Consider the following 70,316-nt stretch of genomic DNA (forward strand, 5'->3'; position numbering starts at 1 on the left):
TAACTAACTATAATAAAAGTATCAAACATCAAGAAATTGTGCCAAAATATTCATTTATTCATTCATTTTCTACCAGCTGTCTTCGGGCGAGAGGCGGGGCTACACCCTGAATTGGTCGCCAGCCAATCACAGGGCACATATAGACAAACAACCATTCACACTCAAAATTCATACCTATGGACAATTTGGAGTCGCTAATTAACCTAGCATGTTTTTTTTTTTCCACACAGACATGGCCGAGTGTCTCCTAGCTGTGAGGGCTGCGTGTTAACCACTCAACCACTATGCACCCCGACTATAAGAATAAGATATTTTAGTAATTTTCTGGAACATCTGTTGCTGGTCTTGTGTGGGAATGTGGCAGGAAACCGGAGTACCCAGAGAAAAACCCACGCATGCACGGGGAGAACATGCAAACTCCACACAGAGATGGCCGAGGGTGGAATTGAACACTGGTCTCTTAGCTGTGAGGTCTGTGTGCTAACCACTCGACCGCCAAAATATGAGTATTGTCATTTTTTATGCATTTTGCACCGTTAGCAAGTTGGCATCGCTGCAGAGACAGCCTGAGGGTGGGCAATGGCTGAGTCAAATGCCCCAAAAAGTTGCATGGGATTGGGATTGAAGGTTTGGGTGCACCATCCATGGATGTCTGGAGGGCTTGCATGAGGCCACCTGGCCAAAGAAGCAAAGGGAGTTGATTAATGCACCTTGTTTGGGGTGCCGTCGTCAGTAGTGTGACAGACAAGGGGATCAGAATGATGGATGGGTGTTGGAGAAGGGGGGGCGGGGGGCTGATAAGACATGCCCCATGAATCTGTTCTACATCATCGGTCTCTTTGATCACTGACACAAAGTCCAGAGATGAGCTTGTGCATCTGTCCAAACAAACACAAGCATCTTCCCTCCCTTCATCACACAGTGGTCACCTCCTCCACATGGACAGGAGGAAAGGATATGGCCTGGAAACGTTGGCACAGTAGCACATGAGGGGGGGTTTGGTTCTGTGAACCGTGGCAGGAGATCCGCTTAGATAGGAGCTGATCCATGAAAGCTGATCGTTGCGCTGACAGCGGGAGCGGCTCTGCATTACTGCGGGGGCAGCTGCTTTCTTCCGCCATTCCACCACGGTGACGTCACTCTCTTGTCGTCACCCGAGTGTTCCGCTGCTTTCCTCACCAGCCTTTTGCACAACTTCATTTTCCTTTAAGGTGATGAAATCTCAGCCATCCTGGCACGTATTGACAGTAAATGCACCATTGAAGGCGTTCTGACAGGTACGCCACACAAAAGATTAGGCCTGGATTTACTGGCGCTGAGCCACAGTTACGAGGTCTCTTTTCCTCGCCGAACGCTGTTAGATTAAGAAGCTTTAGCGCAAGTCTCCAGATAGACACACAGGAATATGGACAGCATGGAGAATGAGATCCGCTGTGTAAAACAGGAGACTTTCATGTACTCGTCGTATACTCTTCTTATTCCGGAAAGAAATTAGCCCATCTACCATGGGAGGGGGCTGTGGAAAAAAATTCCCTGAAGGAAATGAAAGGCCGTAATAAGCTATTTAATTTATACTTTTATGCTCCTTATTGCCATTTAAATGATTACTCCAGCCAAATTATTTTAATCCATTTTCAGAGGAAGAAATTCTACATCCTCATTTAAACAGCTAAACGGGGGCATCCTGGAAACTTCACGCGGTCGACACAGTAAATTAAAGACTCCCTCCTTTTTCCTCTTTTACTTTGGCGTTCATTTCAAAGTATTATCTCAGTAATGGGGAATCCTCACATCCTTGTGTGGAATTAATTTTACATATAAATGCTGAATTAAGTCTTGAAGCCTCAACGGATTGTTTGTGTGTGTGTGTGTTGTTTTTTTTAATGAGGAACATCGCAAACAACCTTCAAGTCAATTCTGAATGTCTGAATGTATTTGCGTCTATATGCTAAATGTCTAATAAAGGGGAACTATTATGCTCATTTTTCAGCGTTTTGTATTGAGTTGATGACTTCTATAGAGCAGCTACACACAATAACCTGAAAGCTTTCTAGATCTTCAAGAATCTGCAACTATTCAGCTGTATTTTTACAGTATTTGGTTCTTCCCGAGGAGGAGGAGGACTTCTGGATAGCTGCCGAAACCCAACTTTGTAAGAGTTGATGAAGTTGTTGATAAAATTGTTGGTAAAGTGGTAAAATGTAAGTTAAAACATGGTCTGTATGTGTTGATAAAGGTTATATGATGGCTATGAAATAGATAAAAAATAATAATAATAGTGATGAACATTTACAGAAAATAAAATAAACCAAATACAAAAAAAAAAAATGTTTGGACAGATTAACATAATAACCTGAAAGCTTTCTAGATCTTCCAGAATCTGCACCTATTCAGCTGTATTTTTGCAGTATTTGATTATTCCCGCAAAATACGATTTCTTTTAATTAATTACACCCACAGCCAGCCTCCAGGCACTCCCACTCCGCAGTCCTTGGTCAAACTCAAGTGCTCAGGAGGACTTCCGGATAGCTGCCGAACCCAACTTTATAAGAGTTGATGAAGTTGTTGATAATATTGTTGGTAAAGTGGTAAAATGTAACTTAAAACATGGTCTGAATGTGTTGATAAAGGTTATATGATGGCTATGAAATAAATAAAAAATAAAAATAATAGTGATGAACATTTACAGAAAATAAACCAAATACAAAAAAAAAAACAAAAATTTTTTTTTGCACAGATTAAATCACTTGACATAATTTCCTTTAAGAAAATGTGTTTGGCATTTCAAATAATGTATAAAAATATTCATGTAGCCCCCTACATTGTTTTATTTTTTTTTATATACTTGATTGCTGTGCCCTGCCCCGCTTTTAGCCTTGTTTTTAGCTCTGAATGACATATGGATGTTGTATTTTAATGTATATTTATTCAGTTTTTTACTCAACTCTATTTTTTATTATTATTTTTGAAATTAATTTTAATAACATAATTATTTTATTTTTTTATTATTATTATTTTTCAATATGCGGAAAATGCTTAGAAACCCTGATTTAGCACAAACCAGGGATTTTACAACCAATGTTGTAATTGCTGTATATCGCCAAGTACTTAGCCAGAATGGATACCACTGATGAGTAAACAGTGTAACAAGTAAAACACAATAGCTGAGCACTACAGCCAGCATTTTAAAGCGCATGCAGAGATCGGTAAAGATGTAATAGAGTCTGACCACTCTCTCGTGTCGATCTGGTCCGCTTTTATATCCAGAACAAACTCCAAATGCAAGACTAACACTTTAAAATCTTTCATCTTGCGTGAATCAAATCGCTTTATGAAATCCAGACGTGTACTTCTCTAAACTGATCAATTTCATATCGTTTTATTTACTCTTTTTTTTACTCTTTTTGATCCATTCGTACGCGGTCTCGCTTCACCCGCGCTCACCTTTCCACTCACATTACGTGAAAACATGAAAAGATGGCTGACCTTTTAATGAAAATGTCAATAGTCCTGTATAGCGGGAGGGAGAGGGGAGAGCAAGGGGAGAAGCCGTCAGCCGCCAATGACGCCGGAGCTGGCGCACACTGCACTGTAAAAGCGCCATGACAGCTCCTTAAATGTCTTTTTCTTCTTCTGTCTATTGTTTTAGCTGTAAGGCCTCTCCTCTGAAGTCTCATTTAGTTGAGTACTGGAGACACCGCCGTGGTATAATAAGCGTGCCAATCCTGTTAGAGTCCTGCTCTGAAACAAAGGAGGACACATGAAGATGCAACCTAAATCTCATCCAGATGTTTTGCATTAAAAGGCAGACAAAAGGGAAGGAGTTGATAAATGATTCAGTGGTGATTCCGCTAAAGTGGACTTGAAAGGAAAAAAACTGAGGCGCTGATGTCACTTCCTGAGCGGATCACTCCATTGTAGCTTTCGTTTTGTCACGTTTCGTCTCACGCTGGCTATTTTTAGCCCTAATGGCGGCGGTGAGACGTCAAGGCGAAGGTGCGCTTTAAGTAAGTGACAACCTGACGCCGGGCTCTATTTGATGCTTGCCAGATCAAAGCGTCGCTTTGCATGCCACGCTAATTTGAAGTCCGCCGCGGCGATGATCGCTGTGCGTGATTAGCCCACAATGGTGCTCCTATTAATCACATCACTCTGATTATTCTAATTTGATCGGACTCCCTCTCAGTCTGCAGTCGTCTCCCAATAAAACTGTCAAACGGGGCGACAGCTCCGCGCGGGTAAAGTGGGCGACATTTAAAAGGCGACAACATGACTGACAGTGTACTCACAGAGGGAGGGAGTTAAGAGTGCAGGAGAAGGCCCATGTTAACACTTACAAATGGGGAACTGCCCCCCCCCCGCCCCCCGCCCCCCCACAACAGACAAAGTGGATAAATATTAAGAATCAGTCTACATCACAGCAGCATGTGAAGTCAAACTGTTTTCAACAGTGTTCGTTGTTTCGTATCCCATCACACATTATTCTGTAAATTACTTCCTCTACTGTAGTATTGCGTAGTATTAAAACGCTGAAAAAAAGTGATGCTTGAAATGTACATTTTCACAAAAACCTGGTTTTCTTCTTTTTTAGTTGGGAACCTATACTTTCCTGAAACTTACCTATGTCTTACTACTGATTACTGAAGAACATAAAAAGGCAGAAACAAACTTTTGTTTTCTTTTCTTTCATTTTGGAATCACCAATTAACCTAGCATGTTTTAATAATTATGTTTCATAATTGTGCATAAGCTATTTAGCATGTGTAATTATTATAAAACATTGAAAATATCTGTATTATATGCATGCTAGCATGTCTTCCGAAGCATTTTCAGCACAACCCATAGTTGGTGACACGCATTCATTCATTCATTTTCTACTACAGGGTTGTGGGGGGGTGCTGGAGCCTATCCCAGCTGTCAGCCAATCAGAGGGCACATATAGACAAACAACCATTCACACTCACATTCATACCTATGGACAATTTGGAGTCGGCAATTAACCTAGCATGTTTTTGGAATGTGGGAGTACCCGGAAAAAACCCATGCATGCACAGGAAGAACATGCAAACTCCACACAGAGATGGCCGAGGGTGGAATTGAACTCCGGTTTCCTAAGTGTGAGGCCTGTGTGCTAACCACTCGTACCCATCACACATTATTCTGCAAATTACCTCCTCTACTGTAGTATTGCGTAGTATTAAAACGGTGAAAAAGTGGAAGTTATGCTCGAGATTTTTATTCTTTTTTTAGTTGGGAACCTATACTTTCCTGAAACTTACCTATGTATTACTGCTGATTACTGAAAACAAACTTTTTTTTTTTAATTGTCCATAAGCCATTGAGCATGTGTAATTATTATAAAACTTTGACAATATCTATATTGCATGGATGCTAGCATGTCTTCCAAAGTATTTTCAATGCAACCCACAGGGGGTGACACACATGTCATTTACAGTCATGTGAATAAAATAGTATACCTCTACAGTATGTTATTTGAAGGTAGTATATATGGCAAAAAAATAATAATAATAACAGGACACCAACTATAAATAGATCATAATTGCACATTTAGATAGCTAGTCCCACCCCAAAACAGTCCAAAAATAACTCACCTTTTCCTGTTAATGGAGAACTTCACCCTGCGATATGAGATATGAGTCCACAACGCAGCAAGAGTGGAACACTCCACCCTGACCGTTTCAGGTCCAGCCAGCGAGCGTGTTTTTTTGTGCGTCATACACAGTGTGTCCCGGCTCGGAGCCCAGACAACACCGGAGCACATCCTCTTGTCAGACAATGGAGCCGGCCTGCCATGTAATACCCACACAGCGGGCGTCTGCACAGCCTCGCATGGCAGGAAGCTCCTCCAGCTGACCCGATGCCTCCTCATCGAGTATACAGTCACAGGAAGTTCACATTGGAATGGCTGCAAACATACAGTCCTTGCTGGAATGAGGTTTTATCCATTGTAAGTCAGGTTTATTTAGAAATGACCTTCCCTTAATCTCAGAGTGTGATTATTCGGAAAAATCTCACAGACACTTGAATGGATCTCAAAGGGCTAGACGGAGCTGGAAGATGGCTTCCATTTGCATCAGCACCTCGTGATAGATCTTTATACTGTAGATAGACACCACAAAAAAATGCCTTCCAAAATGTCTTCCAACGCTCTTGAAAAAAAACAACAAAAAATAAACACTTTAGAGGTGGTAAAGTAATAATAATAATAATGAATATATTTTGCTCACACTGTTTACAAGGAAAAAAACAGAGACAATTAAGAACAAATGCTAAATGCTGTGTTTTGCCATGTTGACACCAGATAAGAAAAAAAAACACTCTATGTTCTGTCTGAGAATGTTAGCAGCGGAAGAAACATAATAATGGAAACTGTGAAATAAGGGAAAACATCCTGTGTTTTCTTTTTGTAAGGCCAGCAACAGATGTTCCAGAAAATTACTTAAGAAAAATAAAATATCTTATTATGGTGGGGCTGTATGGGGGTCGAGTGGTTAGCACGCAGGCCTCACAGCTAGGAGATCCGGGTTCAATTCCACCCTCGGCCATCTCTGTGTGGAGTTTGCATGTTCTCCCCGTGCATGCGTGGGTTTTCTCCGGGTACTCCGGTTTCCTCCCACATTTCACAAACATGCTAGGTTAATTGTCCATAGGTATGAATGTGAGTATGAATGGTTGTTTGTCTATATGTGCCCCGTGATCGGACATGACATAACATAAAACATAAAACATAAAACATAAAACATAAAACATAAAACATAAAACATAAAACATAAAACATAAAACATAAAACATAAAACAAAACATAGTCAAAAATGCCCTATAGGGCACATATATGTGCCCTGTGATTGAACATAACATAACATAAAACATAACATAACACAACATAAACATAAAACACAACATAGTAAAAAATGCCATAACATAAAATATAAAACATAACATAAATATAAAACATAAAACATAACATAGTCAAAAATGCCCTATAGGGCACATATATGTGCATAGGACACATATATGCCCATATGCCCTGTGATTGAACATAACATAACATATAACATAACATAAAACATAAAACACAACATAGTAAAAAATGCCATAACATAAAATATAAAAACATAACATAAAGATAAAACATAAAACATAACATAAAACATAAAATAGTCAAAAATGCCGTATAGGGCACTGCCCTGTGATTGAACATAAAACATAAAACATAAAACATATAACATAAAACATAAAATAGTCAAAAATGCCGTATAGGGCACTGCCCTGTGATTGAACATAAAACATAAAACATAAAACATAAAACATAAAACATAAAACATAAAACATATCATAGTCAAAAATGCCATAAAATAAAACATGCCATAACATAAAAGATAAAACATAACATAAATATAAAACATAACAGTCAAAAATGCCCTATGTGCCCTGTGATTGGACATAACATAACATAACATAACATAACATAACATAACATAACATAACATAACATAACATAACATAACATAACATAACATAACATAACATAACATAACATAACATAACATAACATAACATAACATAACATAACATAACATAACATAACATAGTCAAAAATGCCTTGGCAATGTATTGGTACACATTTCTGCCTTTCGTGTGGATGTCGCGGGTTCGATCCCCAGCCTTTGGAGATGCTGAGTCCCTACCCCAAGCTTGGATGAATTGGAGGGTTACTAGTATATCAGGGAATAACGTCAGGCAGGCATAGAACCTAAAATATAGCAAACATGCGATTGACTCGCAACAGAAAGACAGAAATAAAGCTTAATTTGAACCTATAAATATTTCCCCTTCTTTTGCTTAATCTTGCTAAATAAGCAACAAACTGCAACAAATACCCACCACCGTCTTATAGTCATCGTTATTTAGACAGACCAATAATACAATGTTGGTCCCATTCACACTGGGACTCCCATTAAATGCCTTCAGTCATTCAGTTTTGTGATGGAAAAACGTGCATTAAATTGACCACCAAATTTCGAAATGCCCTTTGTTTGTTTCCACACAGATGGAATGTGTTTTGTGTGTATTTTATGTAACACATTTGCATAACCAGAGAAGGACATGTACACAAACATACACCCTGCTGCGTTTAATACACTCTGTGATATTCACACCTATCAGACCAGAATGCCCGAGCCAGACTGGTCCATTTGGCATACAGATGGCCCTCCTGGTAAAAGTGTGGTGTAATTGGTGCAAAACCATGCCCGCTGAGGGGGTGCAACTCATTTTCTGGACAAAGGCTAGGGTGCCTTTTTTTTGGCTGGATGCTAAATTGCGAAGGAAGGCTATATTGCGGCGGCCATATGCTGGCCACGTCTTGTCACAGCCTGTACGTCTTTTGTGCGCGTTGCTGCCGGGGTCATACGTCTTTGTGCGCCATGTGTTACGGTGTGACACGGCCATTATGGATGAGCGCTGACAGCCGGTGGAATGGCCACAGACAGAGAAGCTTGTACTTGTTGTGTTAACACTGGCGGGACACAATAATCTGCTACTTGTAAAGCAGGTATCGTCCTGACAAAACCATTATTGTCTCCATATGGTAATGAGGGGCCGAGTGGGGGGGGGGGGGGGGGGGGGTTAGAGAAGGCTGGTCCTGTGATGGGATGGTGGGGGGGTATGCATGGGAGGGATTCTTTTGCATCACTGAGCACTGGAGAGTTGTCTAAATTGCCACAATACAAATTAGCTCGACTGAAGAATGAAGAGGAGAGGGAGGGGAAAGCAGATGACAAGCCTAACTCAAAAATACACCCCCCCCCCACCCCTACGACAACGCACTCACTCGGTTGGCCCACATCCTCCTCTCCGAGCGCCCAATCAGAGTGGGATTAAAAAAGCAGCAGAAAAGGCTGTGTTGTTGTGTGTCTTCTAATGAAGCAAGCCAATAGAGCAATTCATTAACAAATCAAAGTCCCAAGAGGGGGGGGGGGGGGTCCACTGCCTGGCAGCATGGCTGTGTTTGGGAAAGCCCTCCTTCAAGAATGGATGCCCATATGCCGGGGGTCAAGGGGGGGGGGACCCCTTCGCACACTGGCGTCCATTCAGCATGGCCCTTAAGATCGACAGCGTATAACGCGGTTGAGGCTCCAACAACAGATTTTCCATATGGTCCGTGGAAATTGATAAAACACTTCAATCTTTCTATACTTCCCACATCCACTGAGACGCTCCACTAGTGTGACATGACGACAGACCTCATCTTAAAGCAGCCATACATTTAACTTTGTTTGGTAAAATGAAGACTTTTTTTCTCGTAGAATTACGACGTTATCCTTAATCACATTCAATTTCACTCTTATAAATTTTTGAGTAAAATTCAGAATTTTTTGGGAATAATACTACAGTTTTTTTTTGTAAAATGACGACCCAAGTATTTATATTTTATTATATTAAAATATAAATAAACGTTTATTTAATTTTTATTCTATTACATTAAAATAAAAAATAAAAATATAAATAAAAAATAAAAAGCTATAGAAATTAAAAAAATATATAAAATATTTAGATATTAAATATATATATATAAATATTAAGAAATATAGTAAAATAAAAATAAAATATAGAATCATATAATATATTGCAACTTTTGTTCACTTTATTCCCTTTAAAATCCAACATTGACTTGTCTTTATTGTTATAAGTCTTTATTTTTCAATATATAGTGTTTTTTTTCTTTTAAAATTGCAACCTGTCTGTCTGCTGAAATATTGCAGCTTTACTCTCATCATATTATGATTTTTTTTTTCCACGATCATGACGACTTTATTCTTCTTAAATCTTGGTTTTTAGTTGTAAAATAAATTTTTGCTCTTATTATATTTAGAATATTGTATTTATCACTTAATGCATTGTAAAATTTTGTAATATTACAACTTCATTTTTGTAATAGGGCCACACGGTGGACGAGTGGTTAGCATGCTGGCCATGCAGTCACAATATTGGGGCTACATAGGTTCGAATCTCTGGGTACTCTAGTTTCTTCACACATTCTGTGGAAAATTACACCCTATTTTTTTTTATCACATTACGACTTTAATATAAAAATAGTGTGACTCCTAATATAACAAATATAACAATTTTATTCCTAAAAAATTCCCAAAATAATATTAAGTAATATTTCAACTTTAGTATTGTAATACTATAATAGTGTTTTCCCCTTGCAATATTTTGACTGTGAAAAAAATCTTTTTCTGTTAAATTACTTTCCCTTTCACTTTAATCCTGTGCTATTTTGACTCCACACGGCTCATTGTTGTAGTTGCGTTAGCCCCATCACGTGCGCCCAACCGTTCCTTCTGAGCCAGCATGTTTTTCTTTAGATCATGTTGCTCATGTCCCAAGTGTCCCGCTCCCTGCGCCCACCTCTACCCACCCGCCCTCACTCCACGCCTCCGCCCGCGGTGAACCTTTCAGGGGACTTTAAGAACTCTCGCAGCAGTGGCGTTGATGTTGTCCCCTAAGAACGTGAGGGCAGTACTGATGGCCGGCTGTGTGACTGAAGCCCATTGAGACGCCGGTGACCCGCTGAAGAGGATTCCAGCCGGAGGGCACTTCACATGACTCTTTCAAATTGGCACAAATAAAGCTCTTTATGGCCTGAAAGTGGCCCCACGGAATGGGTGCTACAGAGCCCCCTGAAAGGCCCAACACGATTGTCATGGATATTACATGACACCAGCAACAACGGGCCGAGGAGACAAGTGTAGACGGGGAACAAAACTCCAGCAGACTTTTCCGTGAGGTGGGCCAGGGAATGTTGACAGGCCGGTGAATGCTCTGTTTAACCCTTTGAAAGTGAAAGGGGGGCTCCCTGAAACAAATGCATTCTGATAGACTTGGACGCACCGGGACACAAAAAGTACACTAAGCCCCCTCCGCGAGCCCGAGGAACCGGGCAGAAGGCGAGAGACGAAAATAAGATTGGAAAGGTGGGAATGTGTTCGCGCCAGATTCCATCAGCCTTCTGTTTTCTGGCGTCCCTTTTGAGCACCGTCGGAGAGATGATTTAAGCCTTGACTGGGCTCGAGCATCCATTTGGACTCAGCCTATTTAGAATGGTAGACAGACTGTTTGTTCATGTATGCTGCGGTTTGATGGGGAATGTCAAGCCTGAAGTAAACATTATTCCTCTTGGCACTGGCAGTCATTCCTTCAGCCACCTTTTTAAAAAAAAAAAAAAAAAGTTATTTCTTTATCAACACACAGAAAGGGGAGGGCTTGGATGCTTGAGTGACAGCTACACAGAAAGAACCACTCGCCCACAGGCCTTAGAGGGATGTGAAAAAAAAAAAAAAACTAATAATAACATCATTAAAAAATGCTAATCACCGCCATGCAAATGCTTTACTTTGTAATTAAACTTTGCTCTAAAACAGATATTACTCCCGCTGGTTTCAAATTGGGCCAATGTGACAGTTATGGCGGCTGTTAATTGCAAAACTGCTCAGCATTGCTAATTGTTCCACGGGTGATTGAGGTGACGCTCGGCCAGGGTACTCCATCAGCAAGCCGGCGCCCTGCTTTGGCGAACGCCAGCGTCACCTTTGGGCGGCCGTGCGTGCGCTGTATCATCGCCATGATTCATGTAAAGGTGACATATGTGGTAGCAATAATGTATTGTAATGGATAATGTCAGCTGTTAAAGTGACAAAGTGTCCATTACGATTACCGCTAAGTCTGTTTGGGGTGGTTCCCTTTTGTACCCTTGGTAGTCACAGCTTGGAAACATACCACATCATACATTTTTTGCCGGGACCCGATATGGGGCTTGGGACAGCTATTAATGCATTACCACGGGCAAAACTGGAACCATTTCTGGTATTTGGTCATTCGGGGTTCTAAGACTGCTGATTGGATACCATGTGATTGACTGCTGATCGGTCTTTGGGCAAATACATTTGTTATCTGGGCTACAAATGACAACAATGAACAATAAACTCAGACATGTATTCTGGGTCAGCAGAATCAGAATCCTAAGACCCTATGATTTCTGTCTTAACTGAATCGCAGAGAGAATCTCCGAACTGGCCAATAAAAACGGAATTTACTGTTTGTACAGAATCTCTCGGAAAATGTACATATCGGGAATGGATGTTGTTGTCATGAGGAGTTGAACGTTCCCAGCGGATACAAACACGAAACAGTCCCTTCCTGACCTAAACAGATTGAAATGGTGCTAAAAGTTGGCAGAACCACCTCCTCCGGAGTACCTCGTACTTCGGTACGTGACAAAAACATAAAAAAATAAATAAATAAATAAAAAATGCTAAACTATATTAGGAAAGCAGGAAGTGAACAAATGTATTATTGACTTGAATTGACTTGAGTTGACTTGAATTGAGTTGATTTGTATTGACATGACTTGACATGATTTTAATTGACTTGACATGACTTGAATTGACTTGACTTTAAATGACTTGAAAAATTGCATGGCTTAAATGTTTGTGCTAACCAGAGTTCTTCTGGAATGAAATATCTGAACTTTTCCATAAATTCAAGGATGAAGAGTCTTGAACCAGTCATGATGTGCTATATATATCACTATATTGACACTTACTATGGTACCCATTATGGCATTGGATGGTCATATCACCTCATACTTCGGTACATGACAAAAAATAAATAAAATACAAAAAATTAAAAATTAAAAATAAAATAAAATAAAACAAAATAAAAATACAAAAATACAAACATAAAAAAATAAAAAAATAAAAAAATAAAAAAATAAAAAAATAAAAAAATAAAAAAAATAAAAAATAAAAAATAAAAAATAAAATAAAATAATAATAATAAAAATAAAAACAAATAAATAAAAAAAACTTTAATTATATTAGAAATGCAGGAATTGAACAAATGTAACAGTTACTGATTGTAAAAGTACCAGATGGAGGGGTAGGATTTAATAAGCTTTGCTTCTTCCTACTCCTTTTGGACATGTGGAACTGGGAACTGATTATATGATGCATTCAATTTTAATCTGATGCATGTTCAAATGAAATAAAACCATTACCATTAGCTTAGTTAGCTTAGTTTAGCATGCTAGTATGGTTGGCGACTCGGGCTGGATGAGCATATTTTCACCACATCATGTTTTACCACTGTTTGTTTTACAATGCCCTATGATAAGGTAAATGAGTAAGGTAATTGTCCTGCCGAGAGTCAAGGCATGGCGATGGTAGTGTCATGGAGCTGCACGAGTGATGCCGGCATGGAGAGCTGTGGTTTATTGAGGGGAAAGATTGAACCCACTTTGTACTGTGATATGATAATAAGCCCAAACACAATCAGTGACTTTTCGAAGAAACTGAAGTTGGGTTCAGGTGTCCCGGCCCTGGACGCCTCCCTAGTGCAGTGTTCTGGTCATATTCAACCAGGAAAGGTCTGTGAGTAGACCTGTAGGCAGAACCTCAGTATCCCCCTGGTAGAACTCGTGAAAAAGAATGTCTGGGCATCCTTACTGACAATGCTGTGTCTTGTCCCTGCAGATAAGTTGAAGGAAGTGGTTGGAGGTTTGCCTTGAGTCATGTGTGCATACAAAACACACCACTTATAAGCGACAGGGTGTTCAAATACTGCCCAGAGTGCTACAGCTCATCCGTCAGCTTCCAAACTCTCAAAAGTCCAAAACTTCTGCATGCCTTGACGGTAATTCTTAACTTTGGAAAAGTGCACCGCGAGCGAGAGAAATGTGCTTAGTTCAGCTCCATCTTGTCATAGGGTTGGGAGTTTGGGGGGGAGGGTGGTGTACTTTTGAGTGGGAGCAGACATGGCTGCCATGGCGGGTGGGTTTGCTGTGTTTTTTACGTGGCCACCACTTCCAAGTGAAGCGAGCCCGCTGACAGCCGGGACATGTGAGGTGCATTGAGATGTCCTCATTTTAGGAATACTGCCACCGTTGAGACCAGCCAATTACGCGTTCAGCATGCTAATGTCTCGCACAGAGAAAAAGCGAGAGAGATAGTGAAGCGAGCGAGCTAAGACAAAGATACAATGAGGTCTGTGAAGGTTCCTGAGACTCTTGTTTAATTGCCATGTTTACCCGGCGACTACATCCCATGTCATTAGCACACAGTGTAGTGTCATTTGTGTTGTCACACCACTCCACGGCCCCGCAGGGTCATTATCGCTGACTTGAGCGGGGAGAATTGACATATTTTATGTGAAGAAATCCTCATACACTCCAAGGAGTTGTTGTGTTCCTCCCTTTGCCTTCAAACAGCCACGGGGCCAATTAATTTCTGACCAGTAGATATCCTGACGACTGCTGTTGCCCTTAATGGGCTGTTTATCTGCAGCTCATGTCACTCTCTATTGACGCCACAGACAAGTGTCCTTTTAGAGCTAGATCTAAACATTGTAATAATATCCAAAAATAATCTTAAATTCTATTGTATCAATGTGTAATGGTCAAGTGTATCAAAAACACTTGACCATTGCAACAGTTAGTACTGCAAATAATAATCATAATAAAAAAAGGATGATTAAATAGTCTATCCTTCTGTTGGATTGGAGGATGGTAGGTTAAAGATATGCCGAGGATGAAAAATATGGTAATATGGGTCTGGAGTAAACTTCCAGAGTAAGGGATTGAACAATGAATTTGAGGTGGTAGTAGAATGTCAACAGAATATGCCACCCCAGTATACCACCCAAGTAAATAACAAAATATGCTTATGTTTATTATTCATTTTTATTTGATGATTAATTTGCATTTTTTATTTTTATTTGTATTCATTTTTATTTTAATTGATTTTATACACATTTTATATATTTTTATTATTTTTATATTTATTAGTATTTTATAATAATTATATAATAATTGTATAATTATTATTTAATTATATGTTTATTTTTTTATCATAATTATATTTAATTATATTTATATCTCCATATAAATTTAGATTTATAGGGCAGGGACGTGTAAACTATGAATTATTCTTTAAAATTAACAATAACTGAAACTACACATTTAATAATAATTACAAATTTCACATGTTATATATTTTTAATATTTATTATTATTTTATAAAAATGTTATAATTATTATTTAATTATAGATTTATTTTGTATTTTAATTATATTTGTTAATCTCCATATATATTTAGATTTATAGGGCAGGGAATATAAACTATTAATTGCTCTTTAAAATTAACAATAATTGAAACTACACATTTCATAATAATGACAAATTTCACATTGTATATATTTTTAATATTTATTATTATTTTATAAAAATGTTATAATTATTATTTAATAATACGTTTATTTTTTATTATAATTATATTTGTTTATCTCCATATATATTTAGATTTATAGGGCAGGGGCATATAAATTATTAATTATTCTTTAAAATTAACAATAACTAAAACTACACATTTAATAATAATGACAAATTTCACATTGTATTTTTTTAATATTAATTATTATTTTATAAAAATGTTATAATTATTATTTAATTATAAGTTTATTTTAATAATTTAATAATAATGACAAATTATTAAAAAAAAATCTAAATGCAAAATATAACTATATTTTTACAGCTTTAATTAGCTCCTTGCATGCCTGTGTGTGTGTGTGTAAAAAAATTAGTCTTGGGTAGAAATTTTGAATCTCTATGTACTGTATGTATCATGTATGTGGTATGACCGTGAGATCAGATTAGATTATCGGTATAAAATCACTATAAATATTAATCGATGAAGAGTCATGACATGAAAAGACGTGCAAGTGAAGCATGAGAAACTAAATTCTAATCGCCTCCACAGTGAGGCTATGCCACAACAGCACAGTTTTGTGCAGAGGAGAGAGAGACAGAACAAACACCAGTGGGAGTGGGAGGTGACTCCCTCGCTGCCTGGTCAACACAGGTGGCGGCTTCACAGGAAGCACATTTAATTATGCTCCCCGGTAACAATGCGTTGTCCTTACAGCAGCTGACATGACTGTTGACAAAGGCCGCCGCCGCATTCTAATCAGGAAACAAAATGTAGCCGAGCGCCCCCCAAAGCCTTGCCTGCGCATCATTAGCCAAGCACCTCCGAGCATCCATGGCGGCGGCCGTGTCATACAGCATCACGCCATCAGGCACGCATAGCTCTCCTCCCACCCTGGAGACGAAGGTTCACATGGAGGAGAGAAGCTGACCAATTGACGGACAGACAGGGGGACGGCGGTGCTCGCCCTGCCCGGGCCATCCCACCAGGGCCCCGCTTTAACAAGAGGGCTGACAGGCTGCAGCTGGGTCCTGCCTAACGAAGGCGGGGGACATTAGCGGCACCCTGCGTCTGTCTCATTAAAAGACATCACCTCCGTTCCCGCTCTGGCTGCACAGCCCGTGACAGCTCAACACATTGCTCCCCCCCTCCGGTGACGGGACGACATGTTGACATAAGAGTGCAGGGAGGGACAGGGGTCAAATGTAAGTGTGACCCCTGTCTCGGGGACAGTGATGACCTCGTTAGGGGTTTCTGACAAAAGGAGAGATTGTCTCGGTGTCAGCGTCATCACGGCGTACTTGGTCGTGCGACATCACGGCTACCTTGGCTGGACTCGCTAATGAGCATCAAAGAGGCTGTCCTTCATCGCGTAATGAGGACACTTGAAGACGGTATCACATGATAACATGGACTGTAACTGCAATCTAGACAGTCCAGACACGGCATTAATGGAAGGGATGTGAGGAATATTCAAAGGAGTTATATGTGCTGGAAAACCTCCTTTTCTTCTTTCGAGACGTCGGAGCGATGGGGGTCACCCTGGACCGATAACCTGTCAGTCACAGGATTGACATATACTGTACAGTATACCCGTGATAGAAGTATTAGCTTTGGTTGACAGAACTTCGGTGAGTGGCTTATTTAGTAGTCTCACATGCAGGATGCTTTTTTCAGGGACTCGATTCCATACAAGCTAGTTTGTGATGTGCCATAATGTATGCTAACCAAGGCATGCCTGTGAATTTTCTCATTCATCCACGTCACTGTATTCTCAGGGCATTGAATCGACCTCAGAAGGCGTTTCAGCACTAGATAGGACAGCACAGCTAAGACTAGAGCTAGTTGTCCTATCTGTTCAGACGTATGCTAATAAAACCTTTCACTACTATATAGGAGACCTCAAAGCGACTAGAGTCCGACTAGATAGGACAGCTCTAGAGCTCTAGTTGACTTGAGTCCGACTAGATAGGACAGCTCTAGAGCTCTAGTTGACTTGAGTCCGACTAGATAGGACAGCTCTAGAGCTCTAGTTGACTTGAGTCCGACTAGATAGGACAGCTCTAGAGCTCTAATTGACTTGAGTCCGACTAGATAGGACAGCTCTAGAGCTCTAGTTGACTTGAGTCCGACTAGATAGGACAGCTCTAGAGCTCTAGTTGACTTGAGTCCGACTAGATAGGACAGCTCTAGAGCTCTAGTTGACTTGAGTCCGACTAGATAGGACAGCTCTAGAGCTCTAGTTGACTTGAGTCCGACTAGATAGGACAGCTCTAGAGCTCTAGTTGACTTGAGTCCGACTAGATAGGACAGCTCTAGAGCTCTAGTTGACTCGAGTCCGACTAGATAGGACAGCTCTAGAGCTCTAGTTGACTCGAGTCCGACTAGATAGGACAGCTCTAGAGCTCTAGTTGACTTGAGTCCGACTAGATAGGACAGCTCTAGAGCTCTAGTTGACTTGAGTCCGACTAGATAGGACAGCTCTAGAGCTCTAGTTGACTCGAGTCCGACTAGATAGGACAGCTCTTGAGCTCTAGTTGACTTAAGTCCGACTAGATAGGACAGCTCTAGAGCTCGAGTTGACTTGAGTCCGACTAGATAGGACAGCTCTAGAGCTCGAGTTGACTTGAGTCCGACTAGATAGGACAGCTCTAGAGCTCTAGTTGACTCGAGTCCGACTAGATAGGACAGCTCTAGAGCTCTAGTTGACTCGAGTCCGACCAGATAGGACAGCTCTAGAGCTCTAGTTGACTTGAGTCCGACTAGATAGGACAGCTCTAGAGCTCTAGTTGACTTGAGTCCGACTAGATAGGACAGCTCTAGAGCTCTAGTTGACTCGAGTCCGACTAGATAGGACAGCTCCAGAGCTCTAGTTGACTTGAGTCCAACTAGATAGGACAGCTCTAGAGCTCTAGTTGACTTGAGTCCGACTAGATAGGACAGCTCTAGAGCTCTAGTTGACTCGAGTCCGACTAGATAGGACAGCTCTAGAGCTCTAGTTGACTCGAGTCCGACTAGATAGGACAGCTCTTGAGCTCTAGTTGACTTGAGTCCGACTAGATAGGACAGCTCTAGAGCTCTAGTTGACTCGAGTCCGACTAGATAGGATGGCTAGAGCTGTTTCAACATTCATTCATTCATTCATTTTCTACCGCTTTTCCTCACAAGGGTCACAGAGGGTGCTGGAGCCTATCCCAGCTGTCTTCGGGCGAGAGGCGGAGTACACCCTGGACTAGTGGCCAGCCAATCACAGGGCACATATGGACAAACAACCATTCACACTCACATTCATACCTATGGACAATTTGGAGTCGCTAATTAACCTAGCATGTTTTTTGGAATGTGGGAGGAAACCGGAGTACCCGGATAAAACCCACGCATGCACGGGGAGAACATGAAAACTCCACACAGAGATAGGCGAGGGTGGAATTAAACCCTAGTCTCCTAGCTGTGAGGTTTGCATACTAACCACTCGATCACCGTGCTGCCTGGTTCAAACATTTTCATTAAAAACAAATAAAAAACTGAGGTCTTTTTTCTCAATGTTGATATATTTCTGTGACCGTTGTGGTCTAATAATTGCATCCACGTCACAACCATGCCCACTTTTACACATTTGAACCCAAAACCTTCATACCAAAGCACCTCCGCGCTTCGTCTTTAATTCCCACCTGCTCTCAAACCAACTTATTCATCCTGTGAAGCCAAATCCAGTCATGAGTTTTCATGATCATGCAATGGGTCCCAGTGCAGACAAAAAAAACCCACCCCTTGTATACATTTCCCGGCATCCTTCCCCTGCCTCCACAGTCTCCAGAGCTCTCCTTAAAGAGCAGGATGAATGGAGTGATGAAGTGCGGGTCACATGTCTGTTTGATCCAGTGATAACGAGGGGGTTGGAGGAATCATCTATCTGCAATAATCCCCCCTACTCACTGGCGGATGACAGATGCACACACTTATCACCATATTCAGCAAGGCCTTCATTATCACTGTAATGTGAAGCAGGGGAGCCCGCAACCCAAAATGTCCAATTATTCAGCATCTCGTTTATCAGCCTGACTTCACACGCTGGGGTTTTTTAGCTACATCCAAGGCTGGAAGCAGACAGGCTGTTTATTCTAGGGGGAGCGGCCATGTAAAAACACACAAGAGAGGTTATCAAGGGAAGACCACGCCACTTGAGTCGCGTATAAATCATGTGGCGTAACATTTCCTCCTCTGCTTTAGTCACAGCGAAGGCTAGGATCTCATTTCCTGCTTGAGTCTGTGTCAGGATAATCATGTATCCATTTACATTTCCTATAAAAAAAAAAAGAAGTATGGAGATGAGATGGGGAGTCAGCAGGAGGTCTGACACTCACACACACACACACACACATAAAATGACAAATACAAGCAAACACAATCGCAAATTTGCCTCGCGATGGTGTCACAGGACAGTCTGAACCCAACCCCCCCCCCCACCCGTTTCCATTAGAGGCCCGTCGCCGTTTGTTTGTGTTTTGCAAATGAAAGGCTGAGGCGAAACGAATGAACAAAACAACCTCCTAATGATTGTTTAGACAGCGGAAACATGAGGCAATTTTGGCTGATTATGGCGACAATGTCTGCCATCGACGCTATTGTTAGCCCCGGCATCCAAAAAAAAAAAAAAAAAAGAATGATTGAGAACAAAGCGGCGACAGCTGAACCCTTCATCTTTTATTCATTACATAAATGACATTTTAACAAGAGAAAATTCCTCATTATTGCTTCATTGTACTGTATTAGATCTCTGTCGTGCAGATTGATAGAGTGATGGTGCTTTTATGAATATCAATATGTTTAGACAGCGGCTGGTGAAGACCTCAGTCAAGGTCAAAGATATATGTTATGACAACACATATCGTGATGGCACACACCAGTTAGGTCAATGGACGGGGGTGGGGTAGGCGCAATATAAGAATTTGCTTTTAATTAGTGGGCTTTAAAGCAGCAGCTATAGCTCATAATATCTGTGGTAAATCATTACAAATGTACACATTTTAAACCAATTGAACACAGTTTGGGCCACATTTCATTTGTTACATTAATGTAACAAATCCCCATGTTTTGGTATGATGTCAAATTTATACACAATAATACACAAGCTTGTCTGTTTGGCGGGGAGAACATGCAAACGTCTGTGAAGTGTCCCAAGATTTAGTTAGGGGTGGGTCAGAAGCATTAAGTACCATGTCCATTAGCTTCAGGATAAAATAGAAAAAACTAGCATAAGATGTATTGTTGTGGTGGTAGCTGGTCTATGCTGGTCTTCCAGAACAACATACCAGCACAAAAACACAATGTATGTTGGTTTCGAGGACCAGCGTAGACCAGCTACCAGCACGAAAACACATTGTATGCTGGTCCATGCTGTTTCCAGCAGGGGGCTGGTCCTCCACACCAGCATTGACCAGCATAGACCAGCATAGACCAGCATAGACCAGCATAGACCAGCATACCAGCTAGAAAACAAAATGTATACTGGCCTACGCTGGTCTTCCAGAACAGCGTACCAGCACGAAAACACAATGTTTGCTGGTATGCTGGTCTCGAGGACCAGCATAGACCAGCTACCAGCACGGAAACACATTGTATGCTGGTCTATGCTGTTTTTTCGTCCAGCCCAGCATAGACCAGCATAGAAAACACAACATATGCTGGTCTATGCTGGTCTTCCAGAACAGCATACCAGCACGAAAACACATCGTATGCTGTTCCATGCTGTTTCCAGCAGGGGGCTGGTCCTCCACACCAGCATAGACCAGCATAGACCAGCATACCAGCTTGAAAACAAAATGTATACTGGCCTTCCAGAACAGCGTACCAACACGAAAACACAATGTTTACTGGTAGGCTGGTCTCGAGGACCAGCATAGACCAGTTACCAGCACGAAAACACAATGTTTGCTGGTAGGCTGGTCTCGAGGACCAGCATAGACTAGCTACCAGCACGAAAACCCATCGTATGCTGGTCTATGCTGTTTCCAGCATGGGGCTGGTCCTCCACACCAGCCTAGACCAGCCTAGACCAGCATACCAGCACGAAAACACAATGTATGCTGGTCTTCCAGCATGTGTTTTCGTGTTGGTATGCTGGTCCATGCGGGTCTACGCTGTTTACAACAGGTTGCTGGTCCTCCACACCAGCATAGACCAGCATAGACCAGCATACCAACACGAAAACACAACGTATACCGGCCTATGCTGGTCTTCTTGAACAGCATACCAGCACGAAAACACAATGTATGCTGGTTTTGAGGACCAGCATAGACCAGCTACCAGCATGAAAACACATTGTATGCTGGTCTATGCTGTTTCCAGCAGGGGGGCTGGTCCTCCACACCACCATAGACCAGCACACTAGCACGAAAACACAATGTATGCTGGCCTATGCCGGTCTTCCAGAAGAGTGTACCAGCACGAAAACACAAAGTATTTTGGTATGCTGGTCTCGAGGACCAGCATAGACCAGCTACCAGCACGAAAACACCACATATGCTGGCCTATGCTAGTCATGCTAGTAGCTGGACTGCTCCTTCTCTCGAAAGTGGAGCAAGCAAGTTAGGGAGACGATAGATTTAGTTTCACGTTTAGTGCTCATTAACAAGCTCTAGGGACACATATTGCTGTTTTAATATCATTTAAAAAGTCACTTTGCCATAATATCGTCGGACCTAATCTTCTGTAAACCAGGCAGTAGCCTTCTAGCTAACAAACAACAAAGTAAAGAATTGATATTTAAATGTAAAAAAAAAAAAAAAAACGTGTCTATCATAAATCACATGCTGCATTTTTATTCAGTAGACTACATTTTCTAATGCACCAGCGCGTTCTCTTTTGTTATTTACATTTTCCGAGAAATTTACATGTCGGTCACAGTGCGGCGAGGAGTGCCGCCTGACAAGTGAGAATACTTTATTCAAATTGGTAGGGTGGCCGAGAGCAGGCGACGGTAAACGTCTGCATGCCAAATGAGGTATTTATGAAAAACTGAGCTACGTTGTCCTCCATTCTAAAGAAGCATTACGCTTAGCATGAGACGGGTAAAGTGGAAATGTTGACCTTTTTACGCTACGGGAGCATGAACACACATACACACACCTTACAGGCTTAACTCAGGGGGATGTTATCTCAAATAATTACGATTGGCCTTCCCTTGTCCCTCGATGGCGGCTGCTTGTGAGCGGCTAGCAAACAACAGCGAGTCACTGCGGATGACGGGCTCCGGCAGGAGGAAGTGAGCGCGTGGAAGATCTAAAAGCAGCCTCCTATCGCCCTGGCAACAGCTCTTAATTAACCACCCAGGTATTCTTGAGCCGTACGGCCCGCTGCCCGGTCGGCCATATGGCTGGAGCTGCGCCACGACGGTCCTAATTGCTGGGGTGGGAGTGGGATGGGGGGGGGCGGGATACTGCATCAAAAAGAGCTCAGCCAACATAAAGCTTGTGTAAATTATTTTTAATGGTTCCCTCCTGGCAGGGCCGCATGTTTGTCATCTCAAAAAGAGCAACCGGGGCAATTTATTCGCCCTTGACCCTTCTTTTTTCTCCCGTGTACTTGCTCCCTGCGTAGCGGCGTGACCTCTCTACCTGATTCCCGCCTGTCTCACACACACACAGTCCGAAGAACCATTAGCGCTGTCAGCCGGAAAACCCCCCCCCCCCCCCCCCCCCCCCCCCGCTCACCACCCTCCGCTCCTCACTTTTACGAATTGAATGAGTGGTTATAATGCAAAAAGTGCCAAGAGCTAATTCGGAATGACTCATTGCCGTTGTACTTAATTATTGGTCACCGCTTCTGCTGTAAATCTAACACATTAAATTCCTAACAGCCAAGCCAAATATGCCCTCCTCGGTCAATTAAAGAAGAACAGGTGGTGCCATTAAGTCGGTGTTCACACTTCAGTCAAAGAATAATAATTGGTGCTTGGTACATTTCCGGTTCACATTGTCGTTTTTTTTTTTTTTTTTTTCACAAATCCCGTCCAGTAAAGAAAAAAAAAACCATATACCTAAAATCATAACCTGATACAACACAAACAAATATTCACACAAAGTCTTTGATTGTTGGAAAATTGGTCGATAATTTGGAACCTACTTAAGACTATCCGACATTAACCTGTATGTGTTTCTCATTTCTGTGCATTAATCCGCTTATAAAGTCGTCTGTCTGGTTTTGTTTTGAGCCATGTTGTACTTTTTTGTATAACTCATATAAGGAAAGGTTGAGTGGTTAGCGTGCAGACCTCACAGCTAGGACACCAGGGTTCAATTCCACTCTCTGCCATCTCTGTTTGGAGTTTGCACGTTCTCCCCGTGCATGCGTGGGTTTTCTCCGGGTACTCCGGTTTCCTCCCACATTCCAAAAACATGCTAGGTTAATTAGCGACTCCAAATTGTCCATAGGTATGAATGTGAGTGTGAATGGTTGTTGGTCTATATGTGCCCTGTGATTGGCTGGCCACCAGTCCAGGGTGTACAACCGCCTCTCGCCCGAAGACAGCTGGGATAGGCTCCAGCACCCTCTGCGACCCTCGTGAGGAAAAGCGGTAGAAAATTAATGAATAAATGAATGATATAAGGAAAGGCTGCACGGCGTTTGAGTGGTTAGTGCGCAGACCTCAAAGCTAGGGTTCAATTCCACCCTCGGCCATCTCTGTGTGGAGTTTGCACGTTCTCCCCGTGCATGCGTGGGTTTTCTCCGGGTACTCCGGTTTCCTCCCACATTCCAAAAACATGCTAGGTTAATTAGCGACTCCAAATTGTCCATAGGTATGAATGTGAGTGTGAATGGTTGTTTGTCTATATGTGCCCTGTGACTAGCCACTGCGACCCCCGGTAGAAAATGAATGAATGAATGATATAAGGCAGTGTCAGCAATGTAGTGTCATGATGGCAAAACACAGTATGGATCCATACATTGGAAAGAACAGCAAAACCCGACATTCCTCATGACGGAGATTGGCTTGTTGTCCGAATCAATGAATTTGCCGATTTTTTTTGTGTTCCGGTTTGCCTTTTTGTGTCTTTCCTCCGAAAGTCCAGATTATTTTTCCTCTGTGGATTTGCTAACTGCAAACTCTGTGGTTTTATATTTGGTCTTCAGATGTGATATTGAATGCATCTCTGCTTGTACAACCAATTGAAATTGTCATTTCCCAATCTGCGATCAATGAAAAAAACACAATAGACACCGATCCCGTAATTTTAACTGTGATCCATGTCTATGGTGCTTGTAGCCTTTGCATTTCCGCTGAAATTAATCACTTGTGAATTAATTACAAAGTGAATCACAAAGTGAATCAAGACCATCTTTTCAAGAGTTCTTGGGTTGGCTTGCACCAGGATTTGGATTATAAGATTCAGTATTTTTGCAGAGCGAGTGATTTTTGTCCGCTTGCAGCAATATTTGGATGATGCCGTTGGCGACTGACCAAATGAAATGAACCAGCAAAGAAATCACATTAGCATGTGTTTGAACCACACCAAATGTGGTAAGTGTGAACACAGCCAAAAAGTGTGCAAAAGTGTCCATACGGTATGTACACATTGCATAATCGGTTGTTGTAATAACATGCTAATCATTTCATAAGAAATCTCCACAATCATGGACAAATTGGTTCCATGCCTGCCCTTTTAATTCCCCACCTCCCTGCCCTTTGCTTTCATACAACCCCTTCAGTTTGCTTTGCTAATCGTCCCAGGAGGGGGTCCGTCAGGATATAAAGTAGCAGCTTATTACAGCTTTACGCTTGTTTTATTTTTGACCGTTGTTCTTGCACATGAATGCGGAGAAGAAGGTGGCTGGCGGACAAACTCCTGCTCGGAGATCTCACACAATATGTCAGGAACATTTCCTTGCCCCCTGTACCCCCATCTCCTCCCTCCCTGCCTGCCTCCTCCTGCGGGGGGTTCATGCCGCCTGGCCACCGGTGAGCTGTTTTTATAAGGAAGCGAGCCAGCAATCTGGTCAGAGCGACCTCACATCTGCCCCGCTAATGAGAAGACTGGCCTCCTCCCAAGTTGACTCTCCCTGTAAACTGTCCTTATACCCGTACGGGTCACATGCACTGTGGGGTCAGCATGCAAAAACAATGGAGGCACAAGGTGGCAAAAACATGTACACACTAAATAATGGCATGTAGGAATTACAGCTATTTTTATGTCAAGTATGTAGTTGGCTAACTGACCACCCTTCACTTGGTGCTTGTTTCCTCCCACATTCCAAAAACATGCTAGGTTCTTTGTGGTGAAGATATGGACACAACCTTTTTTGGATGAATGGGTGCAGGTTTGATTCAGGTGGCAGAATTCAACCGACACCAATGGAAAAGTTGGGAGAACTGAAGGTCAAGGTAAGGACATCTGTTGGGTGTCCCTTCATATGCCATACAGGACTGATTTGGTCTGAACATAAGGCATCCTTGATTACAAGATGATTTGTTGTTTTCACATTTTTCTCTAGATTTGGGTCAAACAGTAACACTTCTGTGAGCAACATTAACTAATTTTCTCCCAAAGACATTTTTTTTTGAGGTGATGATGCAACTCCACAATAGAAGAGACCATGTTTGGTGCAGACACGGCCAAAAGTTGGAACAAGTGTATTTAATAAGAGGTCGGCCTGCATATTTACCATTGAAAATTATGTATTTCATTAATAAGAATTTTAAACTAATCATTAAAATGAGATTTGAGAATCATAGTGGTTGACTTATCTTTACACTAGTATTAAAATTATGCTAGTTCATTACATTACATCAATATATTGTTTCAAAATTGGAATACATTGGAGGTCAACCAGCAGTCATGGAGTTCAACCTTCAAAAATGGTCTTTGGGAGCAAATTAGTTAATGTTGCTCCCATAGACATTTTTTTTTTTTTTTTGCATGAGAGTCACAAAGAGGTAATGATGCAACTCCGCAATAGAAGAGACCATGGTTGGTGCAGACACGGCCAAAAGTTGGAAAAAGTGTATTTAATAAGAGGTCGACCTGCATATTTCCCATTGAAAGTGATGTGTTTCATTGCCAAAGCAATTAATAAGAATTTTAAACTAATCATTAAAATGAGATGTGAGAATCATAGTTGGTTGACTTATCTTTACACTAGTATTAAAATTATGCTAGTTCATTATATTACATCAAGATATTGTTGCAAAATTGGAATAAATTGGAGGTCAACTAGCAGTCATGGAGTTCAACCTTCAACCTTCAAAAATTGTCTTTGGGAGCAACATAAACTAAATTGCTTCCAAAGACAATTTTTTTTGCATGAGAGTCACAAAGAGGTGATGATGCAACTCCGCAATAGAAGAGACCATGTTTGGTGCAAAATTGGAATAAATTGGAGGTCAACCAGCAGTCATGGAGTTCAACCTTCAAGGGGTCTGATCCATTATATTCCAAACCTTATCCTCATATCACCTCTGCATACCATACTTCTACCAGCAGGCTGAACGAGAATGATTTTATAGCGAAGTTCTAAATTGGTCTCCACAGATACTTTATTCCAAGAATGCAAACACATCCATACACACGCATGCACATAACTGTCTTCTCCAAATACGCACCATAAACCTCGGAATAACTCACAAACTAAAAACCCCAGCTGCTCCTTAGTCCAAACTCAGGCTTAATGACTTGGTTGATGCCGGGTGCTGCACACAGTGCACTTGAGTGGAAATGAAAGCATAATTGCCGCCATAGATCCAACACATACTGAAAAATAATACGAGCACGCGTTCATGCATTTAACCGCGCCATCAGCCCCCCCTTCTCTTTCTTTGCTCTCTTGACGACATCAGAGTCATTACCGCGATATATTTTAATGGTGTTTTCTCAAAAACTTCACACAGGCGAGTCACGCCATTGGGCGTAAGTGTCGCCAAACACACCCTCCTCCGTGTGTCGACTTGATCTGCTGCCAGTTTCATGTACCTACACTGTGAAGCAGCTCCATGTCCTCTTGTTGGCTCTGACGGCATCTTAGAAGAGACGGTGGTGACACAGGCGGCTCGTTCCCGGCTTTAATGAGCCTCTCACGGCGAGACACGGAATGAGATATCGGCCAGCAGAGGCTAATCTCAAAGGCCCTAAAACAGCAGGGCCCGTAAATTAAGCAAAAGACATGCATGCCTGACACAGAAAACACTTTGTAAAGCAGCCCTTTGTGCTGTCACTTTGACTTCTACTTAAGTTTGTCTGGATGCTTCTCCTTACTATCTGCTTGGCAAACCCTTGACTAATAACGCTGTTGTTGTGATGCCAAATTGTATATCACTTTCATAGAAATATCACACAGGTTTTAATATACAAAGAATTAAGGAAGAATACACAGCACAGTTGATCGTTGACCATCAGTCCATCAATTTGAGTCTATATTTTTTGATGCATGATGAATTAAAATAATACAAAATAATTAAAATTTTGGAATACACATATAAATCTACTATATTATTTTTTTGACAGCTTACTTCCTTAGTCCGAAATAAAATGCAAATATAAACACATACCAGTAATATGACATATGAAAAAACATCCAAATACATATTTAGTATGAATGTTATTTTTTTGTCACTATATCCACTTGCATCTACATCACTACTTCAAAACAGCGTCACTATAAAGCTGCAAAAACCCCTCACTGAACACAACTGTAGGAAAGCCCAGCATGTGGATGCTCTTCTGTATTGAGTGGATCGTTGACCATCAGTCCATCAATTCGAGTCAATATTTTTTGATGCACGATGAATTAAAAATAATAATAAAAAATAATTAAAATTAGTAATACACATATAAATCTACTATAGTATTTTTTGACAGCTTACTTCCTTAGTCCGAAATAAAACGCAAATATAAACAGATACCAGTACACAACTGTTGGAACGCCCAGTATTTACTTCTCAAATCTGTCTGTTTCCCCACAGTAAAGAGGGATTTTACTCTACTGGAGACGAAGGGCAGGGAGAAAATGGGCCATTGCAACAGTAGAGAAAAAAGATAAAAAGTTCATGAGAAAGAGAATGCGGGTCACTTTTATTTACCTCTCCGAATGCATCCGTTGGCTCACAGAAGACAGAGGTGGTTAATCCTAGAGGAGACTGAGGGCAGGGAGAAAATGATCCACCGGCATATTTACTGTCAATTTTTAAAAATTATTATTATTATTATTTTTATTTTGTCAATATTTAATGTGGTTGCTGTCGGTCATTAAACCTGGAGACTGAGGGCAGGGAGAAAATGGAAGGCTGCAGCAAAGTGGAGACTATGGAGTATAATATTACAGTGTCCAGAGCTAAAGCACAGCAACAAGGTGGGCACTTTGTGGTGGGAAAATTAGCAAGTGGTCAGAATCAGGTTCATATTTTGCTTCCTAATAAAGGACTACGGAAAAAGGTTAGTCTATTGACAAAAACTCAACCAGAAGACGAGGAGTTCCTTCTAAAGCCCATTTTTAAAGAGCAAGTCTCCCCCATAGGCTGAGGCTTTGTCTGCCCGCTCATCTGCTTGTCATGGTAATTTAGTCGAGTTAAATGATGCTCGCAGGTGCTCATGGGTTCTATTCTTGACCCAGACAATAGGAATATCATCTCTACCTCAGGTTTATGTCATCTGGATTTAGATTAGAACCATTTCAATGGACGAGGACTAGAGTTTGTTTGGCTGTGGCCCCCTGAAATGGGTGACATAGGAACAAGAGGTATTATTTTGACACTAAGTACTGACCAGGGATCCGTTTTTGGGGAAGACTGTTGTATGCAGTCCTTAGCAAAGCAGGATTTTAAACACAACTTTGACAGAAGACGGTCCAAAAAGAAATGGGTCCAAATAAACCGTCCATTTTTCATTCTTTGACACTCCAGTTTTTAGTCCACAAAGTTAACGCAGTGATCTGTAAATATGTTTAACCGAGAAGATGACAAGCAAACATCAGCAACACATTAAAGCCTTCCAAAATACATATCCCTCAGTCCGAAACTTAATTTAAAAACAACAATAACAACAAAAGTGGTGTGATGTGTTTTTGAAGGGACGTGTTTCAACTCGACAAACACTTGCGTATTTTTTGACGCTAACCGGGTGCCAAAACCAGACATGATCACACAGACAACAAGAGAGCGGGCCGTGTAAACATCGCTGCACAAAAGAAACTCTGAAAACCGACGACGGCTTCTTGATGACGGGTGATGGACGCTTTGAAACGATGCAGTGGGTATTGTCAACGACTATTTTGCTAACATACTCATTTGGAGTTATTCCGTCTGTGTGCAGGCGTGATGAAAAAATGTTATTCCTTGCCATCTAAATCTGATAAAATGAGCTTATTTTAAAAGTTGCACGTTTTAATATCCATCCGATTTCCTCTTGAATATACGCACACGGTGTGATCTATGGCTGGGCTAAATTATGGTGCCAGGCGGCGCGGCGTGCAGGGGGGGAAATTCATTACCTCTCCGAGCCGTTTCCTCCCAAAACAAAAACATTTCATTGCGGCGGAAAAGCTAAATTAATATTGGCTTTGCATGAACCCGATTTTATTTGCTAAAGAAGTGCCACTTTCTCCTCCACTTCATCCGCCGTGTGAAGGATTGAACGCGAGCGTAAAATGACTTCCATGCCTGCACAAACACACGCATTTCATTTTTCCTCCCTTTCACTCCTCTTGTTTCTTTGCCTTTTGTCATAGCTGCAAACACACCAAGCGACACAAGCCGTACACATGCAAGGATATCATTGCTTCCTTTCATCCAAAGGCCTTTGTTTCCGCATGATGCCTTGCATTTGGTGCCATCAAAGCCCCCCCCATCTAGTCTTACTGTTGACTCTGGATGAGGCTTTTTGACGTCACCACATTTAACTGTGTCAAAGTCTTCACATCAAGGGTGCGCTTAGCTTCTTTGATGAAAAGGACGGTAATGAATAAATGTCCGACTTGTCTGCGATCAAGATATTTCTAACGGCAAATGGACAACAATTTTATAGTTCGAAGGATTGTGTTTTCCGAGCCTGGAAATACAAACTTTTGATAACGAGGATGTTTTGGAAAGCGATCCTGCTTTTGGGTTATTTGAAATAAAGTTGACAATAAAACCAGAATGTTGACGGTCGAGTGGTTTGCGTGCAGACCTCACAACTAGTAGACCCGAGTTCAATCCGACCCTCGGCCATCTCTGTGTGGAGTTTGCATCCCTGTGCATGCGTGGGTTTTCTCCGGGTACTCCGGTTTCCTCCCACATTCCAAAAACATGCTAGGTTAATTGGCGACTCCAAATTGTCCATAGGTATGAATGTGAGTGTGAATGGTTGTTTGTTTATATGTGCCCTGTGATTGGCTGGCCACCAGTCCACGGTGTACCCTACCTCTCGCCCGAAGACAGCTGGGATAGGCTCCAGCACCCCCTATTACACTCGTAAGGATAAGCGGTAGAAAATGAATGAATAAATGAATGATTCGGTTGAGCTGGTTTCGGTTTCATAATTATACTTTGTGAGTGTTAAGTTGGTGTGTGATGAGTTTAGTGTTCTTTGTAAGAACACTAACACGTTCCAAAAACATGCTAGCTTAATTGGCGACTCCAAATTGTCCATAGGTATGAATGTGAGTGTGAATGGTTGTTTGTCTATATGTGCCCTGTGATTGGCTGGGATAGGCTCCAGCACCTCCGACGACCCTCGTGAGGATAAGCGGTAGAAAATGAATGAATAAATGAATGATTTGGTTGAGCTGGTTTCATAATTATACCTTGTGAGTGTTAAGTTGGTGTGTGATGAGTTTAGTGTTCTTTGTAAGCACACTAACACATTCCAAAAACATGCTAGGTTAATTGGCGACTCCAAATTGTCCATAGGTATGAATGTGAGTGTGAATGGTTATTTGTGCCCTGTGATTGGCTGGCGACCAGTCCAGGTTGTACCCCGCCTCTCGCCCGAAGACAGCTGGGATAGGCTCCAGCACCCCCTATGACCCTCGGTAGAAACTGAATGAATGAAAAATTGACTTGAAATTTCTCAAAAGGCGCTAAGTGTCACTCATTGTAACTTTATGGTATTTTCGTCGAATCTCCGTAAATTTTGGTACACACCTTACGGGGATTGACAAGCAGTCTGTAAAATTTGAGCAAGGTTGGTTGAGGTACATGGACACCATCAAGCCAAACGTCTTTGCAATGACATTTACAGTCATGTAAGAAAAATCCCATGTAAAAATGTTACATTTGTCCTAGACGGTTGTTTAACTGTACTTCAGAGTTTAAGGATAAAAGTTTACTTACTGACTGAGGTAGTACATATAAAGCACCAATCCTTGTCTTAAGTCAGATTGTGCATACGCTTGGTTCGTCAGTCTGTTTCGCCAGCTGACTCCAGGTCTCATATAAAAGATTTATTCCCCTCCCTCATCATCAAGTGTTTGTTTATGGGCAAAACATAAAAAACAATCAGCATCCTGATGTGCGAAGGATATCGTTGAACGCGGCCATTTATTTGGCTGTAAAGACACTACGGAAAGTCATCCCAAACATCATGAGGATGCCGGGAAGGTCAGGGGCGCGAGCAAGGAGACGAGATGACATTGTGTGTCTATGGTGGCTTTGAATGGCTGATGAAGCTCGTTAAAAGTTTTATAAACATGACCGAGGCCTATTGACTCGGAGTGAAATATGCACCTTGTTCCCACTGACAGGCCCAACATGGAATAAACATGTCTCTCCCGTGTGCTGAGAAACCTTCTCAATCAGGATAAACTCATCGTTTTAGCAAACCTAGTTATTCCCTATCCTTCACCTGAAAGGCTCATCTCCATAAAGTGGATTACAAATTACCTGTGGAGATAGATTGGTGTAGTAAAAGTCAGCCCAGCGGGGACAGGGTGTATATATATTGTGATAGCGAATCATAAGTAAAAGAGTATAGGGAAGAAATCTGACTAAACCAGCCTCGTTTTTCGATTTGTCTACATTTTTGTCCCATTTTAGGTGAAAATTAATCTCAACAATCTTCCATGTGTGTATTTTTGCCAATGTCCACAATACCTTCATTAATAATAAGCTGCAAAATGAATACCATGTCCTGGTGTGAATATTCCAATATGATACTGCTAATTGCCTTTCTTCTGGTAATGGTAATGGTAATGGTTTTATTTCATTTGAACATGCATCAGATTACAATTGAGTGCATCCCATAATCAGTTAACAGTTCCACATGTCCAAAAGGAGGAGGAAGAAGCAAAGCTTATTAAATCCTACCCCTCCATCTGGTACTTTTACAATCAGTAACTGTTACTTCCTGCCTTTCTAATATAATTTAAGTTTTTTTATTTTTTATTTTGTATTTATTTTATTTTATTTTATTTTATTTTATTTTATTTTATTTTATTTTATTTTATTTTATTATTATTTTTTATTTTTTTTTTGTCAGTATGAGGACGTCATGACAAATCCTATCCCTCCATCTGGTACTTTTACAATCAGTAACTGTTACATTTGTTCACTTCCTGCTTTCCTAATATAGTTTTAAGATTTGTTTATTTTTTCTTCTTCCACATTTGTTGTTAGCATGTAAAGCCAACAATGCACTTCTATTTGTGAGTCCATTTGGTCACATTTTGGGTCCAAATCCAGAGCAGAAAGCAGCATATTATGCACTTTCGTGACTATTCCAACCTAATACAGCCTTTCTTTGTGTACTTTTGTTGTGTTTTTTTTTATTCCCGACCTTCCACAATCCCAGCTTGTGTTGCCAGAAAAACACTTATTTCTATTGATTGGTAAATTATGGCAAATTTTGTGTCAAAACCTGACAATTTATCCAGAATTCTGAATTCCAAGTAGCAAGCAGCATAAAATGCACTGTTGTTGCAATTTCCATATCACATGACACGATCATAGTGTCCCTATTGTTTCTTAGATTTCGACACATTTTGGGTCAAAATGAATCCCAGTTTTAAAAAAAACGGAAAAAAAACATCAATACTTGTCGTGGCTTTATATTTCCGAGCAGCAAGCTGCATATCATCCTTGACTACTCCAGCATAATACTGCAAACAGCTTTTTGTCTTCTTCTTCATGTGTTGTCTTTGTTGTCGCCTTTCATACTTTGAGCATGTAAGGCCAGCATAACACCTCTATTTATATGCATATTTTGGCACATTTTGTCTCAAAACAAGTCAATTTTTCCAAAAATAAACCTGTCATTACCATTATTGAGAATTTTATTTAGATTTTTTTTATTTCTTAGCAACACGCAGCATACCATGCACTGTTATAATGAGCCTTTCATTTTATGATTTTTTTGTTTTGTTGCATTTATCAAACTTATAGAATCAGTCAATAGCACAGTGTATTGTCCGTTTGATTGTTTTTATAGAGGCCTTAGCTATACACACACTCTCCCTCTATGATACACACACACACTTTCAGAGTTGATGGGAAAGTACTAGGAGACACGGACGCTGCAACCCAATTTCATGCTCTTATTTTTTCTTATTTTGCAATTTGAAAACCTCTCAAATTGTGTGATTATTGGCGACTATTCCGATTGCAAGCACGAAAGGCTAAAGAGAAGAAATGACTTTGACATTTACCACATTCTATACTCAAAATCAATCCCGCTTTTTCATAAATGTTTTCAGTTGCATTCATTTTTCCATAGACCAAAAATCCATCAATTCAGTTCGTAACGTCACATAAAATCCAGATTGGTTCTAACTGTCGTGGATTTTATCATTTACCGCTCTACAAAGCTCCACTATTTGAGTGTAAAAGAGTTCTCTGTCGGTTTATCGGCAAAGTAAAGACGCTGTCACAGGTTGACACGAGGACAACTCAATCAAAGGACAACACGGAAGCGCCCGTGATTGATGATGAGACGCCAACGCAAAGGAATCAGTGAGTGGCATGAGGATTTATCTGCTCAGCTGCCACAGCTAAGAAAAGTAGACATTTTGATTTACTGTCACATGTATAATATCGATTGTGTTAATATTCACTGGATTCTGGTGTAATATTCAGTTTTATAACACCCCGGTTCCTAGTGGATGGCATTGTTTGCATTGGGACATAATATAGTGATCACTGTGATTCATTTATTTACCATTATTTATGTCATATTTGATCTGCCTAATGCAATTAAGCGCATACTGTCCTTATTGTCGACCTCAAGCAGGCAGGCACCCAAAGGACTTTCCCCTTGAAGAAGCAGCGAGCCAGACATCATATATATTTGCATACATTTAATCCCCCCCCTGCTAACACCCAGACACATATGTTATGTACACACACCCACAAACGAAGGAGTACACAAACAATTTTTGGAGGCGCCATTCTATCCACAACCCCCACTCCATATGCCCCAGACATAATATTACGCATAGCCTTCAAAATGCGATGTTTGGGTCAAGCCGACTTGCACTCCTAAGTAATTTATAATGCACTTTTACTCCGAGGTATTGCACAATCTCATTATCATTAGATTTTTGCATATTTAACAACACTTTTTAATTAGAAGGTGTTTTATTATTCATGCACATAATTTGAAGCAAACTCAGGCTGCTGAGGACGCAGAGACGAGGTGAGGAAAATTTGCAATTTTGATATTTTTTTTTTCTTTTTGGTGTTTATTTGTGCTTGCGAGTGATTCCAGACAGTAGTCTTGTAATGGCTCTTTTAATTTAGCTAATAGTTATCATGTTGGGTACCTTTATGCATTTGCTCACTTCCCAGCTATGGGAGTTGTTCCCCAGTGCTGAAGCTGTAAGTACGGCTTGGCTCACGTCGTGCTAGCTTTTTTGCAGCCGCTCTGCTCCTTGATGTATTATTAAAATTGGAAATGGACTCTAGGGACAGCATCTAGTTATGTGCTTTCATTTGCCGAATAAACCAAGCGTTGTTTTCATCTTTGCTCATGATTGTTAATGGCGCCGTTGATGAGAGGGGTGTGTGTGTGTGTTTGCTCCCTTTATCAGCGCACGCCCGTCATTACTCTGGCCAAATAGCCAAGCTGCTGATTTTGTTTTAGGTTTTCAATTAGTCATTTGTCTAAGCACATCTGTTACTGGCAGAGGCCCAGAGCATGGATGACCTGCTCGGAAGCAGCCAGGCTACCAGGGCCCCCTCGGCAGCGACAAGCACTCCGGAGCTCCTCAGGGGTGTGTCCCGTGGTCCCTTCACATTTTACAGCCAAGTCTACAGAGGCAAGGTGTTTTCGAAAAACACCCGCCGCCTGTTTTCTGCTTGGGTAAAGCCCTGAAGAGTGTTGTGACTGTGCCTTAAAATATTGGAAGCTCAGACTCCGTTGTTGCTGATTATTATTATTATTATTGATTATTATTATTGAATGCATTTCTCTTTATATTATCATTCATTCATTTTCTACCGCTTATCCTCACAAGGGAGCCTATCCCAGCTGTCTTCTGGCGAGATGCAGGGTGCACACTGGACTGGTTGCCAGCCAATCACAGGGCACATATAGGCAAACAACCATTCACACTCACATTCATACCTATGGAAAATTTTGAGTCGCCAATTAGCCTAGCATGTTAGAATGTTTTTTTTGGAATGTGGGAGGAAATCGGAGTCGCTTTATATTTGATTTCCTTTTAATAATTTATGTATTTACATCTTTTTTGCAGCCTTGCTATGCATCTCTGTAAATTGGTGGGTGTTTGGCTCATTTTGGGTCAAAATCAGTTATCAATTATCTAGTTGTAATATCAGGCAGCGAGGTTTATATGATCCACTGCCATTGTTAATGCTTTTAGTAAAACCATGCTATCAGCAATAATCACCCCCGAGTTCCTCACGGGTGTGTCTCGGTGTCCCACATGCAAAAACACCCACGTCTGAAAAGCTCCCCCCCCCTAGCCTTTGGAGACCAGAGTGTTTTGACGCTGAGAAGTTCAGGCCCCACTGCTGATTATTGTCCGCATGCATCTTGCCGTATATATTATTTGTTTTTAAATATTTATGTATGGCAGTCTGCTCCCCGCGACTACTAAAATTGATGAATACACAATGCGCCGTCCTTTGAAGAGCTGCAATCGCAAGTAAACTGCCTATTTCCTGAGTGAAGTAGACGCATTATTTAACTTTTTTTTTTTTTTTCCTTTCCGTGCCAAGATGTGCGCTCACATCTTTTTTGTCTATTATACCCAATGTGTTCATACGCGGGGCACTTCCCTTCTGCCACAATGGATGTCATTAACTTCCCCCATTTAATATGGTGCTGTGCGGAAAGCATTATTATAGAGCAATATAATACCTTCTCTATGGTTTCTGTTTACAAATAAATTGTCCCATGATTCAACTTGCGGATTATTGTTTCTTGCCATGCACTCGCTGTTTATGCTGCGGTAATTAGATGCAACCCCTAAAAAATGGCTTTCCATAGAATCTCTGAAGCTGAACCCCCATCAGATTGTACAGTTCGTAAGTTCTTAGGGAAAGTATGCCTCCTAATGGGATTGTACACAGCTGGGTCCTCCTGCCGACATTTGAATGTACTACGACTTTGGACTATATTCGTGAATCAGTGGCTCAGATGGTTGGTGGTTCCAATCCCATGTCCAGTGAATGAATAGTGGGTTTCACTGTGAAGTGTTGTGGGTTTCTTGAAAGGCACTGTACTATACAGTATTTAATTACAGCTGTCCTGTGACTCTAAAAAAAAACCATTAATGCATAAATCCTTATTTTTTTTAAAAATGCATATTTAAGCAAATTTGATGTAATAAAAAACATAATTTGCTCCATGAGCTGTGCTGGTGCATAGTATTCTACACTGGTCACTGGGTAACAGTAATGTTACTGTAATGCGTTCGTTGAGGCACACAAGCACCAGAGTTGATCGCCGGAACAACAGGCCTTTATTACAGGTTTGAACTACAGGTATCTCACAATAATCCATAACACCAGCTACGGTTGTGGCAGTAACCCACACCAAGCTACAAAAAAAGACCAAATTTTTTTTTAAACTATATTAAGAAAGCAGGAAGTGAACAAATGTAACAGTTACTGATTGTAAAAGTACCAGATGGAGGGGTAGGATTTAATAAGCTTTTGCTACTTCCTACTTTTGGACATGTGGAACTGTGAACTGATTATGTGATGCGTTCAATTGTAATTTGATGCATGTTCAAATGAAATTAAACCATTACCAAGCTAATTTGGTGTAAAGTTGACGATGTCAAGAGGGCTTTAATAATGTTAAAAATTGTAGTTGGAAGGTCGTAAACTGGTAATCTATGATATAGCTATGAGAAATATTGAATTTACAAATAAGGAATCCTACTTCATGGACATTCACTTATCATGGTGAGGTATGGAACCGATGTATTGTTTATGTACAATTGGAGACAAACAGTATAATGTTGTAGAAAGCTGTATTGCCATTGAATGTCACGTATACAAGATTGCAGATCTGTGCATTCATTTTAAATGGAATTAAAATAATGCAAAGACAGCATTAATAAAATTGCATATGTTATGTTGCACGTATTGAACCAAGAAAAATAGTCTGTTATGTTTGCATGTTCAATGTCCTAAAATGACTGTCGGGTTCCATCTACTAGTGTAACTAAGAAAAGTCAGCAAAAAAACACAGTTCGATTGTGGTCAGCAGTTTTCTGAAGGACAGAGTCCGTCTGATACCTCAATCTCATTAAGTCCTGGCCCATTTCTGGGAGGCAACACTGGCAGCCCTGCCCCAGCCAATCCCTGACTGTCAGGAGTTCAGGGAGGGTTCAGTCGTCAGCACCGTCGGGTCTGACTGATCCAAGAGGGACTCCCACTGGGCTTTAATAAAACATTTTGCTCATTGTGGAAAGTAATGACCAACAATGTAAACTTGTGACTCTACAACAGATGTTGGCATGCTTAGTGGAAACAAGGTGCTGTAAAATTAATTTCATTTGAATTATTTACTGCATGCATTACGTGCTTGAGGAAGTAGGTGGGGGCGAGGGGCGGGCTTTGGTTGGCAACAACAACAGAAACATATTCAATTAGAGGTGAACTAGTGGGATGGAGGGGTAGGGTTAGAGCGGGGGGGAGGATATGGCAGAGACAGCGATCACATGTGTTTGCTCTTGAAATTCCAAAATGGGAATCAGAGCCACTGCTGACATCACCCCTGTGATTCATATTTAATTGGATTTATTATTTCATACTGTCACTTCAAACGCTCGTGCTCACATAAACTTGCCCGGAATGTTTGCCACAATGAAATTAAGCCAAATTAATATCTGGAGAAATGCAGTTGAAGGGGAATGGTTGTTTTCTTTCAACAGACACAGCTTGATGACAGTAAATGGTGATAGACGGGGCTATTGTTTGTGGATATTTGGAAAGTAGGTGCTGGTCGTTTCTGTCCACATACTAGAACAAGTGCCAAGTGGGCTGTCCTTCATGTCCTATCAGTTGGATGCCAGCAGTGTGACGCCATCCCAGAGGCACAAACCTGGATTTCCTTCATCACCCTCAGGCCGCAGCCAAACAGCACGTAGCCGTTGTTGTACCGCCGCGTTGTGGAAAAATAACAGCGGGCGCTATTTATACAAATATGTTTCCTTCGAGCAGTTGACCCCCTGTCTGCGTTATTCATCTGCTTGTTTATTTTCTTTTTTTGCGATGTCTGTGCAAAGGTTGTCTTTGTTTGCAAAGGCCCTGCAGAACAGCTCAGCTGAGTGTGAAGTGCTGGGATACAGGAAGTGGGCTTGCTCTTTTACCCCCCGGGCCTTGTGATGAATGGAGACCCTTAACAATAGTGTGTCCTGCAACCTGCTGACATCGACTTGTCCGCATCTTTATGTGTCCTCTTCTCGCTCAGGGGTTTCCTTATCCTTATACAGTAGCCTTTTAGCTTGAAAACAATACATTATGGGATGTGGGTTGCATTGTGTTTTATTGGATATTTAAACGTTGAAATAATAGTTGATAATGTGTTGATGTTTTCATATGTTTGATACAAATCCCACCCTCGGTCATCTCTATGTGGAGTTTATATGTTCTCCCCGTGCTTGCGTGGGTTTTTTCCGGGTATTCCGGTTTCCTCCCACATTCCAAAAACATGCTAGATTAATTGGCAACTTTAAATTGTGCATAGATATGAATGTGAGTGTGAATGGTTGTTTGTCTATATGTGCCCTCTGATTGGCTGGCGACCAGTCCAGGGTGTCCTGGCCCGAAGACAGCTGGGACAGGCTCCAGCACCCCCGCGACCCTTGTGAGGATAAGCGGTAGAAAATGAATGAATAAATGAATGATTCGGTTGAGCTGGTTTCATAATTATACCTTGTGAGTGTTAAGTTGGTGTGTGATGAGTTTAGTGTTCTTTGTTAGAACACATTCCAAAAACATGCTAGGTTAATTGGCGAACCCAAGTTGTCCATAGGTATGAATGTGAGTCTGAATGGTTATTTGTCCAGGGTGTACCTTGCTTCTCGCCCGAAGACAGCTGGGATAGGCTCCAGCACGGCCGTGACCCTCATGAGGATAAGCGGTAAAAAATGAATGAATGAATGAATGTTCGATACATTTTCTATTGTTATAACTATTTATACCGTGCTGGTTGTAAGATGTTTTTTTTGTAGAGTCGTTTGTTGTTCGGCAATAAATATCACAGTTGGTAAAAATGTGCTGCTAACAAAATAATACACAAATATATGCACCTGTTTCCCAGTTGCTGCGCTATTTACATAGGATAGATGCATGCCGAGCTCTTATAAAATCTACTTCTGCCTCCTTTTGGCCCTTTTTACATCTTAAAACTGCACCAAACATAATCTCTTCTATTGTGCAGTTGTGTCATCACCTTTTTGTCTCTCATTTAGTACGTTTAGATATTACAGTTAATTGCAGCTTCCAAAGAATCTGTATAATTCTTTTGTAGCATATCAAATTTCTTCATTTAATTTTATTCAATTTTTTTAGTCCTCTACCTCTAATGCAGATTAATGTCTCTACACACACTGCCCTCTATGTTCAAAGTGTCCTTGGTATCTAATATGCACTATATGTCGAGTATTAGCTGCAGCATTGTACACAACAGAAGGCATTCAAGTAGTTGGGAGTGAAATAAAAGCAACCACACACAAAACACAACCAACTGTGGCAGTGGCAGTGATGAGCGCTGCTGCATCAGGACTACACACTCATACAGTGGCACACAAAGAACGCATTACCCCATTAGCCAAACGGTCTGAAGTTTCACTCACACTTATGTGTTATTACTAAAACCCGACAAAAGGTTACTACGTTTGTCTTTGGGATCCACATTTCCACCGCAACATCCGTCTGTCAGCAGTAGAGCGTCTCCGATGATAATGTGAATCATCAGTGTGACTTAGTGCCACATGTTCTCAACACAGCTGCGGACCGCTGATCCAAACCGGCTTTTTTTTTTTGTGATATTTATCCGTCAGTGCAAAAAGCTTATTTGTGGTTTGCCACAAGCGTCACGATCACATCACATCCAGGTCCCCACGTGGCAACAAAGTCTACCAATGTGGTAGTCACCGCTTACATACCATGCACTATCGTGGCTTTTTTTTTTTTTACCAGTATCATGCTTTCATGATAATGTCGCCCACCAAAATATCAGACAAAACTACTTAAAAAAATTATCCGGTTGGCTAAACACAATTTAAAAAAAAAATATCTAATCTATTAATTTTTGCATGCCAAAAGGGTTTAAAAGCATTTATTTTATTTTGTTGTTTATTTTATTTTACAAATTTTTCAAATTTTAAATTGATTTACATTCAATTGATTCATTATTATTATTATTATTATTATTATTATTATTATTATTATTATTATTATTATTATTATTATTATTATTATTATTATTATTATTATTATTATTATTATTATTATTATTGTTGTTATTGTTATTATTACTATTATTATTATTATTATTATGCAAAAATTTCACAAATATTAATCACATTATTTGATAATAATAATCATCATCATCATCACCATCATCATCATCATCATCATCATAATTATTATTATTATTATTATTATTATATAATAGTAATTAAATAAAAATATTACAAATATTAATCACATTATTTACTAGTAGTAATAATAATATTATTATTAATAACAATTGTTATTATTATTAACTAATGTGATTAATATTAAACTTAAAACACATCCAAAAATATTGTGTGTTTTAAAACTTGTTTTAAACTGCAAATAAACAAATATTAATCACATTATTTAATAATAACAATAATAATAACAATAATAATAGTTACTATTATATAATAATAATAATAATAATAATAACAATAATAATAATAACAACAACAACAACAACAACAACAACAACAACAACAACAACAACAACAACAACAACAACAACAATAATAATAATAATAATAATAATAATAATAATAATAATAATAATAATAATAATAATAATAATAATAATATAACAATAATAATTATTATTTTTATTTTTATTAAATAATGTGATTAATATTTGTAATATTTTTGCATGTGTTTTAAGTTTAAAATGCATTATATTAAATGATGTATATTAATGACATTTAACAGATTGATTCATGAAAGCCTAACACATACTTATGATTGCTTGAATTTCTCATTTTTAAATCAGAGAGTTTAGGGGGAGGAGTGAGCCGGCATTGCCGTGCCAGATCATCAACCAATCTCTACTGCTGCTCTACTTGTGTTCACCAAAGTGTAAGTAAACTCTACTCCACATCTGTAGGGGGAGCCCTGCAGCAAAGTATTCCTTACTTCTGTTTTAAAGAGAACACATGAATTCCCCCAATCAGCTCAGAATATCAGAACAATTTCCCTCCACATCGCCGAGGATAGCCGCGCCTTTTCAGAAGACGTTAGACAAAGTGTGACACCAGCAGATGTTCTCTCCACGTCTCCCCACTCCTAACCTATTTCCTTGTCACTAAACCACCAAAGCGCCCTTCACTCCCTTCACACTTCTTCTTCTTCCCTCCCCACACAAACACACAAGACAAAGAGAAACAAGATGAATTATAATACCAAGTGGGGTCCCGGCGGTATTGAGAGAAGCAGGGGGGAGGTATTTTTTTGTTCTGCTCGGAAATATTTCGCACTTTTGTGCGTAGCGCGCCGTGCTCCCACATGTATTGTCTGTCTGTGATCATGTGTCAGAGTGGTACAAGTGGGATGAGGGGCCGGGTGCCCGGCAGGCTTGTCTGAAGCAGACGGCTTGTTTGCGTGTACTTAACAGCTCCTCACAGCTGTGTTCTCTCTAAATGTAACAGGAGAAGACCTCATCCATCAGAACGCTGCATACAACTAACACCCACCCCCCCTTGATTTCTTCGTTCAAGTGCCTCCATTGCAAAAAAATGTCAGCAAACAGGCGAGAGGTCGCGTCAAGAGGTCAGCCCGCCAATGGCAGCGTAAGGCCGGCTTTTTTGTCTTCTCAAGTGGGTGTGCATTTCTCAAGAAGTCGCTTATGAGCACGTCATCCGGGCGAGACACATGTTGGAGGGGGTGGCAGGGGGTTTCGCACATGCCGACAAAGTTCCTAAAGCTTTCCGTAAGAGATCCAAGGAACGTCTTGTGCCATTTTTTTTTAGCCCACGTTCATTGTTATATAACTAAAGGATTGGTTGTGATTAAGATTTGCATATTTCCATATTTAACTCTTTTCTATGAGGGTGCCTTCTGACTGAAATGATAACTGGGTTTGTCTATTGATGTATGATAATGTTGGGTAATATGTATTTTTTATATTTAAAAATAAAACATGAACTTGTGAAGCAATATATAAAGACTCTTCATTAAAATTTGCCAAGTATACAAACATGTACCAATACAAGCAAGAAATGGGGGAAAAAAGGAAAAAAAATTATGCAATTAATTTATTGGGGCACTGTAATGACATCAGCCTCCCTTTGGGCTCCGGGATTTTCTGGCTCCCTCTGGTGGACACAGGCAGCATTGCAGTGCCAGCCATCCATTTTGGATGGTAATTGTCCTCCAAAGAATGCTTTGCTCAAATGAAATGCATATACATACATGTACATGTCTGTATATTAGGTATACCTTTTGAGTGTTCAGACGCTGTGTGATGAGTTAAGTGTTCTTTGTAAGCTGACATTGGGAGTCGGACTGTTACATTGAGTTATGGCCTCCTGTCATGCGCTATGTTAACATTAAAATTCACCTAAATATGATTATTGTTTCACCTGCATATTTAATGCTGAAGTAGTTTGAATATTTTAATGTGAGAACAATATTAATATATTGTATTTTTCTGGCAGTACATGCGAAGCTGCCATTTTTTTTGTCAGTAGCGATAAATGTATAAAGATATAAAAGGAAGCTTTCAGTGTTCCTCAGAGATCGTATATATAACTCAATTGTCCCCATAGGAAATAATGGAAATAGAAATATGATGTCCAAATCATATTTACTGATGTAGCTCATTCTATTTCTCTGTTTATTACGGACTTAACATGCAAGTACAAAGGCATCAACCTAATGCTTTCAAATGCAAACCATATTTACTACACCGCCTATGTATGTAAATCCATACCTGTCAACTTCAAACGCTCAAAGTATTTTTTTTCTCCAGCGTCGTAATTTATGCATAAAGTGGCTTTTGTCAGGCGGCAACAAAGCCACTTTGATAAATGGCCCTTAATTTATTGTCTTGTATGTGAAGTCAAAGACAAACATTTACAGGCTGTGCACTGAGCTGTACCAGAGGAAAGGGGGCAGGGAGCGTATGTTCGCCGTGAAAGTGATTTCTTGTCTTTGGAAAACTTTTCCTCCCCACCTTCTCTGGAGCCCCCGGGGTTAATCAGCGGCATAAAGGTTACGATGTACGTCTAGTGACTAATGGCGAGGATGATGGCCACGGAAATGACGTGACAGTATGCGACTATTAACCTGGGAGTGACGCATGCATGGCCCACAGAAGACACACAACAGGATCTTGTTCTTGAAGTGTTTTTGGCGGCTTGGAAAAAAACGTTACCAAAGACAGTGGGAGAACTGATTGGGGAAGGGACTCTTCCGGTCCAGTACACAAATCAACAACTTCCCAAAAACTGCAAAATGATATAGGTGCTCCATATTTCCTTCAATTTAAGTAGTTACAGAATCAAAACATCAACACAGACGTTAAGATGATACTAGAATCATCAAATATGAGCACTCCTAAAGTTGTACTTTTGAAAACCAACCAAAATTTGATCGGAAAATACATCTGGGATTGAAATAATCCCCAAATCCAGACAGTAAAATCAACTGCTGACATTGCCTATAAATATTATTATTCATCCAGGTCATTGTGTTCTCAGGGCATGGACTCCATCGCAATTGGATTTTTCAGGCTATTTAAAAAAATGTTTCCCTTTTTATACGAGCAGTCTTCATCAGTTCATGCTCAACGAATGCATAGAACAGGTCGAACTTGGTAGAACTGCTAACATTAGCCGCTAACAGCAAGATGGCTAACGTTAGCTACACATGCTAGCCACCAACATGGCTATCTCCTACTGAAAAAGGTAGATAGCAACTGGAGGGAAAAACTAAAGTGAAGTGGGGTCAACTCTTAAAAGTTAGCCGTTAGCGGTAGCTGCCAAGTTTACAAGTTTCCACTTTTCTGACCTATAATTTTAGTTAGAATATTGTATTCTCACGTTAAATAACGCCAAAGTTTCAGATAATGAAGTTTGCGCGTTTGAAAATGAGCCCTGAAAGAAGTTTGGGAAGGCTTTTTTATGGGATAGCCGTTTCCCAACAAAATTAGTAGCTCTATCCGAGTTTTTTAAACACTGGTAGTCCCGCAAAAAATGTGTAATGACCACATTCGACGTTACCGATGCTGTATGCTAAAATGCTAAAGTTACTTTTGAGAGAAATCTTGACAAATTTCGGACTGTCAAGCCTCTACTTCCGGATCGGACTCGGGATCCAACACATATGGCTCTATGTTAAAAGCGGACATTTTAAAAAGATACATCGCCGTTTATTATCAACTCCTATAAAGTTGGGTTAGCAGCTAGTGGCACAACAAGTCCTTCTAACTACTTTCAATCTATTTTTTTGTGTTAAAAAATGTCTTGAACCAGTTGTAGACAGTCCCTTTAATTTAACGAGAGTGTCGATAATTGACAAAGTCAAGATGACAATTAAGTCCAGACAGTGTAGTCTACTGCTAACATTAGCCGCTAACGCTAACTTAAGCTATCTCCTAGATTGAATTCACTATTCACGTGATGCAGTAAACAAGGTGAATGCTAGTTTCTCGGTAGCTAACCAGCTGCTAATGTTTTGTCACCTTCACAATACACTTTTTTTACACTGAAAGTTGATGGTTAAAAATGTATTTTTAAGCCAACTTCAACTTGTTGTTAAAGTTAAGAGTGTTTAAACAGTGTTTATAGTATTTTGTGTTGTAATGTTCCAGTTAATGTTGACCGTTAATAGTTCAAAAATGTTACTTAAAAGGTTGCCAGGAAAAAAAAAAACTTTTATAATAGTGATAGTTTGTCTGCAACCATGATTTTCTATGGTAAAAGTGGATTATATAGTTGATATTGTGTTTGTATTGCACTGTATACGTTTATACTTGCAACCGAGCCGCACATACTGTGATAGTGAACTTTTAAGTGAAAGTACATGCACACAAATCGCACACTCTCACATGGCATATCTACAAACCCAGTGGCATGCTTGAAAACGTGTCAATATAGTATACGACTGAATAAAAGTGATATAATGCGACGCATAAAGCAAGCGCTCAAACACAAACAAAACACACACACACACACACACACCTGGAGCTCCCACTATACGATACGAGCACTCCTGGAGTGACACACTGACAAGAGTGTATTCATGTATCGCTGTGTCTTCTGGGAGCTGTCTAATTGCACCAGAACTAGAAATAGAGCTGCACAGTGTCAACGTGCTCCTGGAGAGACGCCCCCCAACCCGCAGAAAGTCACCCAGCGACCCCCCACCGCCACCGCCGCTTCCACTATTCTGCTTTGCTTTATGCCTGTTGCAATAAAAGTGCAGACGCTGAGTAAAAATGTCACATTGTGAACTCTCCCGAGAGCCTTAAGTGAAATCTGAAGGCTCGGCGCCCGGGTGTGATATTCCGTTTATATCTTTAATGCCTCTGACACCCGCTCAGCCAAACAAGTGGTGTGCGGGGCAGGGGGCGGGGAGGTTGGTGTGGTGACATATCTCCAACTTTGGTGACAAGAGGAGCACATGCGTGCACGCCACCATGTGTAGCCTGTAACGCTGACACGAGAGAAGCTTTTTTACAGCACGCAGAGGGAGTTCTCCGTTTGCAGCGCCGCACTAGGAGAACCACGCCCGTGGCCTCCACATGCCCCACACATGGAGACCAGGCAGAGACAATGCATTCCTGCCCGCTCTGGTTAGCATGCGCACTACAAATTCATAGTACACGGGTGTCCAAACTGTGTTTCAACAAGGTCTACATAAAGAAAAATCGAAGTTTGCCTATCCACCAAAAAAAAAATTGACCCATCCACAGTGTGGCAGAGCAGCATTTCATGCACTGTCTTGAGTAATGAAGCTAATTTCCATGACAACAACTTCAAATATTTCCTATCGCTCTGAGGCAGAGTAGCTTTTCATCAGATATCAGATATTATTATTATTATTAAATATGTATTGTGTATTTATCTATTATTTATTTTTACATTTATTATTATATATGTATTATTATTCTATTTCTATCTTATCTATCTTGCTGTGTTTGTTTAATTTTTAAGTGTCCAAGTTTGGGACACAAGGATCTATATCATCTACATCATCTACATCGTCTACATCACTTACTTTATAGCAGTATCAAAGTACACATATCTAAAGTGAGGCAGAGCAGCATATCATGCATCATCTTGGATAAAGAAGCCAATTCCCATGAAAGTGACATTAAAGTTTGACTTTTTTATAATAAAGCAGTCTTGAATGCAGACTCAAATTTCCGTCATTGTAACATCCAAGTGCAACTATCTACAGTGAGGCAGAGCAGCATATCATGCATCGTCGTCAATAAAGAAGATCATTTCCATTATACTGATATTAAGGTTTTGCTAGCTTGTACAGACTCGAACTTTCTTTATAACAGTATCAAAGTGCACATATCTAAAGTGAGACAGAGCAGCATATCATGCATCGTCTTGGATAAAGAAGCTCATTTCCATTATACTGATATTAAGGTTTTGCTAGCTTGTACAGACTCAAACTTTCTTAATAACAGTATCAATGTACACATATCTGAAGTGAGGCAGAGCAGCACATCATGCATCATCTTGGATAAAGAAGCTCATTTCCATTATACAGATATTAAGGTTTTGCTAGCTTGTACAGACTCAAACTTTCTTTATAACAGTATTAAAGTACACATCTAAAGTGAGGCAGAGCAGCATATCATGCATCGTCTTGGATAAAGAAGCCAATTCCCATGAAAGTGACATTAAAGTTTGGCTTGTTTATAATAAAACATATCATGCACTGTTTTGAATACAGACTCAAATTTCCGTCATAGTAACATCCAAGTGCATCTAGTATCTACAGTGAGGCAAAGCAGCATATCATGCATTGTCGTCAATAAAGAAGTTCATTTCCATGATACTGATATTGAGGTTTTGCTAGCTTGTACGGACTCAAACTTTCTTTATAACAGTATCAAAGTACACATATCTAAAGTGAGGCAGGGCAGCATATCATGCATCGTCTTGGATAAAGAAGCCAATTCCCATGAAAGTGACATTAAAGTTTGGCTTGTTTATAATAAAGCATATCATGCACTGTCTTGAATACAGACTCAAATTTCCGTCATAGTAACATCCAAGTGCATCTCTCTATAGTGAGGCAAAGCAGCATATCATGCGTCGTCTTGGATAAAGAAGCCAATTCCCATGAAAGTGACATTAAAGTTTAAAGACTTTATAATAAAGCATATCATGCACTGTCTTGAATACAGACTCAAATTTCCGTCATAGTAACATCCAAGTGCAACTATCTACAGTGAGGCAAGGCAGCATATCATGCACTGTCTCGAATAATAAAATTTCTGTTATAACGTAAAAATTTGCCTAACCAGCACAAGCTAGCAATGTTAAAGTACACTCGCTACCCCTACTGTCTTGACAAATGAAGTTAATTTACTTGATCGTGAAGCTAACATTGAGATTGCTACGTTTACTAAATTTGGTTTGTTACAAAGCAGCCTTCCCTTCTTCGACACACACACACACACACATGTAGTAAAGTGACTTGGTCCCATAAAGACGGTGTGTGCTGCATGCTGGGAACACTTCAGCCAGAATCTCTGTAATCACAGTGGAGTGGGGAGATCTTTTTATTTTTATTTTTTTGGGCTCTGTGACAGCCTGAAAAACTTTTTTGGGAGTTGTAGAGTTAGCACCAAAGTTGCCTGTCAGCCCATTAAAGATGTGAAGCTGGCATGGCGGCCCTATTGAAACCATATGTGTGAAAGAAAGACAGAATTCCTACGCTGGTAATCCATTCCAAATACAGGACTGTGGTGTTAGTCTTAATTTAAGCAGCATGTTGGGAATGGGCGGCCGTCCTTTGATCATGTGGAGATGCTTTGGTACAAATTGAAGTAACCCCCCGCCCCCCCCCTCCGCACCAACACCACCCCCTAGCACCGAGTGAGTTTGTGCTGGATCACAACCGTGGATTTGTTGAATTAAACGCTTCGTTGAATGCAGGCCGCACATGAAAAGAAAAGTCGCTCGCAGGAATCCGATCGCACCTAGCCGCCAGGTCCGCTCCCTTTTATTACTTTTAAACTCAATCCACGCCGCGTTCACGCCGCTTTAACGGGCCTGGAGGAGATCATGTTCCGAGGCCAGGAATCACCTGGACTGTGTAATAGAGAACACATTGAACATCCAGACTGTACATGTACTGTACATGTGCTCCATCCTTTGATAAACCACATTGTTAAGTTTTTCTTCTGTGACCTTTCACCTTAGGATACAATACTTACTCACAGCTGCTATCAGCCTCCTGCTTTTTCCTGTAATTCTCACTCTTTTTCATGTCTTTTTGCTCTATTAAAATTCCATTCTACTGGTAGAAGCAAGCAGCACAGATTAAATTTTTGAAAATAATTTTTTAACCAAATTAAAAATTTCTTATGAAGCATCTTCTATGTTAGTTAATGACCTGAAGTATCTCAAGTAATATGTAGTAAAATCTGAGAAAAAAAAAATCAAACATGCATGCATGCACAGAACAATGCACAGAACAATGCACAGAACAATAAAAAAAACTATTTTACTAATTTCAAGCATTTTGGAAAGTCAAATTCTCCTCTTGTGTTTATAGATTATTTTGCCTATTAGTAATTACAACCTAACTAGAAATTAACATCAATTTTTTTTTTATTTGTTTTGTCTATAGAGAATGCCAGAAACATTTGGTGATGTTTGGGCCTGAGTAGCACCCTGCAGTGTCCATATGGCTTCACCGTCACACTATGAAGGCAAAAGGGGTTGGATATGTGGTAGGATTGATTTTTTTCATATTTTTTTCTCATTAGCGTCGCTCCTTATTTCTTAAATGAGAACATGATGTGTGCAGGAGTCTTGACCTCCAGATGTCGGATATGTTGTGCATGTTGTAGAAACATAAAATGATGAAAGTTGCAATTGTAATTAACAGTGTATATTTATTTCAGAAACGTGAACACAGGGGTGTCCAAAGTACGGTCCGGAGGCCATTTGCAACATGTGCTTTTTTTTTTGGCCTGAAGCGCCTACTCTACACAGAGATGTCCAATGGAGATTCACACCCAAATCTTCCATATCTCCTGACTGTGGACAACATGCTAACCACCAGGTCGCCGTGCCAAAAAACTGCAGTAATTTAAAAAAGAATAAAGTTGTATTCTAAGGAGAAATACGTAATATTTTTATGAGAATTAATTATAATCATTATATGATGAGGGAAAATAATGTCATTTTAGTAGTTTAAATATTGATGGAAAAATATCTTATTTTTTTAAAAGGCATACGTGTTAGTAGTATAGAGTTTAAATATTTAAGGAAAAATATCTTTTTTTTTTAAAGGTGTAATATGACAAGAAAAAAAATATTTGGAAAATTAGGTTGGAAAAAACGTCCAAAGACAGCTGGGATAAGCTCCAGCATGCACTCGACCCTCGTAAGAAAAAGCGGTAGAAAATGAATGAAGGAATTAATCGAATTTTTTATTAATTTTAGTAGTATAGAGTTTAAATATTTAAGGGAAAATAATTGTATTTTTTTTAAAGGCGTAACATGATGAGAAACAAATTATTTAGAAAATTAGGTTTGGAAAAACGCCTCTCGCCCGAAGACAGCTGTGATAGGCTCCAGCACGCCCACCACCCTCGTGAGGGTAGGTGGTAGAAAATGAATGAATGAATAGAGGTTGGGGTTAAAAAAAAATTCTAACACGTGCTCACAGTGAGCCGGACTTTCTTATATGGGCATGCCCAGGTACAAACTGTACAAGCTGAATGGAACCAATCACAGCAAAGTGGGCATGCGCGGAAGTGGGCCGTTAGTGTAATAAATTGAAACAAACATTTTGGGATTTTTTTTTACTCAAAGGAAATACAGATACAGGAATAGGTGCAGATTCTGGAAAATCTAGAAAGCTTTCTGTGCGGGTTATCAAAAAAAAAATCAACAGGAAACATGAGGAAAAGGGAGCAAATGTAAAGGGCAGGGCTCTAGGACCCTGTTAAGAATAACAGTACTTCGGCTAGAGTGAAAACAGCTGCGATCTCGACTCAGCGGATTGATGCATGTTGCCGACTGTGGCGCAAACTAATTTATCTAAAAGAAGGCTTCTCTAATGCCAAACTCTTGGAATGCGAGGTTGGAACGGAAAAGGTTGGACACCCCTTGCCTTAGCTTGTGAATGTGATAAATCAAACATAGATTGAATGGTTCTAAACATAAAATGCAGTTTATAGCAACAGTAAATAAAATCTTAAAATGAGCTACTCAGAGTACAATTTCACAGTCCACATAGTAAAAAAAAAATGGTTGGGAAATCCTGAGATTTGATTTGTTTTTTAACACAATCCCGCCACTAAACGCTGTGTTAATTGAAGGCTCCGGCAGCCTTGACACACTGTACACATTGTGCCTCGACAAACACAAAACACAATGCACTTGGTGGTTGACAAACTCAGTGGGGGAAGCCCAGAATGCGGCAAAGGAGAAGTAGACAAGTCTCCCACTTATGGTTGACGTACACGAAGTGTCGTCCTTCGGAGCCGCGCCGCAAACAAACACTGCAGTCTGCTCTCGCTAGCTATATTTTGTCGCGCGACCGCCGGATGCCTCCCATGCAGGCGACAAACACTTGCCAAGGCCACAGGCACGATGCAGCAGAAGCCTCAAACAGACAATTTTATATGCAGCATCACTCACAGTGGCTTCTACCACACAGGCTGAATCCTGGTGTGCAATTGCAGCTTTGGAAAGACAGAAAGACAAAAACATGCAATCTAAAGTTTTAACATGCTTTGAATGTCAATGAGTTCAGTTCTTAGGTTCTTACTTGGAGTTTGCTCTTTTGTCACAATTTTTTGAATCTTGATCTGCACCAAACAAGAGATGGGTTTCTGTGAAGTGAACTCTGGTGTGGTTCGGTTTACTTGAGCTCAAATATGATAAAAATGTGTTAAAATTATGAATTATTTCACGTATCTCTGACGATTTCTGTGAAATCTATGACAAATAATAAAGATAATTACTGTATTTCACACATAGTTTTAATTTTGAATATTTGATTTACATCAGGGCTGCACGGCGGTCGAATTGTTAGCGCGCAGGCCTCACAGCTAGGGGATCCGAGTTCAATTCCACCCTTGGCCATCTCTGTGTGGAGTTTGCATGTTTTTTTTTTCGGGTAATCCGGTTTCCTCCCACATTCCAAAAACATGCTAGTTTAATTGGCGACTCCAAATTGTCCATAGGTATGAATGTGAGTGTGAATGGTTGTTTGTCTATATATAAGCCCTGTGATTGGCTGACCACCAGTCCAGGGTGTACCCCGCTTCTCGCCCGAAGACAGTTGGGATAGGCTCCAGCACCCCCCGCGACCCTCGTGAGGAAAAGTGGTAGAAAATGAATGAATGAATCTGCACCAAACAAGAGATGGGTTTCTGTGAAGTGAACTCTGGTGTGGTTCGGTTTACTTGAGCTCAAATATGATAAAAATGTGTTAAAATGATGAATTATTTCCAGATTTCTGTGAAATCTATGACAAATAATAAAGATAATTACTCAATTTAACGCAACACACATGGCTTTAATTTTGAATATTTGATTTACATCAGGGTTGCACGGTGGTCTAATGGTTAGCGTGCAGGCCTCACAGCTAGGGATCCGAGTTCAATTCCACCCTTGGCCATCCCTGTGTGGAGTTTGCATGTTTTTACTCCGGGTAATCCGGTTTCCTCCCACTTTCCAAAAACATGCTAGGTTAATTGGCGACTCCAATTTGTCCATAGGTATGAATTGGAATTGAAGTGGAAACAATTTGGCAAATAATAATAAGAATAATAATAATAATATAAATAATATGTAATAAAAAATAATAAAAAATAATTAAATTCAATTATTTCTTAAATAAAATAATATTAATATAAAAATAAAATAATATTAATATAAAAATAAAATCATATTAATATAAAAATAAAATAAAATAAAAAGGCTGCACAGCGGCCAAGTGGTTAGCGCACAGACCTCACAACTAGGAGACCAGGGTTCAATTCCGCCGTCGGCCATCTCTGTGTGGAGTTTGCATGTTCTCCCCGTGCATTCGTGGGTTTTCTCCTGGTACTCCGGTTTCCTCCCACATTCCAAAAACATGCTAGGTTAATTGGCGACTCCAAATTGTCCATAGGTATGAATGTGAGTGTGAATGGTTGTTTGTCTATATGTGCCCTGTGATTGGCTGACCACCAGTCCAGGGTGTACCCTGCTTCTCGCCCAAAGACAGTTGGGATAGGTGAGGATAAGCGGTAGAAAAATAAATGATTTACATCAAGCAATACATCACAAAAGCTGCCCAATCGAGTCCTTATTTTCTGCATATGTGCAGCCTTGAGTTCCTAAAATAAATCTATTTAAACTAAGCTAACCACCAAGTAATTTTTTTTTATGTTTGGTCAGGACAAGAAATGTGAGTGTGAATGGTTGCTTGTTTATATGCTCCCTGCGACTGGCTGGCGACCAGTACAGGGTGTACCCAGCCTCTCCCCTAAAAGTCAGTTGGAATAGGCTCCGGCATACCCCTGCGACTGTAATGAAGATTAAGCAGCACTGAAAATGGATGCATGGAGGATCAGAATCAAGAGTACTGAACCACAGTGTGAACTCAGCGTTAATGGAAATGATTCAAACTTCAGTGTTGTCATTATCCACATTTTTTTGTTGCTTTGTTTTATTTTATGGTGGTTATTCTGCGGGATTTCTGAGGATTAGGCATGAAGGGAGTTTCGTCCTGTACCGGGAGTTCCCGGACTGCACGCTCAGGCTAAAAGGTGTAGCGTCTACAGCTGGGCTTTGTTGTTAAAGTAGTGGGCAAGCCTTAATGGATTTGTGATGATGTGTCCCTGAATTCTTGCCTAAGACCCCCTGACTGGGAGTGGGCTCCGGATGCTTATCTCTGCGGACATCTTGGTCGGCCCAGTTCAGCTTCAGGGGGTTTGTGGATGGGAGGGATCTGGTTTCTGCTGCCCATGGGAGAAATCCACCAGGACTTGAGTAACTGGGGATTAGTAGGGATGACCCCTGGAGCAGCGAAGCAACATTTGAGACCACTAAAGAGAGAAAAGTCGTTTGACCTTGAGGCATACACAAGGTGAAAACTAAGAGAGATTATTGGCTTAGTTGAAGTGTAACATGACAATTGATGTATCCGTGCTCAAGGGGGTAAATACTATTAGGCTGAGAAACAAGCGCAGTTTTACAAAAAGGGTGCTTTTTCTCTGAAGAACAACAAAAAATGAACATTGGACAAAAGAATAATATCACCAAAAATTTTTGAAAAATATACTTCTAAACTCTTCGAAAATGTCAGAATCCGAGGCGACCCCATTGATGATGTCAATGTATGTCACCATAACTCAACAAGGTTTTTCTTTGGCTTACACTTATTTCAAAAAAAGTAGCAGTAAACAAAGTAGTCATTTGGTCTTATTGTGTTGTGTTTTGTATGATACTTTATAACGGGTAACTTTTGTTATTGCTACGTTTTGCCTAGTCACCATTTCATATTTTTATGACCTCCTGTAATTCCCAATGGGTTAACACGATTGTTGTGAGTGCACCGAGGATCTCATCCATCCAGGTTACATGAGCAAGAAGCCGCCACCTAGCACAGCAACCATCAGTGACACCCATTAAGACCACTCAAGGTCACATCCTTGTGGCTTTGGGCGGCGTGTCTTGAGGCCTAAAACCCCGGACAGACACATTACAACAAAGCTCCCAACAAAGACCGGCGCCTGTCCCCCAACCCCTCCTTTTGGCTTTGGTTTTTCCAGCTTCTCCCTCTTTCCAAAGCCTTGCAACCAGAGAGCTCCTAAAGGACTCGTCACCTTGTCTCGAGGCTGGAGCACCAGAGCAGGGAAAGCCGCCACTTCAATCATCTGAGGGTCAGAGGTTACATGGGTCAAATACCTTGCCTGGGCTCCCCCCACCCCTACATCTCCCCCATGTCACATTGACAGGCGGTGGTCAGTGTCATACACCAAGATCCAACCTCACTATAGGAATATAAATATCATAAATATCACCTTCTTAAGCGTTTAGTAAGGCTGTGTTAACAAGATAATCCATGGTGTTTCTTTAACAAGGCTGCTTTTATGATCTCCGTTACAATAAAATGAACAGGTAAAACACTGAACAATTAACCAAAATAAAGAACAGATATGGCCCACATCGTCTCGGAGATCCCTAATGAAAGATTACACTGCACTTTGAAGACTTTTACTGCCTCCGTAAATCAGAACAAAATGGGTATTATTTGAAGAGCTTTTAAAAGTCGCTAGCATGTTTACGATTAAAAACTGGGGGAAGAGCGTTGGGGATTCATTGGGGATTTTATAAGGGAGCCCCTGTGTGCTCTGGAATTCCATGAAGAAGAAGGACTAGCCTCTGGTTAGCGTGTTTGTGCAACAACACAGTGACGTGACAAAAGCCTGAGTGAAAGCAGATCAGCCTGTGTGCAAAGTCTGACAATAACCCTCCCAACATACCGCCTCTGAGCACTGGGATTGAAAACAAAAGCGTAAGAACGGGTAAACATGCTAACGGCTAGCCTGGTCCTTGTCGCCCGTGTTTGTGATGTTTTTTGTGTGGTTTTGACTGATGCGAGTCTTTGGTCATGTGTGCAGCCACAGGACCTATGATACAAGGTTGCATGAATGCGAGTACACATCCAGAGTAAAGGTTTATGTTTAAGTAAGGTTTATGTCCGAATATGTCACCTTTGGGCCATTTAATCTTGCAAATGTTGAATAATAATATTCACCGTAGAATGGGATAGAAAGGTAAGCCATTTTGACTCAATTCAAGTCAGGTCAATTCAAGTCAACTCAAGTCAACTCAAGTCAATTCATGTCAACTCAAGTCAACTCAAGCAAAGTCAATTCAAGTCAAGTCAACTCAAGTCAATTCATGTCATATCAAGTCAACTCAAGTCAAGACAATTCAAGTCAATTCAAGTCAACTCAAGTCAACTCAAGTCAACTCAAGTCAGGTCATGTCATATCAAGTCAATTCAAGTCAATTCAAGTCAACTCAAGTCAACTCAAGTCATGCCATATCAAGTCAACTCAAGTCATCTCAAGTCAAGTCATGTCATACCAAGTCAACTCAAGTTATATAAAGTCAACTCAAGTCATGTCATATCAAGTCAACTCAAGTTATATCAGGTCAAGTCAACTCAAGTCAAGTCAATTCAAGTCAATTCAAGTCAATTCAAGTCAATTCAAGTCAATTCAAGTCAATTCAAGTCAATTCAAGTCAAGTCAAGTCAATTCAAGCCAAGTCATATAGCCCTTAATCACAGAAGGTCCTCAAAGGGCTTCACAAGAACAACAATGAACAGTCGATGACAACAACATCCCCTGATCTGAACCCCCAACCAATCAGACTCTTATGACTCTTAAAATCATCTGAATCAAGAATCGTTAGGATCCAGAATCGAAATAAGAAACCAGAACTGGAATTGGACCTCACGTTTAACCAGTAAAATACAGAAAAATGTTGAACACTGAAGCATACAAGTGTATTTGAGTCAAATTGTTTGCTGAGTACAACAAATTCATATACGTATGTTGGCAGTCCTCACTGCCTTCCACGTCCCGCCTGACAGTTCAGAATATATGGATACAAAACAGCTGGGATAGGCTCCAGCACGTCTGTGACCCTCGTGAGGATAACCGGTAGTAAATGAATGAATGAGTACATAGAGACACCTACATCTTTAAGTACATAGTCCTGAAGGTTCTAGAATGTCTTACCCTGACAAGGTCAAGCCCAGTTAAGTTCTTGTTAGCGATCATGATTGGCTGCAGCTGGTAGTTTCTCTTTGCCAGCATAAAATAATGACTTTGACATAACTTGTAGGCTCGATCAGAACTACTGAAAGTCCAAGTATCGTAGTCGATACTGAATCAAAATATGTATCATACTGGGCTCAGTGATAACGCGGTGATGCATATGGTTTTTACGGATGTTTTAGCACTTAGACAGAAACGACTAAGCTGCTGTTTTCAAGATTAGACTGGACTGGACAACTAAAAAGGCAATCACCCCTGATACCCCCTGTACAATAGACACAACTTCAAGGGCATTTGGTTGAGCACATGTGCAAAGGTTGTGGTCTGCGTTGTTCGGATTCTTGTATAGAAATTAAAATATATCCACTCAGAAAAATAATGTTATGCCAAGTTATGAAATGAGCAAAGAATTTGTAGTTTACAGTATCCCAAAGTGACGTAAGGTGTCGTTGATTCAGTTCACTTTACACGATGCTCTAGCAAGAGTTTATATTGGACTGTACCAAATTTGGGCTGGAGGCCAACTGCCATATAGTAGTTTATAGTATAGTTTATAGTAGTTTTCTTTGTTTTTACCCCAATGCCCTTCCTGGAACACTCCCAGTTAATTAAGCACCCTTGGGCTCCAGTAGTACTGGCAGGGAATCAAACCCACACCAGTTACATGAAAGGCTGCAGCTTGTACCATCTAAGTACCTGTGTCATGTAGTGTAGTGTTGACTCTATCCATATTTAAATTCCAGTCTGCACCAAATTTGAAGGGGTTCTTTCTATAAACATCTAAATACAGTTTTGTGGATTTTGTTGGTGGTGTTTTTGTGTCATCGTAACCAACAAACTAACAGGGATATTCAAAAACAGTAAATCTCATTGTGGCCTGGAAGAAGAAGAAAAAAATCCCCCCATTGAGAATTCGATGTGGTTTTATTTTTTTTTTTAAGAGCTGTTGACTGGTCTTCCTGAGAAGAACCAGTAATCGGGGTCAAAGCCATTCAGGAAGGCCTTCAAAAAGTGATGCATCTCCAGAATGATGAACACATTCACAACGATGACACTGCTATCTTCTTTCCCGTGTCCTCTGAATGTCAACTTGCACGGGGATTACAGCGGTCGCATAACTCACACAGCGAGGAATTCTGACCTAATACGACACAAGCAAAACAACATTTTCTTTTCAGGGTCTCCAATCCTTTCAAAAGCAGAGGTCAGTCGCTATAGACTTAAGGGCATATGCTTTACCCCTGTAAAAATACTGCAGAGCAAGTGGTTTCAATTTGCTCTAGTGATTAAGTTCACGCCAGCCCCCGGTGCACTGGTAAGGGTCATTTGTGCTCGGCCAAGTTACTGATGAAGGCGGGGAGGAGTGATGCTAACCGTGAGCATTGGTACTGACATGGCATTAAGGAGGCATAAAAAAAAATGGGACTGTGCTGCACAAAAGGTAACAAGAAAGCTTATGTGCCTTTTATTTCTTCACCTAGCCGACCGTGCCTTTGTTTTAAAATGTCCCACAGGGTCAAAGTCAAACCAGTCAAGCATCGTGATTACCAATTTATTTTTTTTTAGCCTTTTAGCGTCCAGCTTGTCCAGACAGTGAAATAGACCTTGAACACTGCATGTTTAGCTATTTATTCAACAGTAAACGCAGCAGAAGAGGCAGAGTTCGGGATGCCGGAGACACTGTCACACTTTTAGAAGGTTTTCTATGGGCACATTATTAGGTACAATGGGCAACGTATTACAATGCAGTGCAAGTTACAGTATGTGAGACATGTAGCATTTTGTTAAGTGACCCGTGACCCTCGAGAGGACAAACGGTATAGAAAATGCACGGGTGGATAAACCCAGATAGGGGCAATCAATGTGGTGGCGTTTTAAAGGCGTACTCGCCAGCAAAGTAAAGTAGTCGTCCAACTAAGTTCAGCAGCCCTGTCCTACATCTTCTCATAAACATTGTAAACAGAGAGTGCTCACTCCAGTAAAATATTATTTGGATTAAATAAAGAATAACTATTTGTTTCTACAATTAATCTGCCATATACAGAATTAATCTACAATATTAATTAAATAAAATGGATTTAAAAAATTTAACATTTTAAAGCATGCCTTCCTAGAGTTGCAGTTTGTTTCTTAATGGCCTGCGGCATATTGATTAAACACGAATTAAACCAAATAAAATAAAGAAAAAATGAAAAATGTAAAGAGGAAAAGCTGTTGATACTAATAATGAAACAAAGCTCAGACTTTAAATATATATATATATTTTTTTTTAATAAAAAAAATGAAAAAAGTAAATGAAAAAGCATCCTTTGATTTTCAGATTGCAGCCTGGGGTTGAAAATAATAATAATTAAATTCAATTATTTCTTTTAATAAGATGAAATAAAATAAAATAAAATAAAATAAAATAAAATAAAATAAAATAAAATAAAATAAAATAAAATAAAATAAAATAAAATAAAATAAAATAAAATAAAATAAAATAAAATAAAATAAAATAAAGGCTGCACGGCGGTCAAGTGGTTAGCGTGCAGACCAGGGTTCAATTCCACCTTCGGCCATCTCTGTGTGGAGTTTGCATGTTCTCCTCGTACATGCGTGGGTTTTCTCCGGGTACTCCGGTTTCCTCCCACATTCCAAAAAAAAACCATGCTAGGTTAATTGGCGACTCCAAATTGTCCATAGGTAAGAATGTGTAAAATAAAATAAAATAACATAAAATAAAATAAAATAAAATAAAATAAAATAAAATAAAATAAAATAAAATAAAATAGTTAATCTGACATTTTTATCTAGAAATAATATTCTATCTTTGGTTGTGAATGAAACTGCATAATTTGGAGAAGTGTTGACTATACTTTATACCTTCCATGCATAGAGAAGTGTTTCTAATATTCTGGTTCTGTAATGTATGGAAGTAAATGTAGATCAGGGTATGTGTCAATCAAAAGTGAGCATTGTTTTCTTCGGAAAGGCTGCATTTGTGTATTGGATGTCATTAGATGGTGCATGTGCGCACACAATGGCGTTGCAGTCATTTTGCCACTGTTGGGGGGGTTGTGTTGGTAACAGCAGATGTGAGCTGTGCGCCGCGGCATCAATAATAAAAAGGTCTCCCTAATCTTGACTCCGACTGCCAGTCGCGTCAAACCTTATGGTGAACAAAAACACAGTGTCTCAGGTAACTAAATTATTGATACCGCTGCAATTTAAAATCTCCCCGTTGCAATTTTTTTTTCAGCCGCGGCTCCTTTTTGTTTATTTATTTATTTATGTATTTGTTTTCACTCTGTGTTTGGGTGTTTTTTTCCAGAGGGGAGGGAGGGGTTAGGTGTTTTTCTCCTTCGTTCCCCCCACCAGTCACCTTTCACATCTTGTGGAATCCAGCACACTCTTCCACCCCCCTGTGATTTCCCACTTCTGAGACAACTGTCAGATCAAAACTGGGTGGAGTGGGTGTAATATCGAACGAGAGCGAGACTTGAACGATGGATACAGCGCCCAATTTTCCCTCCTTTTTACCTTTGTCAGCTCCGAGGTTTTTTTATCCGTCTCTGTAGTCGGAACAATGCGTGGGTGATGTCAGGGAGCTCAGAAAGGAGATGCTCCGTGCAGCCATTTAGTACAAATGCGTCCCGTAATGATGGTGTTTTGCTAGCTTTTGTGCACCTCCAGCACCGGTGGTTCCGCCGCTTGTGGAAAATGTGAGCGCGAGCGTAAACACGCCGCTGCCTCTGCTGCTTCTCTTCTTTTTTAGCCAAGTGTTTACTGTTAGCACGTTGCTGTTCTGTTCTGTCACAAAGATGGAGGATGCTCTTCATCTTTCTGCAGCACTTCACAACTCTACAGTACTCAAATGCAACAAATAGTGGCGGCTGGTGACATTTTTTTTTTTAAGTATGTCACAAAAAATGCAACTTCAAGGACAATGCGGAAAACTTTTGTACGGTCCGAGCTCTTAGGCAGGTCAATAGGCCACACAGATGGAAGATCATAGAAAATAACAAAAATAATATAAAAAACAATAATAAAAATAATAAAAATGGTATATAATAAAATAAAATAATATATAATATTATTAATATAAATAATAAAAATGTATGGTGCTGCACGGTGGATAAGTGGTTTGCCTCACAGCTAGGAGACCCGAGTTCAATTCCAACCTCGGCCATCTCTGTGTGGAGTTTGCATGTTCTCCCTCCATTCAAAAAACATGCTAGGTTAATTAGCGACTCCAAATTGTCCATAGGTATGAATGTGAGTGTGAATGGTTGTTTGACTCTATGTGCCCGGTGATTGGCTGGCCACCAGTCCAGGGTGTACCTCGCCTCTTGCCTGAAGACATTTGGGATAGGCTCCAGCACCCCCCGCGACCCTTGTGAGGAAAAGCGGTAGAAAATGAATGAATGAATGAATGAATACAAATATTTGCATTCAACAGAATAACAATAGGGCGTATTAAACTACAAAACAGCAGAATTAGTATTTATGGTGCTGCACGGTGGATAAGTGGTTAGCCTCACAGCTAGGAGACCCGAGTTCAATTCCAACCTCGGCCATCTCTGTGTGGAGTTTGCATGTTCTCCTCCACATTCCAAAAACATGCTAGGTTAATTAGCGACTCCAAGTTGTCCATAGGTATGAATGTGAGTGTGAATGGTTGTTTGACTATATGTGCCCTGTGATTGGCTGGCCACCAGTCCAGGGTGACTTATTTTACCCCATAAAATTGGTTGAATACCGAATCGTACATCCTCATATCCGTTCAACTTTAGAGGTTATACCATAATAAGCATTTATTTTTATACTGTTTTTACTAGCAATTTAGTTACACTTAAAAATGGTGGCGTGTAACATGTCTGTGACATCATCATTAACAGGTGGGGCAATTACCGGTAATTCAATTTGATATACAACACTCAAATCAAAAACACATTGCACCCACATCGCCCTCTCTGCCCCCAAGCGAGACTCCTTGTACAAGTTGTTTATTTTAATAACAAATATCGCTGTTGCGTCCGTGTGGCTACTTAAAACAATCCCTCAGTCACGTCACACCCGAGGCCCTTAGCGTCCTTTCCAATAACAAAACAGGTTGACAAAATGAAAAGGCCTTCCTTCCCTCATTTACGTGTCATTTCAGCCCTGACCCCGCCAGTAAAACATCAAACGGTGTTTGAGGCCTGCTCCTATTTCAGCCGGCCCGCTTGTTTGAGACGGACAGCTGAAGACTTTGCCAGTCCAGCGGCAACGTAGGGAGGGAGGGATTGACAGGATTTTTTTTTTTTTTAGGCTCACAATGAAAAGCTTGACTCATATGACCGAAGCACACAGGCGTTGTTATGGTTTAGATTAATGGTTATGAGAGCACAGATGGTTATCTGCTGCAGCATGAACACTAACTCAGTCTATGGAGGTTTTTATTTATTAGCCTTTTTTTCTTGCACTTGGTGGTCCAAATCATCTCCATTCACACCCAGCTCCCAGACGTTGACTAGCAGCAGTCGCATAGCAAAAGTACCAAAAATCTGCCTTTAAGTATCACTAAATTTGTGTCAAAGTTTAATTTATTTTTTTTCTCAGAACTGATATTTGGCTGAAACTTACCTAGATGGGAGTCTAATCGTTCTTTTGGTATGTTCCATGTTTATATAACCCTAGAACACAATATTCTTTTGCCTTGAAAGATCAGTCCAAATCCGATAAAATGGAGGGCGTGTTTTTTTTTTAATGGCTGGAATTGAATGAGTTAAACCTTCTCAGGCATAAAATATACAAATATATATTGCGTTCAGAAGACACATTCAAAGACGCTGTGAATGATATGTAGGATTCTACACTATAATAATTTTTATTTTTATTTTTATTTTTATTTTTATTTTTATTTTTATTTTTATTTTTATTTTTATTTTTATTTTTATTTTTATTTTTATTTTTATTTTTATTTTTATTTTTATTTTTATTTTTATTTTTATTTTTATTTTTATTTTTATTTTTATTTTTAGAAAAATATGTCTTAAATGCCTGATTACTAGAATAATAATAATAATAATAATAATAATAATAATAATAATAATTATTATTATTATTATTATTATTATTATTATTATTATTATTATTATTATTATTATTATTATTATTATTATTATTAGTTTGAGGTTAATAATTAAAACAATAAAAATAATAATAATAATTATGATTATAAACACTATAATAATAATAATAATAATAATAATAATAATAATAATAATAATAATAATAATAATAATAATAATTATTATTATTATTATTATTATTATTATTATTAATGATTTAATAATAATTTATTATTATTAATAATTAATAAATATATAATAATAATAATTGTAATAATGTCACTGTAATGCTCGGTGAGACTGGAACAACACACTTTTATTGCACAACAATCCCGAATGAAAATCCCTAATAAAAACAAGCAAGCTAAAACTCAACTCTGAATTGCACACAAAGTCACAATTCTTCTCTATGTCTTAAATGCCTGATTATGACCTATTATTTTGGGTAATATGAGCGTAAAGGTAACTGTACTTATACTTATTTCATGTCTAGAGGCCTTTAATAACGTTCTAACCCACATTTAGAAGGCTGTATATACTATATATTATATATAAAACCATGGCAACAGAAGAAGGCCCCAGGGTGTTGAATCAATAGCAATATGCCAATCTTTATCTAAGCAAGTCCCCCTTCACTCCCTCCTTGTGTAGCTCTGTCACTTTGGATATAATGATCTAACCTATGAAGCATTGATGAGTAGTCGGCCGGCGCGTCACTCTTCATTCACACACACACAAACACACACCTCTTGGCCTTCTTTGTAGCAAAACAATTAGTTTATCTATGCCACACTTGTGTATTCCACTCATGCAATATGCTCAGATGTCATACGTAAAGTATAAAGACGTGAACTCGGCCGTTTCCAGTCGACCGCTGCACAAATGGACGGCTATTGACCAGTGTCATTGACCTCGGAGACCTCTGCTCTGCAGCCAATCCTGCAGCAAGCCTTGGGGGCGATTATGACATTTACTTGCACAGATTATAATTTCAAATGACCGTTTAAGAAGGAAGAACCAAAAAAAAAAAAAAAAAAATCCCCCGCCGGAGCATAACGGAGAATGGTCAATAAGAATAGACTTGAAATAATCAATAGGAAATGGACACACAACAGAGGCCCTGCAGGCTGCGTGGATCAATAAGCTGTGTTAAGTGGCGGTGTTGCCCTCCATTGATGAGCAAATGGCTGTACAGGCTGTCCCCCCTTCACTTCACTCTCTCCCCTTTTATCAGTGGGTCAAAGAGTGGGGCCAGGTGGTTAACCACATGTCGCCTCAAGACATTACACACCCGGGGCGTGAGTGCTGATTCGGTGGACATGGTCACATGGTCCGCATCTCTTTCAATACCCTCTAAGAGCCCCCGTACCCCACCGATTCATAGCTGAGGGGCATTGCGGGAGGTCAAATGTCCCACTCTTGTGTGTAATGTAGCCTTTACAATGTTTACATGTTTTGACCTGGTCTTCTATTATGTTGTGCACACTTCATTTGACAACAGAACTCACAATGGTGCTTTGTCATTACTAGGTTTCTTCAAAAGCTATTACAGGTCCCTCGTTAAGCAAAAGTTATGCAAAAATTAGTAAAGTACTGTATAATATGGGACATCTAAAAATTGATTAAACATGTAATTTGGGCGACATGGTGGTTAAGTGGTTAGCACACAGGTCTCACAGCTAGGAAACCCGAGTTCAATTCCACCTTCAGCCATCTCTGTGTGGAGTTTGTATGTTCTCCCCGTGCATGCGTGGGTTTTCTCCGGGTACTCCGGTTTCCTCCCCCATTCCAAAAACATGCTAGGTTAATTAGCTCCAAATTGTCCATTGTTATGAATGTGAGTGTGAATGGTTGTTTGTCTATATGTGCCCTGTGATTGGCTGGCGACCGTCATTAAACAGCACTGAATGTCTGAATGCACACAGAACCCACAAAAAAGCCGAATATTGTCATAATAGAATTCCAGGCTGCACGGTGGTCCAGTGGTTAGCGCGGAGACCTCACAGCTAGGAGAGGTTCAAAGGTATGTTCTCCCCGTGCATGCGTGGGTTTTCTCCGGGTACTCCGGTTTCCTCCCCCATTCCAAAAACATGCTAGGTTAATTAGCGACTCCAAATTGTCCATAGGTATGAATGTGAGTGTGAATGGTTGTTTGTCTATATGTGTCCTGGGATTGGCTGGCGACCAGTCCAGGGTGTACAACCGTCTCTTGCACAAAGACAGCTGGCATAGGCTCCAGCACCCCGGCGACCCTCGTGAGGAAAAGTGGTAGAAAATGCATGAATGAATGATCCGAGCTGCACGACGGACGAGTGGTTAGCACGGAGGCCACACAGCTAGGAGACCCGAGTTTGATTCCACCCTTGGCCATCTCTGTGTGGTGTTTGCATGTTCTCCCCGGGTTTTCTCTGGGTACTCTGGTTTCAGGGTGTACCTCGCCTCTCGCCCGAAACAGCTGGGATAGGCTCCAGCACCCCCAGCGACCCTCATGAGGATAAGCTTTAGAAAATGAATGAATGAATGAATGAACGTGTAATTTTACATGTAAGTTACGCATGTTTACAGATTGTAAACAATGATTGCATGAATAAGATTAAAGACTAAATCAGCATTGAGAGGTTGCAAGAAAGGTGCATGACAGTCCTGTCCGCCACCAACAAATCCCCAACCACACTTGTTGGAATCCTCTGGCATTGTTTCAAAACAACACCTGTTGTGCCGTCCCGCTCTAGGCCATCCGTTTCAGTGTGAATCAAAGCGGCGCAGGGTGCCGACACAAGCGTGTACCAGAACCTTCCATCGAGAGGAAGGCCTCATCATCATCATCATCATCATCATCTCCTCACCCCTCGCCAGCTCTGTCTTATTACTTCTTGCCATATGACACACACCAGCCATGAATAATACACCACCAGCTCAGCACAGATGAAAGCAGTGCACTATGGGCCGCCGCATCCACTGTAGGCCCAGATGCTGAGACTGGAGACTGGAGAGAGACAAAGGAGTGGGATTCCTTGCCCTTGTCTGTGTGTTTTAATCCTAAAGGTGTCAGCAGATATGAGTGATAAATAAGGAAAAAGGGAACAATGAAGAGTTTGTAGTTGTAGTGTTTCTCTCAGGAGAGCTGATCAGTGCTCGGCAGTTTGCCTGTCTTCGCTCTGCTGGGACATGGCGGTGTCTCGCTCTCTCGGGGCGCAAAGGCGGGGAAGAAATTTCGACTTTTCATCATCACCTTTTGGAGAAGAGGTGCAGATTGTAAACACTATCTCTGTCTTCCCTGTCTGGTGTTTGACTAAACACGTTTGCACCAGTTCACTTCGGCTCACTATTTGGAATCATGCTAAAGTATAGTACACTGTTTTTTCCAGTATACTCCACTGTGGTTTATCTTGAGTGGCGTAGGCGCTGCCTGCATGATCAATAGAGGCAACTGCTTTAGCCGCTTTCTTAACTGGCAAGGATACCACTGTCCTCATACTACTCATGTTTCCACAACAGCGCTGATTCGTGTTTTTTTGATGAATTTTCAGTAGTATTTACAGAAAAAACATAAAGTCATAAAATTTTTATCTAATCCCAAGAAGTAAAAAAAGCTGTAATATTGAATAATAATTGTATGCATTTCAGAAAACATGTTACTGGATGATTCCAACACAGAAGAAAAAAAATATTTTCATGACAGGGCATTTTTTAATATGTACAGAAACATGTTGCCTTGGTTTGCGTACATTCCCGGATTAGCTTAGCATTTTTTTTGTAAAAAAAAAATGTGAAAAAAAATGTTGAAAATTCCTGCTGAAATGTTGCCATGAATTACATACATTCCCCATTTTGCATTTTTTTCAGTTTACATAAAAATTTATAAAAACATTTTGCCTTGGTTTGCATACATTCCATTGTTAGCATATGCCCCATTTAGCAATTATTTTTGTTTACTTTTGAAATAAACACAAATATTTGGTCTCGGTTTGGGTATATTCCCCATTTTGCATGCACCCCAAATAGCATTTTTTTTTTGAGGGGGGGGGTGTTTTGAAATGTACACAAATATTTTGCCTTGGTTTCCGTACATTCTGTGGTAAGTGTGCACCCCATTTTGCATTTTTTTCTGTTTACTTTGAAATTTTCTGAAATTTTCTGGCATTTTGCCTTGGTTTACATACATTTCCCGTAAAAATTTATTTTTTTGGTTTATATTGCAAATTCCTGCAAAAAATTGCCTAGGGTTGTACAAATTCCCCATTTTATTTCAGTGTACATTGAAAATGTATTTTAAAAAATGCCTCAGTTTGCGTATATTCCCAAGTTTGTGGAATTTAATTTCATTTCCAGAATGGATTCATTTGCATTATTTCTTATTGGACAAACTGATTTGGTTAGAGTACATTTTTCTTGACCTTCAGGAACAGATGAATGACACTAACCAATGTCCCACTCCACTTATTAATCAATGAAATGTGAGCAAAGGGAGCTCCGTCTTCCTTTTCACTTTCTCATGCATTCCAAAAACATTATTAAAGTTTAAAAATGAATTCCTGCATGGAAGGATATTTCACATTTGGGAACCAACAGCCTCTCTACAATTATCGCTTGCCTTTTGGTTTAAGTAAATGGTTGTAATTTGAGTATTTCCGGTATTTACAGTTAATGTCAGCATCTGGCATTTTACCATGTGAACAATTGTGCTGTTATTGACGTAACTGATGCAGGATCTACCTGAAACTGCGGTGATCTATGTCAAACCGTACGTCTCGATAGAAATATGACTTCAAGTACACGGACAATAGAGTATCAAGCCACAGAGCAAAGGGATTAGTTGGAAAAACATGTAATCCCCGATACTTCTTTTCAGCAACACCCAATATTTCAAAAGACCGCTGGAGTCATCGTTCCCACAAGCCTCAAGTTGTCCACTCAGGATCGAGACGGTTACGTCAGGCCAACAACAGCTGTTAAATGATACAGTAAGAGCTTAATTTTTTATAGTCATCCACTGCATATGTTTCACATGCTGCGGCGATGCGTGCAGTGTTGGGTTCCCATTGTGACTGGCGAGTATTGTGTCGCTGTAAAAAAAAAAAAGAAAGAAAAAAGCCATTCAGCAAGAAAATCCGACCAGGAGCCAGCGAAACGGCCAACAAAAGATTGGCCGTCGCGAGCGGGACGGCACCTGCATTGTCCTCCAGTCAGCGGCGTGACGAGACAATGGAGGGGAAGGGGGCGTTTTTTGAGAGCTTGACCCGGGCTACCTTGACTTCACCTCAAGAGACAAGGTTAAGATGGATGGTTCTAATTAAAATAACCGACCCCTTCTTCTTCTCAATGCCATTGGGTTTATTTTACAGCAACTTAACGGTGGGGGCTTTGTAGGGCGGTAATTATAGGGTGAAGTGATTAGAGCTGTCGGCGGAGTAAGCCAAGTAACCTTTCAATGTGACATCTCTTCCTATTGTCATTCATGACGTAACCAATGTTAACCTTGCTTTTAGGTTGCCTTCACACTAAGACTTAGAATTATTTTCTTAGATTGTTTGATCTGAAACTTGTTGTTTAAGACTAATCGGGTAATCGCTTAGACCTTAGACCATGGCAAACGCACCATAGTTGTTTTTACACAAACCAAATAATTACAAAGGAATCCTGAATCTCCACCTCTTTGGACTTGAGGATCGGATCACGTTGCCATAAGCGTAGAGATGGTTGCCTTTTCTTAACAAAGGCTCCATCTTGACCATGAGAGATGTTTAGAACGAAGGGCGATATACCCCCCCGCCCTCCTTCCTACTCCACGTGTTAACTCATGCCAACTAGAGAACGGCCCCCACGGGGATTCCTCAAGTGGGAATGTGAGCGGGGCATAACAAAGGTTGTACTAATCTGCTGTTTATTAACTGTGGAGTAATTCGAGATTCCTGATTAAATTGGAGATTTGAGCGCAATGCAGACGCTGCGTCGGATCAGTCGCATGGCTCTAAGGGCCCGGCTCGGCCCCGCTTCAACATATGGCCCTCGTGTAAAGTACCGAAGACGCTGAATAGCGTGACTGCTGCAAGGATTATCAATGGAGGAAACTGCTTTTGCTTGTTTCTTAACCAGCAAGGATCATATTACTCATTACCCACAACGGTGCTGATCTGGAAAAGACTATTTAGTGCCAAAAATCATATTAAAGACATAGAAAAGTTGGTAATATTACAAGACCAGTGACATTCCACTTCAAAAAAATACATAATTTGCAAGAATAATAATCAGAATCAACATTTATCATTCACAATGCATTATTAAAAAAAAAAACAACTTTAAACTGTATTATGGAAAGCAGGAAGTGAACAAATGTAACAGTTACTGATTGTAAAAGTACCAGATGTACCAGTTTCCTCCCACATTCCAAAAACATGCTAGGTTAATTGGCGACTCCAAATTGTCCATAGGTATGAATGTGAGTGTGAATGGTTGTTTGTCTATATGTGCCCTGTGATTGGTTCCAGTGTCCTTTAACTAACTAACTGCTAATTCATGTATTTGAGCGTAATGAAGCAAGATCCACTGAAAGTCACAAGATAACAAATGTTTTTTTTTTGCTATTAGTCCTGCAGCTAGCTGCACGGTGAACAAGTGGTTAACATGCGGGCCTCACAGCTAGGAGACCCGAGTTCAATTCCATCTTCGACCATCTCTGTGTGGAGTTTGCATGCGTGGGCTTTCTTCGGTTTCCTCCCACATTCCAAAAAAATTCTAGGTTAATTGGCGACTCCAAATTGTCCATAGGTATGAATGTGAGTGTGAATGGTTGTTTGTCTATATGTGCCCTGTGATTGGCTGGCCACCAGTCCAGGGTGTACCCCGCCTGAGGACAGCTGGGAAAGGCTCCAGCACCCCTTGCGACCCTTGTGAGGATAAGCGGTAGAAAATGAATCAGAGTTCTTTGTTGTCAATAATAATAATAATAATAATAATAATAATAATAATAATAATAATAATAATAATAATAATAATAATAATAATAATAATAATAATAATAATAATAATAATGTGATTATTATAAATGTATAGTTATAATAATATATAATTATAATAATTAGTAATTACGTTCCAAAACATGCTAGGTTACTTGGCAAATTGTCCATAGGTATGAATGTGAGTGTGAATGGTTGTTTGTCTATATGACAGAAGACAGCTGGGATAGGCTCCAGCACCCCTTGCAAACCTGGTGAGGATAAGCGGTAGAAAAATGAATGAATGAATCCTGCAGCCATCTTGTTTCCGACACTGCTGTTGTCGTGTGCTAA

The 70,316-nt window shown here is 40.2% G+C and overlaps 1 long non-coding RNA gene across 1 annotated transcript; it reads left to right on the forward strand.

The window, feature by feature from the left end:
- The first annotated feature begins 44,738 nt into the window (after nucleotides 1-44,738).
- On the forward strand, nucleotides 44,739-50,236 carry LOC131139704 (uncharacterized). Its single transcript, XR_009132290.1, has 3 exons — nucleotides 44,739-44,846; nucleotides 49,762-49,864; nucleotides 50,039-50,236. It is a non-coding gene; the product is annotated as an uncharacterized LOC131139704 (long non-coding RNA).
- Nucleotides 50,237-70,316: the final 20,080 nt, after the last annotated feature.

The sequence above is a fragment of the Doryrhamphus excisus genome, chromosome 12, assembly GCF_030265055.1.
Source record: "Doryrhamphus excisus isolate RoL2022-K1 chromosome 12, RoL_Dexc_1.0, whole genome shotgun sequence".
Lineage (NCBI taxonomy): Eukaryota > Metazoa > Chordata > Actinopteri > Syngnathiformes > Syngnathidae > Doryrhamphus > Doryrhamphus excisus.